The 72,089-nt window shown below is 39.3% G+C and overlaps 2 protein-coding genes and 1 long non-coding RNA gene across 5 annotated transcripts in view; 1 reads left to right on the top strand and 2 right to left on the bottom strand.

Annotated features, from left to right (window-relative positions):
• Nucleotides 1-7,864: 7,864 nt before the first annotated feature.
• On the bottom strand, nucleotides 7,865-39,684 carry LOC133556163 (cytoglobin-1-like). Its single transcript, XM_061905824.1, has 4 exons — nucleotides 39,528-39,684; nucleotides 39,325-39,467; nucleotides 15,053-15,284; nucleotides 7,865-8,546 (listed from the first exon to the last, which is right to left on the bottom strand). Exons 2-4 carry the CDS (start codon nucleotides 39,465-39,467, stop codon nucleotides 8,394-8,396), a joined length of 528 nt encoding a protein of 175 aa, XP_061761808.1. The 5' UTR covers nucleotides 39,528-39,684; the 3' UTR covers nucleotides 7,865-8,393.
• A 20,496-nt stretch (nucleotides 39,685-60,180) lies between these two features.
• On the bottom strand, nucleotides 60,181-68,596 carry LOC133556165 (uncharacterized). Its single transcript, XR_009807464.1, has 4 exons — nucleotides 68,386-68,596; nucleotides 61,508-61,590; nucleotides 60,408-60,446; nucleotides 60,181-60,323 (listed from the first exon to the last, which is right to left on the bottom strand). It is a non-coding gene; the product is annotated as an uncharacterized LOC133556165 (long non-coding RNA).
• LOC133556164 (phosphoribosyl pyrophosphate synthase-associated protein 1) overlaps nucleotides 68,112-72,089 on the top strand; it is a 38,621-nt gene continuing 34,643 nt past the window's right edge. For 2 of the 3 annotated variants that reach the window (XM_061905825.1, XM_061905826.1), the window contains exons 1-2: nucleotides 68,112-68,559; nucleotides 68,778-68,830. In XM_061905825.1, coding sequence (XP_061761809.1) covers nucleotides 68,477-68,559; nucleotides 68,778-68,830 — 136 coding nt within the window. In that variant the 5' untranslated portion in view covers nucleotides 68,112-68,476. The remainder of the gene's footprint in view (nucleotides 68,560-68,777; nucleotides 68,831-72,089) is intronic. The other variant, XM_061905827.1, reaches the window with a different exon arrangement.

Here is a 72,089-nt window from a genome sequence, read left to right on the forward strand (position 1 = left end):
GTGAACGGTCAACATCTTTTGCAAACTTCTAGAAGAACTTTGATTATCCTCTCCCTGGTCTAAATCTCTCGTGTTGGAGCCATGTTTCATGTCAATGCACACGCTGCAACAGCTCACCAAAATGTGGACACTCCTTTTTAACTGCCGACTCATGAACACATTTTATCTGATGTGGGTGTTAACTTTTTGAAATGAACATTTACAGGGTGATTCCATAATTTCTTTTTTTTTTTTTTTTTTTTTCAGAAACCATTACCAACAACAGTTTCTTGATTTTAGTGGTTCTTAAAGCTAAAAAGTTGCTATCAAAATGACTGTAGTTTGTGTCATGTATGATATCTGCTTTTTTTCCTACAAAATGAAAAATTCCTCTGTTTTGCCATTGATTTTGAAAGGCTATTTTTTTTTCAAAGCAGTGGATATTTTGGGATAATGCGTGTGAAAGTGAGCCGTGGAAAGCTGGAACAAGAGTGTGAAATTTAACACCCGTGACCCACTTGTCTCGCCCTGTTGTGTTGTCTGACGGGTAAAGTAGACACGTCACACCTGACCGACACTGGTGTTATATGAGCTGATTGCAGGGTTTTGTGTTGCTGTGTGAGCGTACACGCACATTCTTCCTGTGAGAGCCACTCTTCTAAAGCGCCAGTTTTGCAGGAAAAAAACAAGAAACACTATAAATAGTAAAACTGCATATTTGTATTTGTTTTTAAATGCACACAACGGTCAGGTGGTCAGTTAATGTCTTCTAGGGATGGGTACCGAATCCGGTACTTTTTTTTGGCATTGACCGAATCTTACCGGTCTTACGTGAAATCAAACGGTGCCTTGTTTCAGTACCTTGGTTGCGCGTGACGTCAACCCCTGGTTTTCTCTTTGCACTTCAGCAGCACTGAGAGCGGACCTCGTACCTCTTGGTAATTTTGCCATTTTCAAAGCAAACAAAGAAAAACACTCTTAAGGCTTTACTTTTCCAAAAATGCGCTAGCTTGATGCTAATATACATTGGATTTGCTACAGATTAGCATTAGCACTTTTACATGGCGATTTTAACGCCTCCAAATTTGTCAATGAAAACTACGATATAGATGCACGTTACATCTAAACAGCTGGTGCGTAATAAGTACAATACTTAGAGTATTATGACTTTTTAGGGGGCAACAAAAAATTTACACAACTGATTTATAATGCAACTGTAATTGTAACTCAAAAATCTAATGAAAACAAGATCACAACTGGACAAGAGTGGACCTGTTACCTCTATTTCAAAGCTAAAATAGAAAATGGCAAAAAACAAAACAAAAAAAAAACACTTTAAAAGTAAGTCTTCACTTTCCAAAGACATGCTAGCTTGATGCTGTTATACATTGGTTTTGCTACTGACATGCAACTGATTAGCATTAGCACTTTTACCTGGCGATTTTAACGCTTTCATATTTGTCAATGAAAACTACAACATAGATGGACGTTACATTCAAACAGCTGGTGCGTAATAAGTACACTACTTAGAGTATTATGACTTTTTAGGGTGCAACAAAAAATTTACACAACTGACATCTAATGCAACTGTAATTGGAATTCAAACATTTAATAAAAACAAGATAACAATTGGACAAGAGTGGACCTCGTACCTCTAGTTAATGTTGCAAATTTTAAAGCTAACATAGAAAATGCCCCAAAAAATAAAAATACAAAATAAAAAAACGCTTTAAAAAAGTAAGGCTTCACTTTTCCAAAGATCCGCTGGCTTGATGCTAATATACATTGGTTTTGCTACTGACATGCTACTGATTAGTATTAGCACTTTTACATGGCGATTTTAACGCCTACAAATTTGTCAATTAAAACTACGACATAGATGCACGTTACATTCAAATAGCTGGTGCGTAATAAGTACAATACTTAGAGTATTATGACTTTTTAGGGTGCAACAACAAATTTACACAACTGACATCTAATGCAACAGTAATTGGAACTAAAAAATATAATAAAAACAAGATAAGTGGACAAGAGTGGACCTCGTACCTCTAGGTAATGTTGCAATTTTCAAAGCTAACAGAAAATGCCCAAAAACAAACAAACAAAAAAAACGCTTTAAAAGTAAGACTTTACTTTTCCAAAGAAGCGCTAGCTTGATGCTAATATACATTGGTTTTGCTACTGACATCCTACTGATTAGCATTAGCACTTTTACATGGCGATTGTAACACCTCCAAATTTGTTAATGAAAACGACAAAATACAAATCACATTCAAACAGCTGGTGAGTAATAAGGACAACGCTTACAGTATTAAAACTTTTTAGGATGAAACAAAAAATATGTACTACTGCCATCTAATGTCTTGCAACTGTAATTGAAACTCAGAAATGTGCTAATAAAACAAGATGTAACTGGACAAAAGTGGACCTCGTACCTCTAGGTCAGGGGTGGGCATTACGTCGATCGCGAGCTACCGGTCGATCGCGGAGGGTGTGTCAGTCGATCACAAGGAAGCCATTAAAAAAATAGACATACAAATGACCAATCATCAATCTTCACCAAGATTTCATTTTCGTCAGTTGTTTGACATTCTCGGCACCCGGGAATCTTGTGAGATGACGCCGGCTGCTGCGAGCTCATTATTAAAAAAAAAAAAAAATCACTGACAGGACGGACAGAGAGAAACACTTTTTATTTCAACTGACTCTTGGGCCGTACCTGCTATCAAAACTCTAAAGACCAACTGCACAGTTCCTGTCTTCACCATAAGAGACCTGCTTCATCCTGCCTGTGCTAACAAAATAAGAGTCTCAGAAAGCTAGCATGCAAAAGCTAGCAAGCTCTGGAGTTTGATGCCAATGTATTTCTCCCCAGCCCTCAGCGGCCGCTCTCTCTCCTCGCTCACCCACACACTCACTGACGTCACTCACCTGCTGTCACACAAAGGGCCACACACACCCATATGCTACTCTCATAACAAAGTGTTTAAAAACGTTTATGTAAGTTGGACAAATGAGATGCCAAATCCAACCACTTTCGTGTGGTATTGGATAGAAAGGAGGACTTTTTTTCTCCTCCGTTTGAAAATGTGGACGTTGTCAGCACCACTGTCTGATTCCAATCAATGCAAGTCATCAGAATTAAATACACCAACTTATGTTCTTGTCTTCATGAAAGAATGGAATCTATACGTGTTAAACATGCTTGTATTATCATTAAACACCATTAACTTCACAAAAATGTCTCTTTAATAAATAAATAAATATAAATTAAAAATATGAATGAGGTAGATCTCCTCGACTTGGTCAATTGAAAAGTAGCTCGCCTGCAGAAAAAGTGTGAGCACCCCTGCTCTAGGTAATGTTGCAATTTTCAAAGCTAACATAGAAAATGGCAAAAAAAAAAAAAAAAAAAAATGCTTTTAAAAAAGGCTTTACTTTTCCAAAGACCTACTACCTTGACGCTAATTGACATTGGCCTTAGCACTTTTACCTGGCAATTTTAACATCTACAAATGTGTTTGTGAAAACAATGATGCACGTTACATTCAAACAGCTGTTGCCTAAAAAGTATAATACTTATAGTATTAACACTTTTTGGGGCGCAACAAAAACAAAAACTATGTGCTACAACGGTATAATGTCTTGCAAATGTAACTGAAAGTCAGAAATGCAATAAAACAAGATATAACAACTGGACAGCTCATTAAATGTTGCAATAAACAATGAGATTTTATTAAAATAATCATTATTTAACACACAAAAGTACCAAAAATTGGTGTCGTTGAGTACCGTTATCAATTCCCACGTATTGGGTTTGTTACTGTATCGGTTCAAATGTGAACTGTAAAAAATATTCGAGGAACAAATCGTGGGGGCTTGTCGGGGATCAGTCTTCATCTTCAACGATGCATTGAGTTTATACTAAAAAGTTATATTTTGGTTTCATCTGACCACATGACATTCTCCCACTCCTCTGCTGTATCATCCATGTATCTATTTTGGTGTAAACTCAACTCGTCGTGTTTGGAGGAAGAAGAATACTGAATTGCATCCCAAGAACACCACACCTACTGTGAAGCATGGGGGTGGAAACATCATGCTTTGGGGCTGTTTTTCTGCTAAGAGGACAGGACGATTGATCCGTGTTAAGGAAAGAATGAATGGGGCCATGTATCGTGAGATTTTGAGCCAAAACCTCCTTCCATCAGTGAGAGCTTTGAATGGTTGACCCAATACTTATTTTCCACTATAATTTACAAATAAATTCTTTAAAATTCCTACAATGTGAATTCTTGGATTTTTTTTCACATTCTGTCTCTCAGAGTTGAAGTGTACCTATGATGAAAATTACAAACCTCTGTCATCATTTTAAGTGGGAGAACTTGCACAATCGGTGGCTGACTAAATACTTTTTTGCCCCACTGTATGTAAGACTTTTAAAGTAATTTTGATGGTAGGCTATTATAGCTAATAGACACTTCATGTGTAGTCTACATCATAACACTTATACAACTTAAAATTTTTTTGCGGCTCCAGACAGAACTGTTTTTTGTATTTTTGGTCCATTGTGGCACTTTCAACGTTTTGCGTTGCCAACCTCTGGGCTAACAAGAGAACTATAGAACCTGACGGCCGGTACTACCTTACTTATTAATGGCGGTATGATGCTTAAGTCCTCACTTGTGGTGCCGTCGCATGTTAAAAATAATTTTCACGCTGGTCCTTGGAGACAAAAAGTTTGGGCCCTCCTGTCCTAGTGTTTAACAAGAATTTGGAAAATACTGACTCCATGGCAGAATTCATAATAAAACACAAGACCGCCCCTGGTTAATTTGGGGTGCGCAACAAAACTGTATTTTCAGCCCCCCCATGTACTTTAAGCACATTTAGCCATCAGTTTTACGTGTGCTGAAATGTAATCAGAAGAGAATGTACTCACGGGTTGATTCTGCTGGAGAATCTGTGCCGCAAGATGAGCCCGATGCTGGTCAGGACCATCAGCGTGGTGCACATGGTCCCCTGTGGAGGCTCTCCTTCCTGCCGGGTCAGGTCTGCAGCATCGAGAGCTCCGAACAGGAAAATGCGAAAGTTTGCGGCGTAACAATGGGTCTATTCCTGTCTCTCCAATTGGCTTCGACTCACCGATGGTGGAGATTAGCTCCGAGGATTAGCCGGGATCAACGAGGGGTTGGATCTGGCTGGCAGGAGCGGGAGGCAAACACTCGCCTGCTGTGGCGGGTTTTATTTATTTTACCGCCATGTTGTCAGAACAGCACAGGGGAATAAAGAGCGCACTCCCAACAAGGTTATTCCTAATAAAAATTATCTTGAGTGCTCCCTCTCGGCAAATGTGATTGCTAATGCCGATTAATGCCTTTTTAACGCCACCTATATTTATTTGAAGTATGTATCTATACAGTGTGGTGCCGCTCCACAAGGCTTATTAATCACCTCCAATACAGCAAATAAACTACATTTAATTCATATCTTAATTCATCAGGAATATATCACTTAATATATCACTGTAGGACGAGGTTTAACACGTTACACACCAAGTCAGGAGTAGGCATGCTAATAGCTAAGCTAACCGCTTAGCTGCACCGAGAAATCAGTGCTTAGTCAAGTTTGAGAAGTGTAGATGGAAGCACGTTACGGCAGGAAGTAAGCAGATATTCACAGGAAATTGATGAATAGATCAAGAGTTTTAGAGAGGACAATTATAGGCGAACAAGTATTTGTGTGGTGGCATGTCAGTCAGTTCATAACACGTGAGGCGAGGGCGGATACATCCATAATTTGCTGTTCACATGCTATTTAATAGCGTTAGCGATTTTTACATGGCGATATCAACGCCTCTAAATTTTTTAAAGAAAAGTACAAGTGAGATGCGAAATAAGTACAGTACTTACAGTACTTAAACGTTTTAAGGGGCAACAAAAAAACACCATAAACTGAGGTAAATTCCAGACTATAATCTGCTTTTTTCGTACACCTTTGAATTTTGGCTGATAAGAGTGGGGTTAATCTTCGCCAACAGCCATAATGCAAATAGTTTATTAAATACAAAAATACGATCAAATGGTGTTTTTGCTACGGCGCCATCTTTTGGACGAGTTTGCTCCCTGGAGGTGCTGCTGCGTAAATGCCTGGTTAAAGCTCTGAGCCGGAAGTAGAAGTGCCGTTCCGTGTTCTAGTCGTCCATGGCGTTTCTGCTCGTGTGGATTCTTCATTCATCGATCCGAGCAACGTTTGAAAGTTTTACATAACAACGAACAATTCTTACTAAACCGTCCCAAGTGTGTTGTCTGTCGGAGTGTTTTCATGCATATTTGTACGTGCTACCGTGATGTAATGAAGTGGTTAGCATTACTGTTTTGTTTGCTTTACAGACACCGTTTGGAAACAATGCATGTAAATAAACATTTACAGAATATTTCTGTGTAAATAACGCTTTTCAAAATTTATATCTGCGGCTAATATGGACTTTTTTTTTCTTCGATAATGTATTCTGGAAAATACGGGACATTTCATCATTTTTAAATGTTGCAATAGACCAGTGTTTTTCAACCTTTTGAGCCAAGGCACACCACCAGCAGAAAACAAAAAAATTAAACTCAGCACCAGATATTGAGAATAAAAAGTAATTCTCGCAATTGTTTGATATGAATTTAAACCATAACTAACCACGCACCACTAGAGCTCGTCTCAAAGTGTATTGTCATGATCTGTCACATCACGCCCCGACTTACTGAGTTTTTTTGGTGTTTTCCTGTGTATAGTGGTTTATTTCTTGTCTTGTGCTTCTATTTTTTTAATGTTGTTCATGTATGGATGTATTTTGTGGACGCCGTCTGCTGCTCCACATGCTGTAAGTCTTTGCTGTCGTCCAGCATTCCATTTTTGTGTACTTTGCAGCCAGTTCTGTCTTACATTGCCACCCCTAAGCTTCAATGCCTTTTCTTAGCAGCACTTGCCTTTTGTTTATTTTTGGTTTAAGCATCATATACCTTTTTACCTGTAAACCACCGTCGTCCCTGAAATCTACAAAGCAATTAGCTACCCGCTGATAGTATTACATGGTTACTCTACCGAGCTCTAGACCAGTGGTTCTCAAATGGGGGCACGTGTACTCCTCGGGGTACCTGAAGGTATGCCAAGGGGTATGTGAGATTTAAAAAAAATATTCTAAAAATAGCAACGATTCAAAAATCCTTTATAAATATATTTATTGAATAGTACTTCAACAAATTATGAATGTAAGTTCATAAACTGTGAAAAGAAATGCCACAATGCAATATTCAGTGTTGACAGCTAGATTTTTTTGTGGACATGTTCCATAAATATTGATGTTAAAGATTTCTTTTTTGTGAAGAAATGTTTAGAATTAAGTTCATGAATCCAGATGGATCTCTATTGCAATCCCTAAAGAGGGCCCTTTAAGTTGATGATTACTTCTGTGTAGAAATCTTTATTTGTAATTGAATCACTTGATTACTTTTATGTCTTTTTTTTTCTAAATAGTTAAAAAAAGATCACAACAAATGAGCAATATTTTGCAGTGTTATACAATTTGATAAATCAGAAACTGAGGACAGTGCTGTATTTTACTTCTTTATCTCTTTTTTTTCCAACCAAAAATGCTTTGCTCTGATTAGGCGGTACTTTAATTTAAAAAAATGTTAACAGGGGGTACATTACTGAAAAAAAAGTTGAGAACCACTGCTCTGGACAGTACAGACACTCAATGGCACATTTGCGGATTATAATGTACGGGAAATTGGTATGTTCATGTATCGATTCCTAATTGGTACCCATCCCTACGGACGATCGGTATATGTATTGGCAGCATAAACCACTTATTAAACATTGAAATAAGACAGTCTTCTCTTTTTTGCGTTTATTTGAAAATGCTGGTAAATATCGATAGAAAGGTGAGTCATCATGAGAAAATCTACAATGGATATTAGAAATTTAAAAATGTCTTGCTAGCCGCAGTAATATCGCATGGCGAACACAAGTGGTGACATACTTGAGCGAAACATCACGCCACGTTCAAGAAAATTGGATATTTACACGACAATGTCAGGATATTCACTCTACACGTTTGTGGCGCGAGGCACACTCCACGATTCAAATGTGTCCTTTGTGCAAATTTTGTCACTTTTACTCTCGGAATGTTTTTTTTTTTTGCGGTAACCGCAATTTCCAGTTTTGTCACTTCTAGTCTGATCCAGGTGCATAAAAGCAGCTGGCTTTGGGAGAGATAACATGTTCTTCCGTAGCCTGAAAATAACGATATAGTTTCGAAGATATGTCATGTTCTATATAGTCATGTATGGTCTATAGTCATTCTGCTACCAGGTCACACAGTCCGAGGTCTCAGGGTGCCGTACCGTAACCCAATGAAACCTTCACCCTGTCGAAGCCCAGCCCACTTCCTCGTAGACGGACGTGACTCCGGCGTAGACCGTGGCAAAGAAGTTAGTCCACGCCGCGGCCGCCTCCGCAGTTATGACGTTGGGAAAGACCTCGCCTAAAACCTCCAGGATAACGCCGCTGAGGATCTGGAAGACACACATTCAAGACACTATTAATGTTAGCATTAATTAATTTTCCCCATAAAATAGTTTCTGTGGAATATTTGATTAGACAAAATTGGAGCTTTGAATAGGTCAATCATGCATAACATTGATTTTGATTTGTTATTTTGTGACCAATGACAGTTTGAGAAACAAAGCCTACATGGCATCTTTGTGTTATTAGAGTCAACATTGCCTTCTTGTTTGGTGTGTTGGCGTTTGGAATGACTGGCAGTCTGGCGCTGGCTGGTCTCCATGGTCTTGTCTCTGTGTGGTTGTCAGTCGCAGTTTTTTGGTCATTTTGATTTGATGGTGGTTTTAAAGTTAAAGTTAAACTACCAATGATTGTCACACACATACTAAATGTGGCAAAATTATTCTCTGCATTTGACCCATCACCCTTGATCACCCCCTGGGAGCTGAGGGGAGCAGTGGGCAGCAGCGGTGCCGCGCCCGGTAATCATTTATGGTGATTTAACCCCCAATACCAACCTTTAAAGCTGAGTGCCAAGCAGGGAAGTAATGGGTCCCATTTTTATAGTCTTTGGTATGACTCGGCCGGGATTTGAACTCACGACCTACCGATCTCAGGGCGGACACACTAACCACTAGGCCACTGAATTTTATCGCCTCGGCTTTTGATGCGGGGACCCTTAGCTGCTGGGTCAGGTGCGAGAGGGTGGCAGCTGTTGTGGTTTGTAAATACAAACCCAAAAAACCAGTGGAGGGGGCACATGGTGTAAATGGAAAATAAAAACGGAATACAATTTGCTAATACTTTTCAACTTCTATTCATTCAATTGAATAGACTGCAAAGACAAGATACTTGATGTCCGAACAGGAAAACATTTTTTTGCAAATACTAGCTCATTTGGAATTTGATGCCTGCAACAGGTTTCAAAAAAGCTGGCACAAGAGGCAAAAATGACTGAGACAGTTGAGGAATGCTCATCAAACAATTATTTGGAACATCCCTCGGGTAACAAGCTCATTGGGAACCGGTGGGTGCCATGATTGGGTATAAAAGCAGCTTCCATGAAATGCTCAGTCGTTTAAACAATGATGGGGTGAGGGTCACCACTTTGAACAAATGTGTGAGCAAATTGTCCAACAGTTTAACAACATTTCTCAACCACCTATTGCAAAGAATTTAGGGATTTCACCATCTATGGTCCGCAATACCATCAAAAGGTTCAGAGAATCTGGAGAAATCACTGCATGTAAGCGATATTATGGACCTTCAATCCCTCAGGCAGTATTGCATCAAAAAGCGACATCAGTGTGTAAATGATATCACCACATAGGCCCAGGAACACTTCAGAAAACCACTGTCAGTAACTAATCTGTCACTACATTTGTAAGTGCAAGTTAAAACTCAATGCAAAGTGAAAGCCATTTATCGACAACCGTCGGCTTCGCTGGGCCCGAGCTCATCTAATATGGACTGATGCAAAGTGGAAAAGTGTTCTGTGGTCTGACGAGTCCACATTTCAAATTGTTTTTGGAAACTGGACCTTGTGTTCTCAGGAACAGAACCATCCGGATTGTTACAGGCACAAAGTTAAAAAGCCAGCATCTGTGATGGTATGGGGGTGTATTAGTGCCCAAGGCATGGGCAACTTACACCACCATTAATGCTGAAAGGTACATACAGGTTTTGGAGCAAAATATGTCGCCATCCAAGCAACGCCATCATGGACGCCCCTGCTTATTTCAGCAAGACAATGCCAAGCAACGTTTTACAACAGCATGGGTTTATAGTAAAAGAGTGCGAGTACTGGACTGGCCTGCCTGTAGTTCAGACCTGTCGTCCACTGAAAATGTGTGGTGCATTATGAACCTTAAAATACCACAACGGAGACCCCGGACTGTTGAATAACTTGAGCTGTACATCAAGCAAGAATGGGAAAGAATTCCACCTGAAACCATGTAACAGTGCAAAAAAGTTGGCACAGGGGCATTTTTTACCAATGTGTTGCTGCCATTAAATTCTAAGTTAATGGATTATTTGCACACAAAAAATATAGTTTCTCAGTTGGAGCATGAAATATCTTGTCTTTGCAGTCTATTCAATTGAATACAAGTTGAAAAGGATTTGCAAATTATTGTATTCTGTTTTTATTTACCATTAATACAACATGCCAACGTCACTGGTTTTGGGTTTTGTACATCTATATGATTTGTCCAAGTGGCTGTACAGGACAAAAAAAATGTGTCAACATTGCAACTTTTTTCTATTACCTTTTGTATGTTTGCTTCTTTATCCTAATGTTTTATTTTTTATTTTTTATAAATAGTATTTTTGAATAGATACAGAATCTTATATAAATGAGACATTACTGCGGTACAATATCGATACAATATAATTTGAACGCGTGGAAAAAATTTAAAGAGCTGCTTAGAATGCAGTATAGATTTTTACTGTGCTCTGAAAATAGCTCTGCACAAAAGCCTTTATTGTGTAAATATTTGGCAAGGGACACAAGCCAATAAACTTCAGTGGTGTGAATATTTAGTGTGAGCGGCATTGTTATCTAACACTGCCCTAATCCTCTTGGGAATGAACATGACCACAGCGGCAAAGGTTGTTGTTACTGGAATCCTCTTCCACTCCTCCACAACGGCATCCTAGACATCTTGTGCCCTGGAGAACTACTTGGCCTTTCCACCATTGAGTCATTTTAGATTTAAACCAAGAAGCGCCTACTTCACTTTTGTGTGGTGACCATGTAACGACTTAGACAAAGGCCCAGCAAGACCATAGCTGGACCGGACATGGAGCACAGACTTATGCTGAGAAATTGCCACGGTCTAAAGGGCAGTATACGGAAGGATTTTCCCCAAACTAAACTTAGTCACGGTTCCACAGTTCCTACACTTTATGGCAACGGTTCATGCAATGAATTAGTCCAATAACAGACTGACAAATGCAATGATACATTAGCTTAACTGGACTACATGTAGAGGAGACAAACAGGCAAAAGTTTACGTACACTTGAAAAGAACATAACATAGCTGTCTTGAGTTTCCAATCGTTTCTAAAACTTATTTGTCCGTGAAAGAGTGATTGGAGCACATACTTGTTTGTCATGAAACACATTCATGAAGTTTGGTTCTTTTATGAATTTATTATGAGTCTACTGAAAATGTGAGCAAATCTGCTGGGTCAAAAGTATACATACAGTAATGTTAATATTTGGTTACATGTCCCTTGGCAGGTTTCACTGCAATAAGGCGCTTTTAGTAGCCATCCTCAAGCTTCAAGTTGAATTTTTGACCTCTCTTGACAAAATTAGTTCAGTTCAGCTAAATTGGTTGGTTTTCTGACATTGACTTGTTTCTTCAGCATTGTCCACATGTTTATGTCAGGACTTGGGGAAGCTATTCTAAAACCTAAAAGTTAGCCTGATTTAACCATTCCTTTACCACTCGACATGTGTTTGGGGTCATTGTCCTGTTTGAACACCCAACTGCGCCAAGACCCAACCTCCTGGCTGATGATTTTAGGTTGTCCTGAAGAATTGAGGTAATCCTCCTTTTTCATTGTCCCATTTACTCTCTGTAAAGCAGTGGTCCCCAAGGCCGTGGCCCGATTGGTACCGGGCCGCAGAAAAATTATTTATTAATTTTATTTAAAAAAAAAAAAAAGTGTATTATTTTTTTTTTTTAATTAAATCAACATAAAAACACAATATACTCTTACAATTAGTGCACCAATCACAAAAACCTCAATTTTTCATGACAAAAACGTCCCTTTTTCATGACAAAGAAAAAAAAAAAAAAAAAAAAAGGATCCCCCGCCCCCCACCCCGGCCGCAGGACAAATTATTAAGCGTTGACCGGTCCGCGGATAAAAAATGTTTGGGGACCACTGCTGTAAAGCACCAGTTCCATTGGCAGCAAAACAGAACCAGAGCATAATACTACCACCAACATGCTTGACAGTAGGGATGGTGTTCCTGGGATTAAAGGCCTCACCGTTTTTCCTCCAAACATATTGCTGGGTATTGAGGCCAAACAGCTCAATTTTTGTTCCATCCCACCACATAACTTTCCTCCAGAAGGTCTCATCTTTGTCTATGTTGCTGAAGAAACGAGTCCATGTCAGAAAACCAACAAATTAATCTGAAATGCACCAATTTTGTCAAGGAGTGGTCAAAAATTCAACCAAAAGCTCATGGATGGCTACCAAAAGCACCTTATTGCAGTGAAACTTGCCAAGGGACATGTAACTGAATATTAACATTGCTGTATGTTTACTTTTGACAGAGCAGATTTGGTCACATTTTCAGTAATAAATTCATAAAAGAACCAAACTTCACGAATGTTTTTTTGTGACCAACAAGTATGTGTTCCAATCACTATCAAAAAATAAGAGTTGGAGAAATCAGAAACTCACGACAGCCATGACATTATGTTCTTTACAAGTGTATGTAAACTTTTGACCACGACTGTATAATTCAATATTCTGGCAGACTCTGACTAGGATGCTAAAATCTTACCTTGTTGTAAAGGAGTGTAAAGTGCTAACTTATGATAGTTATCGGTACAGATGTCTACTGCTAAATCTACAACACGGTTGATGGGGTGCAAACGCATTAGCAACCACCTGAAGGGGGCGGAGCTAATTTGCTTGTAAACAAGACCTGCCTTTCAAGGGGGACCTGTTTGCAGAGACACTTGGAAAGTGGCTTGAAATGGTCGTAGAAAATGATTTGACCAAACACTACCATGACAGTGGGTCTGGGTAAGCTTGTGCCTCACCAGTCACTTAAAGCACGAGTGAAGAATGCCTGAAGGCCTGCTAAGTCCGAAAGAGAAAGAGATGATACGGTATTATCTGCTCACAGATGCTACCTGGTTGTTGTTTGTGCACACTGTGGCTTGTCCTGCGTATTCTTAATGCTTCACACGCATGCAGGGTTCTCACAGGAATGAGGCATGAATACAACCTTACCTACTTTACATGTTATGTTAAAATCAGTCTTTCTGAAGGTAAATGCGTGTTGGTGTCTAATTACCACCTATGACTTTATGGTAAAAATCCCAATCTCAAATTTAATGTTCCATAAATTCTGGATTATGAGCTTTTAATTCTTTCTAATGCTTTGAAGAGTTTGGCTTATAAAACTTATACATTTATGGATTTTTCTTGCGATGAGATGGCGACTTGTCCAGGGTGTACCCCGCCTTCCACCCGATTGTAGCTGAGGTAGGCGCCAGCGCCCCCCGCGACCACAAAAGGGAATAAGCGGTAGAAAATGGATGGATGGATGGATTTTTCTCACTGACGGCTATACTGCAAATAGTTTTTAAACAAACAGATACTGAATAGGTGTGTTATTGATTGTCCTATGACCCCATCTTTTGGAAGTGTTCAACCACTGCAATGCTGCCTTGCCCTTCTGTTTAGACTGAGCTTTCAACCGGAAGTACAAGTGCTGTTCTGTCTTGTAGCCGTCCATAGCGGTTCTAATCTTATGGATTCTTCGTTCACTCTAAGCAACGTTTGTAAGTTTTACACTACAACTAAAACAATTCTTACTTACTAAAGCGTCCCACGTGTGATGTCTGTGCGAGTGTTTCCATGCATATGTGTACGTGCTATTGTAATGTGATGAAGCTAGCGTTGTTAGTATTAGCTAATGTGCTAACAAGTTTCTTTGTTAGTATTATTAACTTGCAATGGCATTATTTTGTATGGTTTAGTTTGACAAATTCCTCAGTAAATTCACCAAAACATCACCATGGACTTATTGAGTCTGTATAGCTGATTAGAGACCTCGCTTCCGCAGCTAGTGGGTCCATGACCATGACTTCTGTTTTGCTTTATCAGCCGTTTTACTGCCGTGTTACAGACACCATTTGGAAACAATTAATGTAAATAAATATTTACACGATATGTCCGTGAAAATTACTCATTTCAGAACATTTTAAAACTTTTGACGTACATTGCCTTAGTTAAGTCAGCAGATATCTGCATATGGTAGAGGTTTACCAAAAGAGCATCGCGCGGGGCTGCCGCTTCAAAACAGTTGAAGTCAATACAATTTTGATTTGTCTCCATCTTCCTGTTGTGGGTCACACTGGCTCATACATGCATCCTTCACTGCTGGCATTTCTAATACAATAGTTATATAACTTATCTGTCGGTAGACTCAATATTCAAGCATAAAAATATTCCAACAGGGCGAAGATGCAGTCAAAAGGGAGATTTGTCTGAAAGAGGGCTACGGCCAGTGAATAAAACCCCCCATAAAACAACGCATTCTGAAGAAACAGTCGGAAAGCAGTTTAAAGATGGTCTCAAACAAAATCTATGCAAAATGTTGACCAAAGAACCACCATTACATGTTATGTAGATCCCAACAAGTCCTGTGGCTTATAGTCTGTTGCTGCTAATATATGGAAAACTATTGTTTGCTCCCGAAATTTAGTTAGTGCAGCTTATATACCGGTGCGCTCTATATTCCGGAAAAAACACACGTTACCTTAAAATATGCCGGGTCCACCTTATGTCGAAGAGCATGGGCTTTGCCAACCATCTTCAGCACAGAGGCCGTCTTGTCGGGGTCGTCCAGGTTCTCCACCAGCGTGTTGATGGCATTCATGACTCTGCGTGCGTGCTTCCTAAGCTGGGCGCTCCGCTCCAGCTCCTCCGGCTCCTTGATGTCTTTGAACTGGCTGAAGTATTGCTTGGATGAGGGGAAGTTCACAAACAGTCTGCCAAGGGGGAGAGAGGAATAAGACATGGGAGTTAAGCTTTGGCTCCTGCACCAGTAACATCCAAGAAAAAACAAAAAAGGGCTGTCAAAAGTTAAAACCCTTCACTTAAACGCTGCAGTCCACAGCCACTAGAAAGTTCACAACAACTACAACCAACAAACCTTCCATAAAAATTTCCAAATGGGTGTCACTCACTTTCAACAACTAAAGCTCGATATAGCAGCATAAGCTAGTTAGTGTTAAAATAGTTTAAAATAGCCCTTATAAGAATATCGCCAATACTTGGTTAATAATCAGAAATTAATAATCCCCAAGGGGAAATTAACATGTTCAGCACAATCCCATTTAAAAGCAGACAAACAGTACAGGGAGACAGAACATGATCGCTGACGGGTCTGGCAATTTCCGGTGCCTATTACAAAACAAATGATAAACAGGTATACAAAAAAATTTAAAAAAAATAAAAAATCAGTCAAAGCCTGGGGCCCCTAGAGAGGAGATCCAGACTGAGGAAAAGGGGAAAAAAATCCTCATAGCCATAGCACACAAACATGTGAAAGAGGTAAACATCAAAAGAACATTAAAATATATAATATTCATGTTTTTTAAGAGGACTCTATAGGCGTAATACTATACTCCCTTAGTTGCATTGTTAACCAATCAAATCCACTTTATTTATATAGCACATTTAAACAACAAAATGTTTCCAAAGTGCTGCACAACAACATTAAAAACAACATTCAAATACTATCCTGAGCTCCACCAATGACTGAATAAAAACAAAAAATAAATACATATAAAACCAATATATAAACAATATAAAAAATATGATTAAAAACGATTTTAAAAGGGTGAAACCAATTAAAACAGTAAATATAAAACAACATTTTAAAAATACAGAGGACAACTCACGGAGTGTTGAAAGCCAGAGAATAAAAATGGGTCTTCAGTCGAGACTTAAAACACTTCACTGTGGAAGCAGTTCGAATATGGAGGGGCAGAGTGTTCCAGAGTTTAGGGCCGACCACGGAGAAGGCCCTGTCTCCCCTGGTTTTTTAGTCTGGTCTTGGGCACCTCAAGCTGGAACTGGCTCTCGGACCTCAGAGCACGCGCAGGATTGCACGTTTGGATGAAGTCCGAGATATGAGGTGCCAGACCATGTAAAGCTTTAAAAACAGAGCAAGGTTTTAAAATCAATTCTAAAATGAACAGGGAGCCAGTGCAAACTCTCAAGGATTGGGGATATATGCTGGCGTTTCCTGGCCCCTGTTACAAGTCGTGCTGCCGCGTTCTGAACTAACTGCAACCGCGAGAGAGCTTTTTGGCTAATGCCAGCATAAAGTGCATTGCAGTAGTCCAGGCGACTTGAAATAAAAGCATGCATGAATTGTTCTTAAAGGTTAACATTAAAAAACAGTTTTACCTTTGCCAAAAGACCGAGATGATAAAAACACTATTTTAAAAATGCCATTGACTTATTTGTCAATGACTTATCTATAGTGACGCCAAGGCTGGTGACCTTGGGACGCACATAATTTTGCAATGGTCCCAAGTCAATGAGGGCCAAACCAAAAACAAAAATTTCCGTTTTTCCCTCATTCATTATTAAAACATTCTGGGCTAACCAAGCCTTGACGTCACAGACAGTTGAGAAGGGGTGTCAGGGGGCCGTGGCCTTTTGAAACCACCTCGCACTTGCCATATTTTACGGTTCAGAATGCTAAAAAAGAATGTGTTCATATCTTTTATGGGGTTTGTGAATGATACGCAAAATTCCCCAAAAAGTACAATTCCCCTTAAAATGTGCTGACCGCTTCATTGGGCAGGAATGGTCTTTCTGCAATATTTACACTTGAAATAAAATCACCCTGACATCCAATACAGCATATGATTGTGGCTTGAAGGAATGTAGTTTCACAGCAGGTTTCAGCTGTGGAATGTGAGTATTGACACGATGAAAGTAGTGTAGGCCTCCAACTGTGTGAACCTAATGGTATCAGGATAAGGTTGTTATTGTTTGGATGAGTGTTGGTGTAAAGTACATCCTTAGATTGCAGTCATTCAAGTGTCGTTTCAACCGTAATCGAATATTCTTCTGCACTGTTGAGGCAGGGAAATAGGCATGTCTCGCCATTTCACGGCTAATGTCAGAGGACTTGTTCACATTGCAGGTCAATTCTGATTCCCCCCATCAGCTTTTTTTCATATCAATATGAACAGTCCAATTGTGAATTTTTACAATCCAACCCAGGCTTCTTTCGTATGGGGATATGAATCAGATATGTTTGCGATGAGACTACAGTCTAAACAATCGGGTTGCGTTCATCCAACATACACGCCACCAAATAGTAAAACCCGTCACAACACTGTCAGAATAGACAGTTGCAAATGAGCAGAAAACAGGTCAATCGAGTTGCGTTCTTCCAACCTATACTATACGTCAGTGGTCAGCAACCTTTTTAAGCCTGGTCTCAGACAAAATACAGCACAAGATATACCCCTGACAGACACTCACGTGCTCAATACCACAGTAGAGTGGAATATTCGGAAACATACGGAAAAATCCCATGAAGAGCAGGGAAACCCGCGAAACAGGCTTGTAGGGATGAAATGGCCTGTGTTTTTTCCTGACCTAACTTATATACAGTGGGGCAAAAAAGTATTTAGTCAGCCACCGATTGTGCAAGTTCTCCCACTTAAAAAGATGACAGGTCTGTAATTTTCATCATCGGTACACTTCAACTGTAAGAGACAGAATGTGAAAAAAAAAATCTAGAATTTTAAAGCATTTATTTGTATATTATGTTGGAAAATAAGTATTTGGTCAACCATTCAAAGCTCTCACTGATGGAAGGAGGTTTTGGCTCAAAATCTCATGATACATGGCCCCATTCATTCTTTTCTTAACACGGATCAATCATCCTGTCGCCTTAGCAAAAAAACAGCCCCAAAGCATGATGTTTCCACCCCCATGCTTCACAGTAGGTATGGTGTTCTTGGGATGCAAGTATTCTTCTTCCTCCAAACACGACGAGTTGAGTTTATATCAAAAAGTTCTACTTTGGTTTCATCTGGCCACTTGACAGTCTCCCAATCCTCTGCTGTATCATCCATGTATCCATTTTGGTATAAACTCAACTCGTCGTGTTTGGAGGAAGAAGAATACTGAGTTGCATCCCAAGAACACCATACCCACTGTGAAGCATGGGGGTGAAAACATCATGCTTTGGGGCTGTTTTTCTGCTAAGGGGACAGGACGATTGATCCGTGTTAAGGAAAGAATGAATGGGGCCATGTATCGTGAGATTTTGAGCCAAAACTTCCTTCCATCAGTAAGAGCTTTGAAGGGTTGACCAAATACTTATTTTCCACCATAATTTACAAATAAATTCTTAAAAATTCCTACAATGTGAATTCCTGGATTTTTTTTCACATTCTGTCTCTCACAGTTGAAGTGTACCTATGATGAAAATTACAGACCTCTGTCATCATTTTAAGTGGGAGAACTTGCACAATCGGTGCCTGACTAAATACTTTTTTGCCCCACTGTAGATGACATTTTGTTTTTATTCACTCATTGTGCTTATTGCCGTTTTACCAATTCCCTGTTATTTTATTTCGCAACTAAACAAGGGAGTTACAGATGGCACTATGGGCAACCCTGCTGGAGAAGCTAACTATTCATGGCCACTATAGTCCTAGTACCGTAGTATGTGTTCATTTGGTCACATGGGCTGCGATGAGGTGGCGACTTGTCCAGGGTGTACCCGCCTTCCGCCCGATTGTAGCTTAAAGGCTACAGCGCCCACTGTGACCCCGAAGGGAATAAGCGGTAGAAAATAGATAGATAGATGGTCACATGGGACGCGAGTCAGCTTATATCAGCGTAGTAAAATCAGCTGTTCACCTGGCGGGTTTTTCCTTTGGATAAAACGGGGAAGTCCTTCTTGAGCTGTCACCCTGTTTCATCATATATTACTGCCTTTGCCCATAAACACAAAATCCATACTTTGGCGCAATGTTCACAGACTCTAGTATTTGTTAGCTTCCTGTTACAGTCGAGCGATGACGATTATGACGGTGGGCTCCTTGGCGGACGGAAGGGCCTAGGCAAGTCCCAATGGGCCGCTCGCCTTTACGGGAACTTTACGGTTAGTGGAAGACGTGGCAGATCTTCCAGCCGAGTACCGCATCGCTGGAGAGAGGAAGCCGGTTGATTGCTGCCCAGAAAGTGTGGCTGAATTTCCAATGATGCTTTCCCAAAATGCAAGCCCTCACACGCTAGGAAATGTCTGATGCCTTTCAACGGTGAACCTTAATGCACTGTTGCCACCCTATGATTTATGAGCAAGTCATGCAATGTGCATTTGTGAGACGAGCAGGTGAAGTGCTCGCGGGGGGTGACCAGTCGAGAGCAGCGAGATGAGACCCTGAAAAGAGAGAGAGGCAAGGCGTGCGGGTGTAATCAGGGGTTAAAGGGGAACATTATCACCAGACCTATGTAAGCGTCAATATATACCTTGATGTTGCAGAAAAAAGACCATACAGTATGTTTTTTTAACCGATTTCCAAACTCTAAAGGGTGAATTTGGCGATTTAAATGCCTTTCAATTGTTCGCTGTCGGAGCAATGACCTTTCACCCGTGACGTTACAACGGGGAGCAATCCGCCATTTTCTCAAACACATTACACACACCAAGTCAAATCAGCTCTGTTATTTTCCGTTTTTTCGACTTTTTTTCCGTACCTTGGAGACATCATGCCTCGTCGGTGTGTTGTCGGAGGGTGTAACAACACGATCAGGGACGGAATCAAGTTGACTTACGTGGAGTGTGAATCGATTAGCACAGCATGCTATTTAGGCTAGCTGTATGTACATATTGCATCGTTATGCCTCATTTGTAGCTATATTTGCATCCAGCCTTTCCCTCCACCCACATTAATGCCAAACAAACACATACCAATCGACGGATTCAAGTTGCACCAGTGTTGGTCACCCTCCAGATGTGGGTGTCATAAATGTTATTAATACATATTTTCTAGTATTTTCGCGATTGAGCTGTAAGGTCCCAAAGATCGACTTGTCGATTGCGATCAGCGGGTTGGTGACCCCTGCTGTAAGTCATCAAATAGAGATACAAGTCATAATACTATGTCAAAAGAGAATGTTACAAAATAGTTGGCAAATGGGTAGAAAACAGGTGAACAATTGTGTTGCGTTTATCTGACAAACTGTACGTCATCAAATAGCAATCTGCAACATATTTCAACGGCAAAATAGACTGTTGCAAAATAGTTAAATTAGCAAAGAACTAGGCGAACGATTGGGTTTCATTTATCAGACATATACCTTATCAAATAACGACACAATTCTACGCCAAAATAGTTGAAAAATAGTTGACAACGGAGCAAAAAAAACAAGTGAACGATCATGTTGCGTTTTTCCGAAATATACTGTATGTACGTAAAATAACGACGTGTCATAATACCAAGCCGAAATAGATTGTTGCAAAATAGTTGACAAATTAGTAGAAAAACAGACAAATGATCGGGTTGCGTTTATCTGACATACGTTATCAAATAGTGATGCATATCTTAATTCAATGGCAAAATAGGCTGTTGCGAAATAGTTAACAAATTAGCAAAAAAACTGTAAAACGATTGGGTTGCGTTTAAACGACATGTTATCAAATGATTCAACGCCAAAATAGATGGTTACAAAATATGAAAAAATGTACAAAAAAAAGTTGACCGATCGTGTTGCATTTATGCGACACATACTGCATGTGTACATCATCAAATAGGGATATGAGTCAATACAACGCCAAAAGAGACTGTTGCAAGATAGTTACCATATCAGCAAAGAAACAGGTGAACAACTGGTTTGTGTCCATCCGTCATATACTCTACGTAGTCAAAAAGCGATACACATCGTAATACTAAGCCAAAATAGCGGATGGCAAAATAGTTGACGAGTGATCAAGTTGCGTTTATTCGACATATACGATATCAAATACAGATACATATCATAATTCTACGCCAAAATAGAAGGTTGCAAAATGCAGGCAAACGATTGTGTTGAGTTTATCCGACATATGTTATCAATTAATGATACATATATTACAACGCCAAAATAGTTGACAAGAGTAGAAAACCGGTGTTGCGTTTATCTGACATAAATATCACTGGCGATATGAGTCATAATTGTACGCCAAAATAGATGGTTGCAAAACACTTAACAAATTAGCAAAGAAACAGGCAAACAATTGGGTTGTGTTCATCCGATATACTGTAAGTCATCAAACAATGATACGCATCATAATACTGAGCCAAAATAGACCGTTGCAAAACTGTTAACAAATTAGCAAAAATGACAGGCGAACGACTGAGTTGCGTTTATCCGACAAACGTTAACTAACGATACATAGACAATTGCAAAATAGTTGACAATTTAGAAAAAAAACATGGCGAAGGATCAGGATTCGTTTATCTGATAAAACATCAAATATTGTTACGCAACATAACACTATGCCAAAATAGACGGTTAAAAAACAGTTGACATACGAGCAGAAACGATCAGGTCGCATTCATCCGTCCAGAAATCATTAAAAAGTGATACGAGTCATAATTCTACGTGAAAATAGACTGTGGCAAAATAGTTGACAAATGAGCAAAAAAAAAACAGGCGATTAATCGGATTGTGTTCATCCGACATTTGTTTTTATGTACGATACATATAATTGAATGTCAGACCATAGCAAAATATTTGCCAATTGAGCAGAAAACAGATGAACAATCGGGTTGCGTTGATCCGACCAGAAGTCATCAAAAAAGCGATACACGTCATAATTTTACATCAAAATAGACTGTGGCAAAATAGTTGATTAAATGAGAAAAAAACACGCGAACGATCTTGTTGAGTTTATCCGACCAGAGATTCAAAAAGTGATAGACGTCATAATTCTGGGCCAAAATAGACTGTTGCAAAATAGTTGACAAATGAGCAGAAAACAGGCGAACGATCGGGTTGCGTTCATACGACATACTGTACGTCAAATACGGGTCATAATACTAAGCCAAAATAGACAGTGGCAAAATAGTTGACGAAAAAGAAAAAACAAAACAAAAAAAAAAACAGGCAAACGATCGTGTTGCGTTTATCCGACATACTGTATGTGCAAGTCATCAAATAACGATATACGTCATAATTCAACGGCAAACTAGACGGATGCATAATAGTTAAACTATCAAAGAAACAGGCGAACGGTTAGGTAGCGTTTATCCAACATACACGTTATCAAATACATATTATACGGCACAAAATAGACGAATGCAAAATAGTTGATAAATGAGCACAAAACAGGCGAACGAATGGGTTGCCTTCATCCGACATACTTCAAATAATACGAGTCATAATACTAAGCCAAAATAGATGGTGGCAAAATAGTTCATAAATGAGCAAATAAAACAGGTGAACATTGAGGGAGCGTTTATCCGACATTTAGGTTATCAAATATTATATATATATATATATATATATATATATATATATATATATATATATATACTGTATATATATATATATATATATATATACACACACACACACACACACACACACACACATATCACAACTCTACGCCAAAATAGAATGTTGCAAAATAGTTGACAAGTTAGAAAAGGGACAAATGATCCGTTTGCGTTTATCCGACAACTGTTATCAAATAGCGATACATATAGAATTAAATGCCAAAATAGACTGTTCATAAAGAGTTGAATTAGCAAAAAACAAACGATCGGGTAGCATTCATCTGACCAGAAATCATTAAAAAAAGCAATATGCATCAACATTCTACATCAAAATAGACTAGTAGTTGAAAAGATCAAAAAAACAGGCAAACGATTTGATCGTGTTCTTCCGACAGTTAAGTTATCAAATAGTGTTACATATCAGAATTGAACGTCATAAATCAACAGTTGCAGAATAGTTGACAAATGAGCAAAAAAAACTGTGAAGGATCGTATTGCGTTCATCCGACCAGAAGTAATCAAAAAAACGATAAGCATCAATATTCTACTCAAAATAGTTCACAAATGAGATAAAAAAAAAAGCAAAAAAATGGCGAACGATCATGTTCCGTTTATCCGACATACATTATCAAATATCAATACATATTCCGATTGAACGTCATAAATTGAAGGTTGCAGAATTGTTGACAAGTGAGCAAAAAACAGGTGAATAATTGTGTTGAGTTTATCCGACTAGAAGTCATCAAAAAACGATATGAGTCATAAGTCTACGCAAAAATACTATTGCAAAAAAAAAATTAAAAAAATTGTTGAAACAGGTGTACATTTCCTTCTTAATCTTTTACGTGCAACATATCCATTCCGAAATTGTTGACTATGATTCCACACAATCCTTGAACTTGCCACCAATGCGCCATGACTGAGACCTACCCGAATCGGAGCCATGTTTACTTCATAACATCACGTTTGCACGCATTTCCATTCAAAATTTTGTTTTTGTAATGTCAAAGACTACGTTGAAAGATCGGATTTGGCAAGAAATCCAAACTGGGCATCCTACCCTGCTCTCTGAGAGACTGTTTCCTCTTAAATCCCCGACCTTTCGTCGCACATCCCTTCTCACGCGAGGAACAAATGTTTTCTTGTCTCTGTCGCACGTTACACCAACAAAGTCAAAGTCGGGTCAACTGAGGTGGCCTTGAAACATCAACACCTCCGCGGGTCAAAGCACCTGGCAGTCCAAACTCGTTATCGCATTCCATTTTCTATCTACTAATGGAGGGAGTTTCATCTGTGGATTGAAATTCTTGGTTAGGGTGAAGAACGGATGTGCAGCTCCAGTTCGACAAAACTAATGAGGGACCGTGACGTTTAATCTTTGGCGCTTGCAATTGCACCACCTGTGGTTGCATATAAATAGCCTCATTAGTATTTGATATGGCCATGGGCGTCTTAATCCTCCCTTATCTGTTCTTCAAGATGAACCCCAGAGCTGAACCCAGAGAGGCTTTTTAATTTCACAGGCAGTGACAAAGTTGGCTCCTTCAGATAACATCTGCAACCAAGAGGCTTAAACGTTTACTACAGAGCAGAGGTCGGGAACCTTTTTGGATGAGACAGCCATGAAGCCCGAATGTTTGAAAATGTATTTCCATTAAATTTTGAACACTGAAACCAACTACATTTTATAGAGTTTTCTTTGAGGAAATGTTATTGCATTTTAGACAGACTGCAGAACACGTTCTCTCCACAATTACGAGGCGTTGACCCTTTTTTCCCCAAAAGGGTTTTTATCCACAAACTATGGAGCGCAATTTACCGTATTTTTCGGAGTATCAACCCGCTCCGGAGTATAAGTCGCACCTGCCGAAAATGCATAATAAAGAAGGGAAAAAACATATATAAGTCGCACTGGAGTATAAGTCGCATATTTTGGGGAAATTTATTTGATAAAACCCAACACCAAGAATAGACATTTGAGAGGCAATTTAAAACAAATAAAGAATAGTGAACAACAGGCTGAATAAGTGTACGTTATATGACGCATAAATAACCAACTGAAAAGGTGCCCGGTATGTTAATGTAACATATTATGATAAGAGTCATTCAAATAACTATAACATATAGAACATGCTATATGTTTACCAAACAATCTGTCACTCCTAATTGCTAAATCCCATGAAATCTTATACGTCTAGTCTCTCTTACGTGAATGAGCTAAATAATATTCTATATTTTACAGTAATGTGTTAATAATTTCACACATAAGTCGCTCCTGAGTGTAAGTCACACCCCCGGCCAAACTATGAAAAAAACTGCGACTTATAGTCCAAAAAATACAGTAATAGAAAAGGCAAGACATTTAGTTCATGTAGCTGGGGTAGGCTCAAGCCTTGCCTCCGGCCTCCCTGGCAGGAACTCAACCGGTAGAGACCGATGGGTGGCCTAAAATAAAGTAAAAACAAGAGTATAAAAGACGTCATACTGTTCCATTACCTTTGTTCGTACTACCGTCTAGTGATGGGTCCGGCAACACCGATGCATCGGCGCATGAGTCGAGCTCATAGAGCAAAACCCTGTGTCGGTGCGCGTACCACTTTTCGAAAGTCACGTGACCGATCATCAGCTGACCGATACGCGAACTGTTTCCAACTGACGCCTGCGTGCCAAACTGTGTTTATAAGAAAGCACATCTGTCAACGAAATGCTGCTGCCAACAGAATCGCCGCACTTCTGTCGTTGGTCATTTGTAAATTATCGTCGTCGGAGATCATTTCCGCCGTGTAGGAATATTTTGATCATCCATCCATTAACTAACCCCTTATTCCCCTTCGGAGTCGCGTGGGGCGCTGGTACCCATCTCAACTACAATCGGGCGGAAGGCGGTCTACACCCTGGACAAGTCGGGGAAAAAAAAGGAATGTTTTCATTTCCTTGTCGTTTCATCCTGTTCTCTCAAAGTTTCCACTTGATCTGTTACACAGTACGTGTATTTGTATTGAACCGTTTAGGTACGGGGGTTTCGGTTCGGTACGGGGAGTTTCTAAGCTAAAGTCTTAAAAAGCTGCTTTGCTTCTTCTGCCTCGGCCTCAGCACGCAGCATTGTCCCACCCACACAACCATCGGATTGGTTACATTAAAAAACGGTAACAGCCAATCAACAGTGCGTATTCAGAGCGCATGTAAAAAAAATAAAAAATTCCCAATCCACAAGCATCCTCATTCATAGCACATTCTCTTAGCTTTCCATGTTATGATACATGTTCACATTCTTTATTGACTGTATCTAAAAAAGATAGATACATTTTTATTTAAATGAAGAGATTAAATCATCTTAAATGAAATACAATGACTTGGTTTATATTGTACAAACCCCGTTTCCATATAAGTTAGGAAATTGTGTTGAATGTAAATATAAGCTGAATACAATGATTTGCAAATCCTTTTCAACCCATATTCAATTGAATGCACTACAAAGACAAGATATTTGATGTTCAAACTCATAAACTTTATTTTTTTTTTGGAAAACAATAATTAACTTAGAATTTCATGGCTGCAACACGTGCCAAAGTAGTTGGGAAAGGGCATGTTCACCACTGTATTACATTACCTTTTCTTTTAACAACACTCAATATTTGTTTGGGAACTGAGGAAACTAATTGTTGAAGCTTTGAAAGTGGAATTCTTTCCCATTCTTTTTTTATGTAGAGCTTCACTCGTTCAACAGTCCGGGGTCTCCGCTATCGTATTTTACGCTTCATAATGCGCCACACATTTTCGATGGGAGACAGGTCTGCACTGCAGGCGGGCCAGGAAAGTACCCGCACTCTTTTTTTTACAAAGCCACGGTTTTGTAACACGTGCTGAATGTGACTTGGCATTGTCTTGCTGAAATAAGCAGGGGTGTCCATGAAAAAGACAGCGCTTAGATGGCAGCATATGTTGTTCCAAAACCTGTATGTACCTTTCAGCATTAATGGTGCCTTCACAGGTGTAAGTTACCCATGCCATGGGCACTAATGCACCCCCATACCATCACAGATGCTGGCTTTTGAACTTTGCGTCGATAACAGTCTGGATAGTTCGCTTCCCCTTTGGTCCGGATGAAACGATGTCGAATATTTCCAAAAACAATTTGAAATGTGGACTCATCAGACCACAGAACACTTTTTCACTTTGCATCAGTTCATCTTAGATGATCTCGGACCCAGAGAAGCCGGCCGCGTTTCTGGATGTTGTTGATAAATGGCTTTCGCTTTGCATAGTAGAGCTTAAAAGATAAATGATAAATGGGTTGTACTTGTATAGCGCTTTTCTACCTTCAAGGTACTCAAAGCGCTTTGACACTACTTCCACATTTACCCATTCACACACACATTCACACACTGATGGAGGGAGCTGCCATGCAAGGCGCCAACCAGCAACCATCAGGAGCAAGGGTGAAGTGTCTTGCTCAGGACACAACGGACGTGACGAGGTTGGTTCTAGGTGGGATTTGAACCAGTGACCCTGGGGTTGCGCACGGCCACTCTCCCACTGCGCCACGCCGTCCCAAAGCTTCAACTTGCACTTACAGATGTAGCGACGAACTGTATTTAGTGACAGTGTTGCTGGCATCAAATTCTAAAGTTAATGATTATTTGCAGAAAAAAAAATGTTTATCAGTTTGAACATCAAATATGTTGTCTTTGTATCATATTCAGCTGAATATGGGTTGAAAATTATTTGCAAATCATTGTATTCCGTTTATATTGACATGTAACACAATTTTTCAACTCATATGGAATTGGGGTTTGTACTACGTCATAAAATCAGTGTCAGTTAAGTCGGTCCATAGGTTTCCTGTAAGGATTTTTAATGTCCAGCAGATGTCAGTATTTAATGACACAGTATCAATACAGTTTTGCAATGTGTCGAAACGCTTCTTGACGCCTACTCAGTGGCCTAGTGGTTAGAGTGTCCACTCTGAGATCGGCAAGTCGTGAGTTCAAATCCTGGTCATAGCAAACACTATAACAATAGGGCTTATTACCTCCCTGCTTGGTTCGGAAATGGGTGTTAAATCATCAAAAATGATTACCAGGCACGGCCACCGTTGCTGCTCACTGTTCTCCTCACCTCCCAGGGGGTGATCAAGGGTGGTAGGTCAAATACAGAGAATAATTTCGGCCACACCTAGTTGGTGTAACAATCATTGGTACTTTAACTTTAGACACCTTAATATTTGTTGCATGCTGTTATATTTGATATTGCACTGGTACTGTATTTGACTACTGTACTTCTACCATAACTACTTTGACTTATTGTGCAACTTAATTGTCTTGTAATGCACATCAGAGCTATTACATTTTTTGTATTTAGTGTATTAGATTCTGCAACTAGTGTTTGGATCCCACCGTACGCAATATCTAAAGAGCATGGAAAAAAGCATTTCACTGTGGTGTACTCTGCATGTGACGAATAAACTTTGAACCTGAACCTAAAAGTAGGGACGTATTAACCCATTTTCGTGAAAAGTATTTAAATCGGCCATTGCCAATTTATATCTTTTAATGCCTATTACAACCGCTGATTCCGTCTGGTCCCCCGGCTGAGAAGTGGCTAGCAGCTAATTATTTGTCTCCATACACAGTGTGGACCCACTAAGTTAAAAGTAATCACCTCCACTGCGGAAAATTGCAATTCTTAGTATTTCAAATATCATTATAAAGTACGGTGTTATATAATAACGATGTGGGCAACTCTGTTACATTTGCTAGTACCATATTTCCTTGAATTGCCGCCGGGGCGCTAATTAATTTAAAACCTCTTCTCACTCCTAGGCTTACCAAAGGCATGCGGTAAAAGTAAGCATGCTCAAATTATTTTAAAACCTCTTCTCACTCCGGCACTTACCAAAGGCATGCAGTAAAAATTTGAGTGTGATGTAAGCTTGGACCTTAAATCCTACTGAATATCTCTTAATCTTCTTCCTTTTATGTGATTTCAAATTACCGGTATTGAAATCAGCCTCCTCCATTTTGAAAATGATGACAGGGGAAGTGTCACTCGTGACGTCACGAGTTTGACCAGGCGGTAATACTAAGCATGCACTAATTATTTTGGGAAGCGAGTTTGACCCGGCAGTAATTCAAGGCAGGCGCATACTATATGCCCTGCGGAAATTCAATGAAATATGGTAATAAGCAATTCAATTACTGTAAAATACTAGTAATAAGCAATCTAATTGCAGTAAATTCCTACTTTTTCCCTATGCAGCTTTCAAAACAGTGTAACTAATTCATGGATTTTTTTTTCAATGCAAACAGTTAAAAAAAACCCCCAAAAACTATGTTTTCGTTTTTTTACCATGGCGCCATCTTTTGGACAAGTTTGCACACTGCATTGTCCTGTTTGGACGGAGCTTTCAACTGGAAGTAGCAATGTCATTCCTTCTAGTGTTTCAACTCCTATGGAGTCTCCATTAAAATCACTCCAAGCAACGTTTGTAAGTTTGACAATATAACTAAAATACTTACTAAACCGTCCCACGTGTGATGTCTGCAAGAGTATGTGCATATTTGTACGTGCTATCGTGATGTAATCTAGCTACCAGCGTTAGTATTAGCGAATATGCCAACACGTTGTCTGTTAGTATTTATAACTTAACATTTTTTTTGTATGGTTTGTTTCACATATCCCTCAGTAAATTCACCGAAACATCACCGTGGAGTTATTAAATCTGTTAAGCTGATTGGAGAGCTAGCTTCCACAGCTAGTGGGTCCATGCTGACTTCAGTTTTGTTTGATCAGCCGTTTTACAGACAGTTTGGGAACTATTAAAAGGAGGCATGTAAATTAAAATTTACAAAATATTTGTGTAAATAACTTCACAATGTATACATCTGAGGCTAATATATGGAATATATGTTTTCTATAATATTTTCTTCAAAATTATAGTGGGAACGGCTTATCAGAGAGCTCTCATCCAGAACATACATAAAAATTACATTTATACATTTTCTTTTTTAAACGTTTGTTTACTGAAGGCAGCACGGTAAAACAGGGGTTAGTGCATGTGCCTCACAATACGAAGGTCGTGAGTTCAATCCCGGGCTCGGGATCTTTCTGTGTGGAGTTTGCATGTTCCTTCTGTGAATGGGTGGGTTCCCAGCTTCCTCCCACCTCCAAAACAATGCACCTGGGGATAGGTTGATTGGCCACACTAAATTGGCCATAGTGTGTGAATGTGAGTGTTGTCTGTATTGGCCCTGCAATGAGGTGGCGACTTGTCCAGGGTGTACACCACCTTCCGCCCAAATGCACCTGAGATAGGCACCAGCACCCCCCACGACCCCAAAAGGGACAAGCGGTAGAAATGGATGGGATGTTTACTGAATTTTTTGCCAATTGCGTGACGAGGATGGTGAAAGCCGGGGATCGAACCAGGAACCCACAGGTTGTTAGCACGGCCGCTCTACCAACCAAGGAATGCCGTCCCAAATCAATACCAAATAGGGGGAGAGAACATCAAACAAAAAACGTAATACACATACACTACCACTACTACAAGAGAATAATGAACAAATCCGTGACTGAAGGGACAATCTGCGTAAAAGGTATGTTATTTTTTTCTTGGTGCATGTAACGGAATTGAACAATTGAACATACATTTCTTATTGTCAGAGTTGCCACTGACAGTTTGTTTGTGTTTAAGTTTCTCCTCTGTGTGTTTAGTATTTCCTGTCCTTAGTTCCTGTCTAGTGCTCTTATTTTGGTTCAGCTTCCTGTTTGTCTCCCTGTGTCCTGTTTTCACTCATCTGCAGCTGATTGGCATCTGGTCACACCTGATGTCAATCAGCCAGCTCCTATTTTACCTGCTTTGTTCCTCCAGTCAGTGCTGGATCATTGTATTGTCATTTGGACTTGTCGTTGCCATATATTGCTCTTGTCGTGTCGATGTGATTTTTTTCAGCTATTACCTGTCGTGCTACATTTTGTCCTGGTCGTCGTAGCGGTAAGCTGTTCTTGTTAGCCATTAGTTATTTCCAGTTTTTCTGTTTGCTATCCACTAGCTTCCATGCTAAAGTTCCTTTTTGTTTTCTAGCTTCCAGTGCTAGCTCCCTTAGTTTGTTATTCCGCCCATGTGCGTGCTTTTTGTTTGTTCTTGTTTAGTTTTAATTAAATCATGTTTTCATATTCTATGCCTGCCTCCTTCTCTGCATCTTGGGGTTTGTCAACAACAAATAACCCTGACACTTATGGGACAAAAAAAATGAAATAAAAGACTTTATACAATTTTGATGGAACCTTTGAAATGGATTACCAGCAGAGCCCTGTATTTGGGATACATGCACTCTAGGGCTGGGCTTAAACTATCAAATTTGCTTGTCTGGCGGTTAATTCTCTTCATGGAGTGAAAAGACAAAATCAAAATGAAGAAATGGTGCATATATGAGGAAAAGTCACCTGGACAGTTTTTTAAAATATTTTTTCCCCCCCAAAAAGGGACCGTAGTCAGACCAATATGATCTGTAAATCACGCAAGGCAAGACCGCTAATACCACACCACCTTAGCCGCCCTCAACTTTTAGAGCACAGCTGTAACTTCCTGGCCCAAAACCTGCAGAAAATAGTTCTCAGGTTTACATGTTCACACTTTGGGCTATTTTCTTACACTTTGATGCATTTCTTACATTTTCCTTATGTTTGCACCTTCATTTTAATACTGTTTACATTTTGTTTTCCATGCTTGTGGTGACATTTCCTTTCCGCCTCGATACCTGAGACTATGCAGTAGATCAGTGGTTCTCAACCTTTTTTCAGTGATGTACCCCCTGTGAACATTTTTTTAATTCTAGTACCCCCTAATCAGAGCAAAGCATTTTTGGTTGAAAAAAAGAGATAAAGAAGTAAAATACAGCACTATGTCATAAGTTTCTGATTTATTCAATTGTATAACAATGCAAAATATTGCTAATTTGTAGTGGTCTTTCTGGAACTATTTGGAAAAAAAAGATATAAAAATAACTAAAAACTTGTTTTAAAATAAACAAGTGATTAAATTATAAAGATGTCTACACATAGAAGTAATCATCAACTTAAAGTGCCCTCTTTGGGGATTGTTATAGAGATCCATCTGGATTCATGAACTTAATTCTAAACATTTCTTCACAGTAAAATAAATCTTTAACATTAATATTTATGGAACATGTCCACAAAAAATCTAGCTGTACACACTGAATATTGCATTGTTGCATTTGTTTTTCCACAGTTTATGAACTTACATTCATATTTTATTGAATTATTATTCAATAAGTATATTTATAAAGGATTTTTGAATTGTGGCTATTTATACAATATTAAAAATAAATCTCACGTACCCCTTGACGTACCTTCAAGTACCCCCAGGGGTACGCGTACCCCTATTTGAGAACCACTGCAGTAGAAGGTTACTTTTGAATTAAAAATGTTCACATTTAATATACAGTGGGGCAAAAAAGTATTTAGTCAGGCACCGATTGTGCAAGTTCTCCCACTTAAAATGATGACAGAGGTCTGTAATTTCCATCATAGGTACACTTCAACTGTGAGAGACAGAATGTAAAAAAATAAATCCAGGAATTCACATTGTAGGAATTTTTAATAATTTATTTGTAAATTATGGTGGAAAATAAGTATTTGGTCAACCATTCAAAGCTCTCACTGATGGAAGGAGGTTTTGGCTCAAAATCTCACGATACATGGCCCCATTCATTCTTTCCTTAACACGGATCAGTCGTCCTGTCCCCTTAGCAGAAAAACAACTCCTAAGCATGATTTTTCCACCCCCATGCTTCACAGTAGGTGTGGTGTTCTTGGGATGCAACTCAGTATTCTTCTTCCTCCAAACACGACAAGTTGAGTTTGTACCAAAAAATTTCTATTTTGGTTTCATCTGACCACATGACATTCTCCCAATCCTCTGCTGTATCATCCATGTATCCATTTTGGTATAAACTCAACTCGTCGTGTTTGGAGGAAGAAGAATTCCACCCCCATGCTTGGGGCTGTTTTTCTGCTAAGGGGACAGGACGATCGATCCGTGTTAAGGAAAGAATGAATGGGGCCATGTATCGTGAGATTTTGAGCGAAAACCTCCTTCCATCAGTTAAAGCTTTCAATGGTTGACCAAATACTTATTTTCCACCATAATTTACAAATAAATTCTTTAAAATTCCTACAATGTGAGTTCCTGGATTTTTTCCCCCACATTCTGTCTTTCACAGTTGAAGTGTACCTATGATGAAAATTACAGACCTCTGTCATCACTTTAAGTGGGAGAACTTGCACAATCGGTGGCTGACTAAATACTTTTTTGCCCCACTGTATGTTTCTCCATAAGTCATAAAATAATTATCAATAAAGACTGATTTGAAAAAACATACATCAAGATACAGTTTTCAGTCATAAGGCACTCAAAACATACTAACACTCGGGTATTTTTTTCCCCATGCGGAATAATGTGGTCACCAAAATATAAAAATAGTAAATATTGTCAATCAGCAGCTCTGAGTCGTGATGCAGCTCTTGCTGTGGATTGTCCGAGAGTTTTTACTGAGGTTGCCCTTCTAGGCCCCAATATATCCCCACATCTGTAAATAATACATTGGCAACTAAAGGTGAGTGGGAGGAGTTACGAGCTTCACATTCCATCCAACGTCCCTTTCAACTTTGACCTAAAAGCAGTCAGCAATAAATCCAAAGACTACCAAAAAAATATTTTCCAGACTGATTGGAGTTTACCCAGTGAAGCAACAGCAGCTGTTCGGCCCTCCAAAATAAACTGCAGCAGACCGCATGGTGGCCACTCTTAGACGATGTTTACATGACGGCTTAACAGCATTCAGGGGCGCAGATTGCTAGGAAAACATCCTCATTGGGCGTGAAAGCCATGTGATAAGAGTGGAGGCACGGCGGGAAGCCTGGCATTTAAAGTAGACCCTACTCCAAGGGAGGCAGCTCTTGGAGAGCCAAGGGTGTCCGACTGATGGATTATTGTTTATCCCTTTGTATCTACTATTGGACGAATAGGATTATGAGCAGTGAGAATATTACATGCAAAAAAAAAAAAGGCTTTTTTTTTTTTTTTTTTCATTGCCATGAACTCCAGAGCTCCAAAAGATGCAGTCTTTGTAGCATTCGGTAACAAGGACACATCAGAATGACCTGATTCCTTTGAACTAATTAGGAACTAATGATGCAAACTTCCTGATCGTCCCAAGAACCAAACACCAAACCTAGAGAAACATAGCCTTCGGTGTTGCCGTCCACTCCTTGTGCAACACTTTGGCTACACATCCGTGACACTGCCTGCCGATCCTACCGACTTCAAGATTAATTTAAATACACAACTGTTACGCACACCTTTTAACTTATAACAGTTTTAATCCTTCACTTTGGTTAATACATCACAATATATTGTATTCTTGCTTTCTGAATGCATTTTTAAACTGCATAGTTCAGTTCTCTTTGATTTTTTTAAAAGCTTTATTAGATTCACTACTTCATACACTCTGTTTTTTACCATGTAAAACTTTTAGTTATAGAAAAGGGCTTAATAAATTAAATGTATTTTGTTTTAAATTATCTTCTGTTGTAATTCTACACACTTATATAAATATACATACATTCATGTATTCCAATACACATACATACAGTACATATACAGTATATTGCAATACACAGTATACTGAGATTGATATGCTACAATTTCATTACAAGTCATTATAGTAGATACTTTTAATAGTGTAACATGTTAGAGGATTTATCCAGTAAAATTAGTCAAAAAGAGAACATTGGTAGGTATAAACAAACACTAACCTATTTATTGTTAACCATCTGGAATGAACATATGCAGTCTTTAAATAGAAGTGGGGCGGTAACTTTTTTGGCGACATCCAGTGGCCACCATAATTCATGAAGTTTTTTTAGCTCATGACGGCGCGGAATTGAACAATGGGGACACGTTTGTTACTGGATATTTTAACAACTTTGTATGTGTAAGTGATATGCAACTGTAATTAGTTGATATTGACCAATGTGCTGTTGTTCAAATATTATCATGGATGTCTAGCTTGTGTGCTATACTGTTGTGTAGCTGCTATCTCAGAGTAGGATATATGGGACAGCATGGCGAAGTTTGTAGAGTGGCCGTGCCAGTAATCTGAGGGTTACTGGTTCAATCCCATATGCGCAGCTAAAACCAGGAGTGTCCTGATACAACCTATTCACTTCCGGTACGATACAGATACTGGAGCCTAGAGTATTGGCCAGTATAGTATTGATCCGATCAACACAAATCATAAACAATCGAGCGAAATCAATTTGACAGAACAATGGTAGATACAAAAGGCAGGAACCTATTTATCATTAACTGTCTGGAATGGACGTATGCTGTCTTTAAGTTGAACTGGAGTGGTGAGTCTTTTTTGGTGACAACTACTGGTCACAATAATTCATACTTGCCAACCCTCCCGGATTTTCCGAGAGACTCCCAAAATTCAGCGCCTCTCCCGAAAACTTCCCGGAAGAAATTTTCTGCCGAAAATCTCCAGAAATTTAGCCGGAGCTGGAAGCCACGCCCCCTCCAGCTCCATGCGGACAGCGGACCTGAGTGGGGACAGCCTGCTTTCACGTCCGCTTTCCCACTATATAATCAGCTTGCCTGCCCAATCATGTTACAACATCTACAGATTTGAATAAAAAACTGCACACACAAGGAAACGAAGCAGAAGAAAGAGGAAGTTACAGCCATGGCAACGCCGTCTGTAATACAATGATCTATGTTGTCTGTTGCCATCTCCTGGTGAATGTTGGCTATAGCGTTATGGGGTTGCTTTTTGATTGGCCAACGATTTACCTGGTGTTGTGCTCCTGACGGCAAGTGAGGGAGTCTGTTCTGGAGCCCACAGTAAAGAGACGTAACTTCATCACCTCGCCTGGTTATTGAGTACAGTTAGTAGAACAACTGTGTTTTTATTACTGTGTATTTGATAGGTGCCGTCTGAAATTCAACTATTTCTTTTATGTATATATATATAATAAAATATATATATCTAGAATTCACTGAAAGTCAAGTATTTCATACACACACACACACACACATATTATATATATATATATATATATATATATATATATATATATGAAATATATATCAATCAATCAATCAATCAATGTTTACTTATATAGCCCTAAATCACTAGTGTCTCAAAGGGCTGCACAAACCACTACGACATCCTCGGTAGGCCCACATAAGGGCAAGGAAAACTCACACCCAGTGGGACGTCGGTGACAATGATGACTATGAGGAAAGCAATGGATGTATATAAAATACTTGAGTTGATAAATTGTAGATGTAAATATACTCCTCCCCTCTTAACCTCGCCACCGCCCCAACCACGCCCCCAACCACGCCTCCGCCCCACCCCGACCCCACACCTCCCGAAATCGGAGGTCTCAAGGTTGGCAAGTATGCAATAATTCATGCACATGTTTGTTAAAGGATTTTTATTTGAGACTCTGTATGTGTAAATATGCGACTATACTTGTTTATATTGACAAATGTGCCGTTTTACACTGCAATATTGTTTTAGAAATTTATTTATCACTTTCATATGTTTTCTCAAAGCACTTCACATTGAATTCTGGTGGTGGTAAGCTAAATGTTTAACACTGCGGGTGGTATTGGAATCAAGGTGGGTTAAGTGTCTTGCCCAAGGACACAACGGCAGTGACTTTAGGATGGTGGAAGCTTGAAGCGGACCAGGAACCCTCAAGTTTTTGGATGGTTGCTGTAAACAAGTGTTTAACCATAGGGCCCATTGTTGGGCCACGAACTCCCCCAAAGGGCCGCCAAATATCTCTCCGCTGTGGTCCGTAATACACTTTTCCACCACATGTGGCAGTAATGACAAAATCAAAACGATTAGTCTGGAGCTAAAATCAAGGGGTTTAAGCGCAAAAATAATGACGAAAGTGGTGAAGCAGTATTTTCACTTGCACTTTTTCATTTTATTGACCCTTTAGTTAAGAAACGTTCATTATTAATTGAGTTTATTTTAGCACAACATAATTGTATTTGTCGTTATGATTCTCTTATGAAGTATGTACTTATTTTTCTAATCAGCCTGACCTAAGGTTTATGTGGTAAATAAATCATCTTTGTGGATAATACATGCTTTCATATCATTTGACCAAATTGACAGAGTAAGATTACTAAATCAGTGTTAATATTTGAGTGAGTCCCGGGCCCATCTGTAGTGAAAAAGTTGGGCCCCAAGGTCAAAAACGTTACGAACCCTTGCTCTAAAAATTTGGTTCTTCAAAAAGCAAGACTCTCTTCCGGTAAATTAAGACTGAAGCAATCTATCCTGTTTAAAGAAGCAGCCAATGAGGTGTCAAGTTTGAAGTCACCTGACATGTGTCTTGCAAAGCATCATAAAAAAGGCAATTAACTGGGCTACTTGGGCATGTAGACATCGGCCTCCGTCTGACACTAAACAAGCCACACCCACTCTTTATGCCCAAACTTTGCATGTCACTGAAAAGTGCCAATTCCAACCATTGGAATCGTTTCTATAGTTTGAAAAACGGGCCGCTTTGAAATGTTAAATGTTTTATCCCCAGGTAATTGCCTTTTGTTATGCTGCTTTGCAAGACCCGTGTCACGTGTCACGTGACTTCAAACCAGACACCTCATTGGCTGCTTCTGAGATAGGACTGATTGCTTCAGTCTTAATTTACCGGAATTGAAGCACCAAATTTTTATACAGTTTTTTAAATTAAATTTTCAGCATAATTTTATGGAAAAAAAGAAAATCCAGTTCACAAAATCCAAATGCAAAAAAATTCAGTTACATGAATTTAGTGTGCAAAAAACCCCCCTAACTTTTCATAAAACACAAATTAACCTCCATAATATCGGCCCAATACCAAATGCGATAGGGCTGAACGATATATTTTTAAACAAGATATGAATTAAGAAAATATTGTGATATCGAAATAATTTATATCACGTTAAAATGATCAAAGGCCGCTTATTTGTTGTGTTCCTTGTTCTCCCCCTCCATGGGCCACTAAACCCTTCCCCTTCCAGGACGTGCTTGCAGTATGAGAACATTCATGAGTGGCTCGTTTACTATGATGAGTCATGATTGGTTCGGGACAGGCCAATCAGACGCAAGATAGGGCGGGTCATCGAACCAGGAAGGGAATTCCACAAAATGCTTGCAAATGTATTTTTATAATATTTGCACAGCTATGTTATTTATTTCAACGATAAATAATATTTGTCCATGTTAATGTTATGCAATTATGTGCTACTTAAATAGTTTTTCTGTGCTGTTAATACCCATCTAGACCAGTGGTTCTCAAATGGGGGTACGCGTACCCCAGGGGGTACTTGAAGGTATGCCAAGGGGTACTAGAGATTTTTTCAAAATATTCTAAAAATAGAAACAATTCAAAAATCCTTTATAAATATATTTATTGAATAATACTTCAACAAAATATGAATGTAAATTCATAAACTGTGAAAAAAATACAACAATGCCATATTCAGTGTTGACAGATAGATTTTTTGTGGACATGTTCCATAAATATTGATGTTAAATATTTCTTTTCGTGAAGAAATGTTTAGAATTAAGTTGATGAATCCAGATGGATCTCTATTACAATCCCCAAAGAGGGCACTTTAAGTTGATTATTACTTCTATGTGTAGAAATGTTTATTTACAATTGAATCACTTGTTTATTTTTCAACAAGTTTTTAGTTATTTTTATATCTTTTTTTCCAAATAGTTCAAGAAAGACAACTACAAATGAGCATTATTTTGCACTGTTATACAATTTAATAAATCAGAAACTTATGACATATTGCTGTTTTTTTACTTCTGTATCTCTTTTTTTCAACCAAAAATGCTTTGTTCTGATTAGGGGGTACTTGAACTAAAAAAAAATGTTCACAGGGGGTACATCACTGAAAAAAGGTTGAGAACCACTGATCTAGACTAACTGGGTTAATACAAGTGTTTACAGTACAGTTGTCATTTACTTCAATTCCACCGAATATCGCTCAAAAATAAATATCTTTATAAGTATACTTTCACCGGAAAATATATTGGATTCAAGTAAACAAGTTAAAAAAGTTAAAAGTACCAATGATTGTCACACAGACTAGGTGTGGGGAAATTAACCTATTTGACCCAACCCCATGTTCACCCCTGGGAGGTCAGGGGAGCAGTGAGCAGCAGCGGTGGTCACGCCTGAGAATAATTTTTGGGGATTTAACCCCTAATTCCAACCCCTTGATGCCGAGTGCCAAGCAGGGAGGTAATGGGTCCCATTTTTATCGTCTTTGGCATGATTTGGCCGGGGTTTGAACTCACGACCAACCGATCTACATATCCCGACGTACTTTTCCGTCCATGTCGCCCAGCCCTACAACGCGGTATATAGTCCTCATCAGGAGAGTTAAAGTAAATACCTGATGAGTATGGCCACGCCGACATCGTCACACTTCAGGTAGACCTTTGCCCAGGAGTCCTGGATCATCACCCTCTCCTTGTTCGTCAGCGGACTCGGACGCTCCAGGTGGTCCACCTCTCCCTCTTCTTGCATCCTCTCCATCTAGCAACAACATGCAGAAATATATCCGTCCCCCGCCAAAAATAAACACTCCGTTTCTACCTTTTCCTGGTGAAAGAGAGCGAGGAGGGCGATCGAGCTGCTTCCCTGTCCCCGCTTTAGGAGAATGCTTGCTCCCCGGCACTGGATCTCTGCCGAGCGGTACAGTGAGAGTGAGGAGCGGGCTGAGAAAACACAAGAAAACACACGCAGAGAACAAGGAGGAGCTTGTGTACTCTCGCTTTCACGCTCTCCCTCTCCTGTCCTCCCCTCTGCCCATCTCACTTGCTGTTTGATGAAAACATGAGATAGAAGTTGCACAAAAAAAATAAAAAATAAAATCCTGTCGGGATACAACGTGAGATTACTCCAAGACGCATCCTTGACAGTTCAGGAGATTAACCTGGAATCATATCCAATTCCGCGCAAAGCCCTTACCGACGTAAACGTAAAAGCACACCTAAATTAAACAGTGTGGGAGAAATAGGACAGGCTTTCGTTTAATTGGGCCTGTCCTTAATTACACATGGGTAGTAACGCGCTACATTTACTCCGTTACATTTGCCTTAGTACCTTTTCAAGAGGAGCCAGGTGAGGTGATTCGGGCATCTGGTCAGGATGCCGCCAAAAACCTCTCTAGGGAGGTGTTTAGGGCACGTCCGACCGGTAGGAGGCCACGGGGAAGACCCAGGACACGTTGGGAAGACTATGTCTCCCGGCTGGCATGGGAACGCGTTGAGATCCCCCCGGAAGTCTGGGCTTTCCTGCTTAGGCTGCTGCCCCCGCGACCAGATCTCGGATAATCAAAGAAGATGGATGTACTTGTCAGAGTTTTTTAATGTAACACTTTCTATTTTTGGGAAAAAAAACATTACTTTTACTCTGTCACTTTGAGCTTCATCTCCTTATTTACGTGTGGCGACCACAGGTGGGTAGTAACGCGCTACATTTGCTCCGTTACATTTGCTTGAGTAATTATTGGCTGAATTTAACTTGCCAGCGTACAAACCCTATTTCCATATGAGTTGGGAAATTGTGTTAGATGTAAATATAAATGGAATACAATAATTAGCAAATTTTTTTCAACCCATTTTCAATTGAAGACAAAGACAAACATTTTTTTTTTTTGATGGATTTTTTTATTAGTAGATTGCACAGTTTAGTACATATTCCGTACAATTGACCACTAAATGGTCACACCCGAATAAGTTTTTCAACTTGTTTAAGTCGGGGTCCATGTTAATCAATTTATGGTACAAATATATACTATCAGCATAATACAGTCATCACACAGGTTAATCATCATAGTATATACATTGAATTATTTACATTATTTACAATCCGGGGGGTGGGATGAGGAGCTTTGGTTGATATTTGATGTTCAAACTCAAACTTTATTTTTTTTTTGCAAATAATAATTAATTTAGAATTTCATGGCTGCAACACGTGCCAAAGTAGTTGGGAAAGGGCATGTTCACCACTGTGTTACATCACATTTTCTTTTAACAACACTCAAATGTTTGGGAACTGAGGAAACTAATTGTTGAAGCTTTGAAAGTGGAATTCTTTCCCATTCTTGTTTTATGTAGAGCTTCAGTCGTTCAACAGTCCGGGGTCTCTGCTGTCGTATTTTACGCTTCATAATGCGCCTCACATTTTCGACTGGAGACAGGTCTGGACTGCAGGCAGGCCAGGAAAGTACCCGCACTCTTTAACTACGAAGTCACGCTGCTGTAACACGTGGCTTGGCATTGTCTTGCTGAAATAAGCATTAGCGTCCATGATAACGTTGCTTGGATGACAACATATGTTGCTCCTAAACCTGTATGGACCTTTCAGCATTATTGGTGCCTTCACAGATGTGTAAGTTACCCATGCCTTGGGCACTAATACACCCCCATACCATCACAGATGCTGGCTTTTTAACTTTGCGTCGAGAACAATCCGAATGTTTATTTTCCTCTTTCTTCTGGAGGACACCACGTCCTCTGTTTCCAAATATAATTTGAAAAGTGGACTCGTCAGACTGCAGAACAATTTTCCACTTTGCATCAGTCCATCTCAGATGAGCTCGGGCCCAGCGAAGCCAGCGGCATTTCAGGGTGTTGTTGATAAATTGATTTGGCTTTGCATAGTAGAGTTTTAACTTGCACTTACAGATGTAGCGACCAACTGTAATTACTGACAGTTGTTTTATGAAATGTTCTTGAGCTCATGCGGGGATATCCTTTACACACTGATGTGGGTTTTTGATGCAGTACCGCCTGAGGGCTCAAAGGTCCGTAACATCATCACTTACGTGCAGTGATATCTCCAGATTCTCTGAACCTTTTGATGATTTTACGGACCGTAGATGTTAAATCCCTAAATTCCTTGCAATAGCTCGTTGAGAAATGTTTTAAAACTGTTCGACAATTTGCTTACTAATTGGTGACCCTCGCTCCATCCTCGTTTGTGACATACTTAGCATTTCATGGAAGCTGCTTTTATACCCAATCATGGCACCCACCTGTTCCCAATTAGCCTGCACACCTGTGGGATGTTCCAAATAAGTATTTGATGAGCAATCCTCAACTTTATCAGTATTTATTGCCACCTTTCTCAACTTCTTTGTCACGTGTTGCTGGCATCAAATTCTAAAGTTAATGATTATTTGCAAAAAAAATAAAAAATGTTTATCAGTTTGAACATCAAATATGTTGTCTTTGTAGCATATTCGACTGAATATGGGTTGAAAATGATTTGCAAATCATTTTATTCCGTTTGTATTTACATCTAACACAATTTACCAACTCATATGAAAACGGGGTTTGTAGTTTCAATGTGATATACTTTTTACTTTTGAGAAGAAACGTTACTTTTACTTAGTCACATTGAGTTTAATTTCCTTGGTTACACGTGACGGCCAGAGGTGGGTAGTAACGCGTTACATTTGCTTGAGTAACTTTTTGGATGAATTGTACTTGCCAAAGTAGTTTTAATGCAAGATACTTTTTTAAATTTTTGAGAAAAAACGTTACTTTGAGCTTTATTTCCTTAGTTACATGTGACGGCCAGAGGTAGGTAGCAACAGGCTGAATTTACGTTGTTACATTTGCTTGAGTAACTTTTTGGATGAATTGTACTCGCCAAAGTTGTCTCAGCGTAACACTTTACTTTTGAGTATTTAAAAAAAAAAGAAACATTACTTTTACTGCGTCACTTTGAGCTTAATTTCCTTAGTTACACGTGACGGCCAGAGGTGGGTAGCAACGCGCTACATTTACTCAGTTACAGTTGCTTGAGTAACCTTTGGCTGAATTGTACTTGCCAGAGTAGTTTCAATGTAACATACATTTTACTTTTGAAGATTTGAGAAGAAGAAATGATACTTTTACTCCGTCACATTGAGTTGAATTTCCCTACTTACAAGTGACGGCCAGAGGTGGGTAGTAACGCGCTACATTTACTCAGTTTCATTTGCTTGAGTAACTTTTTGGCTAAATTGAACTTGCCGAAGTAGTTAACGTAACATACTTTTCAGTATTTTTGAGTAGAAGAAACGTTACTTTTACTCAGTCACATTGAGTTGAATTTCCTTAGTTACACATATCGGCCAGAGGTGGGTAGTAACGCGCTACATTTACTCCGTTACATTTGCCTTAGTAACTTTTTTGCTGAATTGTACTTTCCAAAGTAGTTTTCATGAAACATACATTTTACTTTTGAAGATTTGAGAAGAAGAAATTATACTTTTACTCCGTCACACTGAGTTTGATTTCCTTACTTACAAGTGACGGCCAGAGGTGGGTAGTAACGCGCTACATTTACTCAGTTTCATTTGCTTGAGTAACTTTTTGGCTAAATTGAACTTGCCGAAGTAGTTAACGTAACATACTTTTCAGTATTTTTAAGGAGAAGAAACTTTACTTTTACTCAGTCACATTAAATTGAATTTCCTTAGTTACACGTGACGGCCAGAAGTGGGTAGTAACCCGCTACATTTACCCAGTTACGTTTGCCTGAGTAAATTTTGGGCTAAATTGAACTTGCCGAAGTAGTTAACGTAACATACTTTTCAGTATTTTTGAGTAGAAAAAAATGTTACTTTTACTCAGTCACATTGAGTTGAATTTCCTTAATTACACGTGACAGCCAGAAGTGGGTAGTAACACGCTACATTTACCCAGTTACGTTTGCCTGAGTAAATTTTTGGCTAAATTGAACTTGACGAAGTAGTTAACGTAACATACTTTTCAGTATTTTTGAGTAGAAGAAACGTTACTTTTACTCAGTCACATTGAGTTGAATTTCCTTAGTTTCACATGACGGCCAGAGGTGGGAAGTAACGCGCTACATTTACTCCGTTACATTTGCCTTAGTAACTTTTTTGCTGAATTGTACTTTCCAAAGTAGTTTTCATGAAACATACATTTTACTTTTGAAGATTTGAGAAGAAGAAATTATACTTTTACTCTGTCACACTGAGTTTGATTTCCTTACTTACAAGTGACGGCCAGAGGTGGGTAGTAAGGCGCTACATTTACTCAGTTTCATTTGCTTGAGTAACTTTTTGGCTAAATTGAACTTGCCGAAGTAGTTAACGTAACATACTTTTCAGTATTTTTGAGAAGAAGAAACTTTACTTTTACTCAGTCACATTAAATTGAATTTCCTTAGTTACACGTGAGGGCCAGAAGTGGGTAGTAACGCGCTACATTTACCCAGTTACGTTTACCTGAGTACATTTTTGGCTAAATTGAACTTGCCGAAGTAGTTAACGTAACATACTTTTCAGTATTTTTGAGTAGAAGAAACGTTACTTTTACTCAGTCACATTGAGTTGAATTTCCTTAGTTACACGTGATGGTCAGAGGTGGGTAGTGACGCGCTACATTTACTCCGTTACATTTGCCTTAGTAACTTTTTGGCTGAATTGTACTTTCCAAAGTAGTATTCATGAAACATACATTTTACTTTTGAAGATTTGAGAAGAAGAAATTATACTTTTACTCCGTCACACTGAGTTTAATTTCCTTACTTACAAGTGACGGCCAGAGGTGGGTAGTAACGCGTTACATTTACTCAGTTTCATTTGCTTGAGTACATTTTTGGCTAAATTGAACTTGCCGAAGTAGTTAACGTAACATACTTTTCAGTATTTTTGAGTAGAAGAAACGTTACCTTTACTCAGTCACATTGAGTTGAATTTCCTTAGTTACACGTGATGGCCAGAGGTGGGTAGTAACGAGCTACATTTACTCTGTTACATTTGCCTTAGTAACTTTTTTGCTGAATTGTACTTTCCAAAGTAGTTTTCATGAAACATACATTTTACTTTTGAAGATTTGAGAAGAAGAAATTATACTTTTATTCCGTCACACTGAGTTTAATTTCCTTACTTACAAGTGACGGCCAGAGGTGGGTAGTAACGCGCTACATTTACTCAGTTACATTTGCTTGAGTAACTTTTTGGCTAAAAAATGTACTTGCTGGAGTAGTGTTAGTGCAACATAATTTTTACCTTTGAGTATTTGAGAAAAAACGTTGCTTTTACTCGTTACATTGAGTTTCACTCCGATCGTTACATTTATTCATATCGCAAATAACGCATTGTAGTGTCAGCAACCATGCTTCCGGCAGCCACTGTCATGTGACTCCGTTCCGCCAATCTCACATTAGCAGTAGTGACGTTGGATTCCATTTCCCCAATCAGAATGAGCACAAAGTAGAGCCATATGAAGTTAAAAAAAAGTCAGTATTTTTTTTTAAATTATAGATATTTACTTCCTTGTTTAATAAGTATCCGAATGTTCTCGAAGAAGACACTTTCATTACGTGACATGACCCTAGCAACATCCCGGCTGTTTGAGACAACTTTTAAACAGAAACCTCCTTTAAAAAGTTTACAAAAATAAAAAAAAAGCAATCTTTGTGTCGTTTAAACAATACCAACACCAAAAAGCAATGGAAAGTTGGACCTACCTGTTAAATCCGTAGCTTCACAGCTACTTGCGCTAGCTTATTAGCATGTCGCATTTTCTTCTTTGGGGCGGGATAGCTCGGTTGGTAGAGCGGCCGTGCCAGCAACTTGAGGGTTGCAGGTTCGATTCCAGCTTCCGCCATCCTAGTCACTGCCGTTGTGTCCTTGGGCAAGACACTTTACCCACCTGCTCCCAGTGCCACCCACACTGGTTTAAATGTAACTTAGATATTGGGTTTCACTATGTAAAGCGCTTTGAGTCACTAGAGAAAAGCGCTATATAAATATAATTCACTGCATTTCTGTTTTTTTTTTTTGTCTGACAGCTGAATTGACCACATTCGTCCCCGAGTACATGAGAGACACACTGCGTATGGTCATCAGTCATTTTAGAGGCCTCAAAATTTGACTATTTAAAAACAAGCATTAAACAAAATATGGCAGAAACAAAATACTATAAAAAAAAAAAAAATTATGAAAAAAAATAAATAAATCGCAAGATGGCACCTTATGGAGACGTAACTGCACGTTGTCCATATCGATAAAAATAGTGTTCATGTACGAGGTCAAGTCTTATACATTGATCAAAATGATGATTATCAATATTGAAATCACGGTTATTAATCATGACTATTCAGTGTGTGGGTGTGAACACGACACCAACATGTAATATCTAATAAAAATGCTCTACATTCTGGATCTATATATTTAAAAACAAATATTTGTGTTTGTTCATTAATAGTATCAGCATGTCAGATTTTTTTTTTTTGTTATAGCATGATGCCTCTATTTTTTCATTTTCATAGAGAAATGTACATTTACATGTACTAATGTGTGTACATGTACATGTGTCAGGACAGATCCATTGAACTTTGAGCAGAAATATGTTGTACACGAATTAACTATACACCATTAAACATTAACAAAATGCTATTTTACATGAATTGTTATTAAAGTAACTACCTGGCGGAAAGAAAAAAAAACATCCATCCATTTTCTACCCCTTGTCCCTCTTTAGGTCGCGGTGGGTGGTTGTGACAGTTTGACCCCACACTGTCACTGTTTGACCTTTTGGCTTCCTCTCCAACCATGCACATTTTTTTAGTCAGTGGAATGTATGCTAACCAAACAAGTTGTAAGCTGTCACTCACCATGGCTCTGAATGTCTGGCTAAAAGAGTCAGGGTGGGTCTGAAGGCTTTATGTAGCTGAGCACACCTGCTTTGACTAATTAGGCCTAATTTGGGCCAAACCATGACTTTCAGGAGCTGGGTGTTGCTGAGGGACACTGGACATTTGAAAGTTGTCTTGTCTAAACCTGAATACACTGTGTACAAAAATGACTGCTTTAAAAATGCAAAAGTACTATGTGAATACTTTTTAGACATCTGACGGTTATTTATGGTGTAATTTACAAAATAATTGTTTTCTTAATGTACCCTGTCAAATAGTTCCCAGCTAGTGGGCAGGGCTATGGGCTATTTAAGTGGGGAAAATGCCATTTTTCTGCCAGCCTGTTGTCTGTCACTGCCAGGGGGGGATCTCTGTCCTGAGCAAGAGTTTCGGTTTCCATACATCAAACATCAAACATCAAACATCAAACATCAAACATCAAACATCAAACATCAAACATCAAACATCAAACATCAAACATCCACTGAGGTGATTATTTTGATGAGATTATGTTGTGATTTAACCGGTTAAATCAGTTTTGTTGATTGCTAATTTATTTTGCTAAATCTGTTTTGTCATTTGATTATTTACTTTGATATATTTGATGATTGACCTTTTGATTGTGAATATTTGTATTTTGATATAATGGATGATTTATAATATTTATAATATGCTTATTTTGATTAATTATATGTAGGCCTATTTAACGCATGCGACTTTTTGAAATATATTTACAATATAAATGTACTATATGTAATATGATACTAATGTCTTTATTTGATACTGTTACAGATTGTGGGTGCTTTGTCTTGCTGTGTTTTTGTTCACCTCTTGACACTTTTTAGGTTTTCAATAAATGTTTGTAAACTGTTGCCAACTGCGTGCCTTGCCATCCTTGATTTGAAGTCCGGTTTGCAAAGGTTACATTACCTTCACCCGAGGCGGGGTGTGACAGTGAGTTTACCTTTTGATATTATAAAAAGACAAAGCAGTTTGGCTAATGAAGATAGTCAAATAAACACATTTTTTTTCAACAACCACTATGTACTGTTTTCAGTGAAACAGTTTGGCCAACAAAAATAAACACGAGTGATACCTCTCATATCTAACACAATCTTGGTGCCCCACCGACAACTCATCCAGCGTTGAATTCGATGATGGCAAAACATTTGAGCTAGTATTGATGTTATCGGAACTAAGTTAGCAGTTAAAGGACGAGCAAACATCCCAGTAAACAAACTACAGACTTTAAGCAATGTGGCAAAGTTCCCGACACATCGCCTTATGCCTACCAACTCTCAGTCCCAGCTATTGACGGAGAGACGCCAGCTGCACGTTCAAAAATTAAACGCCAACAAATATTTTTCACCTCCAACAGCATTGCGCTCTTAAATCGCACACCAAGACTCCACGGAAGTAGACGCGATTGAAACAGGGATCGGCTCCGCTAGCTCGGAGGGAACACTTTCAAAGCAAAGTCCATGCAGTCGCCGCCATGTTTATGCTGCGGGGCTTCAGTATATACCATGACCTTGAACTACCTTCCTTCTGTTGCTAGATATCCCGAGATGTATATGTGCTTTGCTATGGAGTTTTTTTTGTCACTCCGAACTGGGCCCCCTTAGGAGCCCAGTCTGGATTGTATGTTTTTTACTCATCCTTCCCCAGTGTTTACCTTTTTCCCATCTTGTACGGGGCGCCTTATGGCGACCCATCAGTGTTCTTGTTCTGTAACCCTTTACACTGTTTATTTGTCTAATCTTGAATGGGTTTGTGCTCAAAATAAAGTTGTGTTGTACTTGTGCAATGACACTAAAGACCTACCTACCTTAAATGCATTATTGACGGCTTTTCGGTAAATACAAATTTAATAACTATTACTAACCGTCTGGAATTTTACTGCTGTCTATCAATTATGCCATTTGTAGTTACATCTCCAGTCCATTAACAAATCAAGAGTTAAGGGCGGTCACGGCATGTTGCCGTAAATGTTGGTCAAATTTTAGGGCATTACAGCAAATCACAAGGGCAGTCGCGGCACATTTGAGCCCTGTATTAGCTATAGGAGCATATAGTTATCGTGTTAGTTTATTCATGCATTAAAAAAAAAATTAAATTTCTCATTACAGCATGTCCGAAAAGGAGTAGCTCATTAAATGTTTGTACTCAATGTATAACACAGACTCTGAAAGGAACAAACGATACAAAGTGGATGGATGGATATCAAGATCCTTCCTTGTACTTTGTGAACACGGAGTCTGAACAGTTTCTTAAACTAGATCATATTAGTACATTCTTTATTATTCCATTCCATCATTTAATTCCACATACCTATATGCGAAAGGTCCTAAGTGTGCATAAAACTTTTTTAAATGAGTTCTCTTAGGCTGTATATAGAATTGTTGTACATTCTCAGGTAACAGGCTATAGTTTGCTTTTGTACATGTTTGCAATTTAACCCAGTCATTGAATTTTGATATTTTTGATTTAATAAATCAGGCAACACGACTTTCATCTCTAGCACAATTGCAAAAGCCACAAGAAATACTAACACCACGACACGATAACATGAAGCCACAATACAACAGCGGACCAAATTTCAGAATGTTGACATTGAAAGTTAATATGTTAGTATTATTTTAAAACTATAAGATGTTTTTATTTAATTTACTCGTCCAACTTTGATTAAAATATGTACCTTATCGGATTGCTTAAGGTGAACCATCGATTTGAGAAAATGAAAACAAGTGTGCTTTAAGGCACCTTATGGTATATATGAATAAGTTTTCAGTATCGGACTGGAATAACTTCACATGGAGCTGTGAAAATAGAAGAAACTGAACATAGTGCATGGAAATGCATTGACTGTAAAAAGTGACAAGGCAGCAAAAACATCTTCAATGATGTCTTTAAAACTAGTAAAAATAACTTTTATATAATATCCTGTCATGCGTGTTGGTAGAATCACACGCGCACACAAAGTGATGGGTCCGGCAACACCGATGCATCGACGCATGCGTCGAGCTCATAGAGCGAAACCCTGTGTCGGTGTGCGTACCGCTCTTACAAAGTCACGTGACCGATCCTGAGCTGTTTTGGTCACGTGACTGACACGCGAACTGTGTCGCACTGGCACCTGCTCGCCAACCTGTGTTTATAAGGAAGCGCATCTGTCAACGAGATGCTGCTGTCAACAGAATCGCCGGACTTCTGTCATTTGTCATTTATCGTCGTTGGAGATCATTTCCACCATGTGGGAATATTTGGATCATATATCGGGGTTTTATCCTGTTCTCTCAAAGTTTCTAGCATTGTCCCACCCACACAAACATCCTATTGTTTACATTAAAAAGCAATTACAAACAATTTCTTCGATAGCCCAGTTGGTAGAGTGTAGGACTGTAGTTGTTTATGCCGAGTTCCTTAGGGTACTTGTTCAAATCCAGCTTGAACCTATTACCTTTTTACGATGAATTAACGTGGACCCCGATTCAAACACGTTGAAAAACTTACTCGGGTGTTACCATTTAGTGGTCAATTGTACAGAATATGTACTGTACTGTGCAATCTACTAATAAAAGTTTCAATCAATCAATCATGTTCACATTATTTATTGACTGTATCTTAAAAAGATAAAAATATATTTTTATTCAAATGAAGATATGAAATAATCCTAAATGAAATACAATGACTTGGTTTATATTATTGTATATACTAGGTCATAAAATCAGTGTCATTTGAGTCGGTCCATAGGTTGCCTGTAGGGATTTTTAATGTCCAGCAGATGTCAGTATTTAGTGACACAGTATTGACACAGTATCAATACAGTTTAGCAATGTGTCGAAACAATACATGAACCCTCATCACCACACACACACACCTTTTTGAATCCAATGATAAATAAAGCTCTCTTTCTCCTCATATTTTTGGACTTTATTGTCTCTTTTTTCATTAAAAATCAATAGTTGTAAGGTGAAAAACCTTTGGAGAAGGTGGAAACACACAAACGCAATTAGGGACCAATTAAACAAATTACATTTCAATTAACCACTTTTGAAAGTAAAGTATTTTCAAAAGTACATGTAATGACCGTTTACAGCTCAGATTTGACATGAAACATTTGAGAATTCACAATTAAAATAAATTCAGCACACCAAATGAAACATCAAAATAATATAAGTCATCTCACCGTCAGCCACTGCTCCAAGAGCAGTGTTTGTTGGCCTGAAGGGCTGAACAAACCACAACGACATCCTCGGTAGAGCCCACATACCTGAGCCACAAACCACAAAGACGAAGAGCGCCAGCAGCCACGGACCCACCGGAGACTTCTCCTCATTGACCGGCCGCTAGCAATCAGCAATCATCTTTCTGTGAAGAAGTTTGTCAACATACTAACAAGGTCCACTTCTACTGTGGGGTTACCTCTGGAGTCCAGAATCTCCCGAGCATGGATCTTTGTGATGGACATCCTGTCTGAGGATGATGTAGAAGTAAAGCAGGTATACATTAGATTACAAGCCGGCGATATTCAAGAAAATGACTGCAAAACACAAGAAACTCGAGGAAGACTTGGAGGAGATTAGAAAATCTATCAACTCCCTGTCGGAAGATGTAAGGACAGTGGCCAAGCAGCAAGACACACTAATGGAGTTGTTGACCGAGATCAAAATGCTAAAAAACATCATCAAGGAGAAAGACAAGAAAATTGTCGACCTAGAAGCAAGAATTGACGAACTTGAACAATACACCAGAATGGACGATTTGATTATAAGCGGACTGGAAACCAAACATCGCACGTATGCAAGAGTGGCCGGGACTCGCAGCAGGGACGCTGACAAGGACGCCGAAGCCCCGGCAGACGAACTTGAGACACTTGAACGGCAAGTAATGAACTTTTTTACAAGTAAGAACATATCTCTTCAAAGTGGCAGCATTTCGGCGTCCCATACCATACCCAGGAAGGACAGTAGAACCAACCCAGCCATTGTGATCCGGTTTGCGAATCGAAAACTTAAGACGGAGTTACTACGGCAGGGAAGGAAGCTGAAAGGAACTGGGGTTTACATCAATGAACATCTTACAAAGAAGAACGCCGACATTGCAAGACAAGCACGCATCCTCAGAAAAGAAAACAAGATACAAGCAACATGGACACGAAACTGTAAAATCATGATTCGGCTAAATGGACCATATGAAGAAGCCAAAGTTGTCACGATTCGAGAGCTCCGTGACTTGGATCAATATAGATGAGACCTGCTAGGCGTATGACTGACATGGCTCATCCTTGGCTGGAGATGGGGAAGGCTTCGCGACGAGAAGGTGAGACAACTGAGAATCAAGCGTCTTCAAGAGCTGAATACATGGACTATAAATTACATGACTTTGAATATGATGTTGACCCAGATAACCATCTGTTCAACTCAATCAATGCTACTTGTGACTACTACACCGAGGAACAATTTAATGACAATGTTAGCTCAGATAATAAATTTTCTTTAATACATTTCAACTGCAGAAGCTTATATGCAAATTTCTCAAAGATTGACGAATACTTGAAGACTTTAAACAGCAAAATCAAAATAATAGCACTTTCTGAAACATGGATCGATAAAGACAGAGGTATTGACTTCTCCATTGAAGGGTATAAGTTGTATCACAGTAGTAGAAAAAACAAGAAGGGAGGAGGTGTGGCCCTGTTTGTTGACTGCGACTTGAAATGTAAACCTGTCGAATGTATGACAACGGTAATCGATGATTTATTTGAATGTGTAACTGTGGAGGTAGACATAGAAAAGAAGAGAAATGTTATTGTTACGTGTTTATATAGGACACCTGGGTCTAAGGTAGAAGCATTTCATGATAGTCTGGAAGAATTACTGTGTAAGGTAAAGGAAAAGAAAACATTCGTCATGTGTGGCGACTATAACATAGACCTGCTAAGCTCACCCAGAAATAAATCAGCAAGAGACTTCTTGGATGTGGTATATAGTAGAGGGCTTTATCCATTGATCACCAAACCCAGTAGAATATCGACAAATTGTGCAACATTAATTGATCACATCTTTATAAATGACATAGAAAATAACATAAAAAGTGGATTAATAATTAATGATACAAGTGACCACTTACCTGTGTTTCTTACTTATGACTGTCAAATATATAGAAAGAGGGAGGAGAAAACCCATAGGTATACAAGGAAAAGGACTGAAGAGGCAATAAATAAATTTAGGAAGGACTTATTTGAAGCAGACTGGAATGAGGTGTATGTGGGAGAGGCAAATGCTGCATATGAGGCTTTTCTTAATATTTATTTATCATTGTATGAAATACATTGTCCGAATGTATGGAAACAAAGAGACAGCTACAATATAAAGCCTTGGATTATTAAGGGACTACAGAATGCTTGTAAAAAGAAAAACAAACTTTATAGAGACTTTATAAAAGTAAGAACAAATGATGCTGAAACGAAATATAAGGTTTACAAAAACAAATTGATAACAATAATGAGACAAGCTAAAAAAGACTATTACAATAACTTACTAGAAAACAACAAAAACAATATTAAAGGAACCTGGAATATTCTGAACAAGGTAATAGGTAAAACATCGGGGCCTACAAACCCACCAAGCTATTTTATAAATGAGGATAATAAGATGATAACAAATATGAAAGAAGTAGCAAATGGATTCAATTCTTTTTTTGTGAATGTTGGACCCAAATTGGCAGAGAGTATTGAAGAACATAAAGATATACAGAGTGGATGGAGAGGGGGAAGCAAAGTGCTACAGTCCATGCTTTTAGGAGATGTTAGTGAAAATGAAATTCTATCGGTTGTAACAAAACTGAAAAATAAGGCATCAACAGACAGTGATGGTATTGACATGATAATTGTAAAAAAGACTATTGACTGTATCATCAAACCTCTATGTTATGTTTTTAATCTCTCTTTTCAAACAGGGACTTTTCCAAATAGAATGAAGGTAGCAAAAGTAATTCCACTCTATAAAACGGGAGATAAACATATATTTACTAATTACAGACCAGTGTCACTGCTGTCACAATTTTCTAAAATAATTGAAAAAGTATTTGTAGAAAAATTAGACAGTTTTATTGAGAAGAACATGCTGTTGAGTGAGAGCCAGTATGGATTCCGAACTAATAGATCCACTGCTTCAGCTGTAATGAATATAATGGAGGATATAGCAACAGAAACTGATAATAGGAAATACACTATCGGTGTGTTTATTGATCTTAAAAAAGCATTTGACACAATAGATCATTCTATATTATTTTCTAAGTTGCATTCACTTGGTGTGAGAGGAGTAGTTTTAGAATGGCTAAGAAGTTATTTAGAAAATAGACAAGAGTTTGTGGATTTTTTGGGTAATACATCTGAACAAATGAGGATTGAATGTGGAATTCCACAAGGTTCAGTTTTGGGACCTAAATTGTTTATTTTGTATATTAACGATATATGTGAGGTATCAAAGTCATTGAAATGTGTTTTATTTGCGGACGACACCAACTTTTATAGTTCGGGACATGACTTAAAAGCGTTATCAATACTTATTGAACAGGAAATGATTAAACTTAAGAGATGGTTTGATGTCAACAAATTATCATTAAATGTAAAAAAAACAAAGTTTATGATTTTTGGTAAGAGGAAAAGAGAGGACACCATCAAACTGTCGATAGATGGAATTGATATTGAAAGGGTTTCTGAACTTAGATTTTTAGGAGTGATACTGGATGATGGTCTGACATGGAAATCTCATGTTGCACATGTACGAAAAAATATGTCTAAGAGTATTTTTATATTAAACAAGGTAAAATATATGTTAGATTATAGGGCAATGCGCATATTGTATTGTGCACTTATATTGCCATATATCAGCTACTGTGTGGAAGTGTGGGGGAACACATATAAGAGTAACATAAAGGCATTGTATCAATTACAGAAAAGAGCTATAAGGATTATTCATAAAGTAGATTACTTAGAACACACTAACATTTTATTTATTAACTCTGGACTATTGAAACTACAGGAGCTAGTAAAGCTACAGACATTGTGTGTCATGTTTAAGGCTAGAAGTAAAACATTACCAGCAAATTTACAAAAAATGTTTGTCATCACTTCTGAGAATACAGAGCATAGAAGAAAAGGTCATTTCAAACAACAATATTCAAGGACAACTTTAAAGCAAATGTGTACATCAGTGGTGGGGGTAAAATTGTGGAATTCTCTTTACAACGAGATAAAAAACTGTAAAAATATATTCCAATTGAAAAAAATATATAAAGATAGAACGATAAGATCATATGGACAGCCATAAGTGTTTACATTTAGTTTTTTATTTATTATTTTACTTATTTTTTGTCTGGTTTGGTATTTGCTCTGTATCATTCCGTGAGGTGTATATTATATTATTACTATTATTTTCTTGGTTTGGTTTATACTTTATGAAGTTTTGCACTTGTTGTGTTTTTCTTTTGTTTTTTGTTTTTGATTGTTTCATCACATTTGGATATATGTGTCGGCTTAAATGATATTCATGAAGTAAGATAATGTATTATGTCAAAGGGAGCAGGAAATTATAAGATTTTCTTCATCCTGCTCCTTCTCAGGAATTGTGTGAATTTAAATTGTATAATTGTGATATAATTATTTATCGTTCTAAATGCACATCAATGAATGAGATAAATAAAAATGAAAATGAAAATGAAATGAAAAAAGTCTGAGCTGTAGCGGCAGACTTAAATGAGTGGAAGTGATTGCTTCAGGCGAGAGCCTTCCTGATTGCTGGATGGCCATCAGGTGTTGGGAAGTTTGGACTGTGATTCCAGTTCTCTCCTCTGGGGGGAAATGGGAGCCAAAACTCTCATTTTGAAATGAGGCCCTTCTGTTGTTTGGGTGAAGGCTTATGTCTTGTGTGGAGTTTGCCAAAACACACACACGCACGCACACACATCCATCCATTTCCTACCGCTTATCCCTTTCGGGGTCGCGAGGGGTGCTGGAGACTATCTCAGCTGCATTCGGGCGGAAGGCGGGGTACACCCTGGACAAGTCGCCACCTCGTCGCAGGGCCAACACAGATAGATAGACAACGTTCACACTCACATTCACACACTAGGGACCATTTAGTGTTGCCAATCAACTTATCCCCAGGTGCATGTCTTTGGAGTTGAGAGGAAGCCGGAATACCCGGAAGGAACCCACGCAGTCACGGGGAGAACATGCAAACTCATCACAGAAAGATCCGAACACACACACATCAACTACAATTGAAGTCAAAGAACCATTACAAAATATTTAAGCTAAAGTACCAATGATGGGTACTTGTTCACCCCCTGGAAGGCGAGGGGAGCAGTGAGCAGCAGCAGTGGCCACACCCATGAATGATTTTTGGTGATTTAACCACCAATTCCAACCCTTGGTGCTGAGTGCCAAGAGTCCCATTGTTTTAGTCTTTGGTATGACTTGGCTAGGATTTGAACTCACAACCTACCGATCTCAGGGCGGACACTCTAACCAATAGGCCACAGAGTATGGTCCAGAGCAGAAGTTGCTCGAAAGTTACTCAATACTTGAGTAATTTTTTCACGGGATACCTACTCTTGCTCGAGTAATTATTTTGATGACTACTTTTTACTGCGGATGAAAAGAGCAAAGCTCCCTCCCCCCATTCTAACCACATTCTACAGAGGCACTATAGAGACTATATACTATAGTGACCAACAACCTCTCTGTCTGGACTGGAGCCTGCAATGCCTCAGACTGGAAGTCTCTCCAGAGAGTGGTGAGGACGGCGGAAAAGATTATCAGGACTCCTCTTCCTCCTAACCAGGAGAACGCAAAAAGCCGCTGCCTGACCAGGGCTCAGAAAATCTGCAAAGACTCCTCCCACCCCTACTAAGGACAATTTTCACTGCTGGACTCTAGGAAGAGGTTCCGCAGCCTCCGAAGCAGAACCTCCAGGTTCTGTAACAGCTTTTTCCCTCAGGCCGTAAGACTCTTGAACGCATCAAAACTATCCCCTCAATTCCCCCCAAAATGGATTAACTCGCTGGAATATAAAGACAATACAACATACATCCATAAACCTGGATGCATATGCAAAAGTGCAATATATTTTTCTGTACAGTAATCTATTTATTTATATCTGCATCTTATTGCTTTTTTTTAATCATCCAGCACTACTTTCAGCTAATGCAACAAAATGTTGTTCTTATTTGTACTGTAAAGTTCAAATTTGAATGACAATAAAAAGGAAGTCTAAGTCTGAGTCTAAGTCTAAGTTTTACTTGTACTTGAGTCACATTCGTCTAAAGCTCAGGGGCCGCATGGAGGATAATCTGTGCACACATGGGGCCGGACTATTAAAATCATGGCATTAAAACTAAAAAATAAAGACAACTTCAGATTGTTTTCTTACTTTGGCCAAAAATAGAACACACACATGCCTGAAAATAGTACAATAAAAATATAGAAAAAAATACTGGCAGCATTTACAAATGCATAAACATGTGTTTTCTTTTGTATGATTTTTTTTTTTTTTATGAATTAAGTAACGTTTATGACAACCTTTTTCCAAAACACAATATAAAATCTAAAATATACGAGGGTAACACAGACATTTATCATTTGTTTTCAAAACCCTTACAAAAAAGTGGGACCCCAAAAATCTATTGTCGGACCCCATTTATATGACTTGATGGGGCCCCTGGGACCCCATTTTGAAAATTCTTAGTGCTATTATAATTCCCACCGTCATTGAAATTAAACAGGTTTTTAAAAGGAAACTAACATTTTATTTGAGTCTGTAAATTAGTTTGCTTGGTGGTGATTTTTGTTTGGTTTTGTATTGTGTAGTTATATTTAAATGGTAAATAGTAATAAAATAGTAAAAAGTATAGTAATTCTGGGACTGTAATTTTTTACTCGTTGGCTTGTTGAAGATTTTTATTTGTTTCTGTATTGTGTAGGTACAATCATATGTTTTTACTTGTAATTCTATTGCGTTTGTGGACCCCAGGAAGACGAGTGGGTTGTTATGTCAACCAGCTAATGAGGATCCTCAATAAAAATCAAAATTCAGATCAACACTGATAGAGAAGTGGTGCGTGCAAAACAGCAGCAGGCAGCTGTGGCCTGCGGGCCGGTTCTAATACTAATCTAATATCATCCCGGGGGTCAGAGATAATTTATTTGCGGCCCGGATCTGGCCCGCGGACCTTGACTTCGACACCTCTGTTCTAAAATAACGGTAGTCTTCATTGAGTACAATTTTGGGGTACTCTACCCTCCAGTGGGGACGGTCCAGCCCCCTGATTGTCACCCACCCGTTGAAAAAACTAAAACAAAAAAAAAAGGGTTTACTCTTGCGGTCACAGCTCGTGGTACCGGGGTCTATTCCAGAACTGCTTGTTGGCGAACCCTTGCGGAGTTGAGTGTTTTACCACCTGGACTCAGGTGTAAAGAATGCACAGACGCCGGTTAAACATTCACAAGTGTGCCATTAATGATCAAGCTGGGTTGGAAAAAAGAAAAAGAAAAAAGAATGTTTTGTGCGATTGTCGGACTTGTGCAAGGTTGCAGCTTGTTAATGAACGTTTATGGCGGACAAAGCTGTGTATTTACGGCAACCTTCTGATAGCTAATGAGGGGCATGATTGACGGGCTTAATGAGCATGTCGGATAAAAAAAAATGATAATCTCAAAGGTCTATTTGTAGAGCTCCAATTCTTTGGCCACCACACCATTTACTCCATCCTTAAGGGGTTATGTTTCCATACGTGATACAAAAACTAACACTGTTTTATTAACATTGGGTGCCAGTTCTATGATGAACAACAAAATAGAAAAACAACTCTTATTCATTGTTATATTTCTTAACAGAAAAATTGTTTTTTTGAATAAAATTCTACCCAAACATTTAATAAAGTCAAATACAAATAAGGCAACAAGACAAGTATCCAACACTTCTCTTTTCTAAAGTAAATTTGTACAGCAGATATGATCATCTACATCAACTATATGATTTGTCTGAGTGGCTGGACAAAAACAAAGTATATATATATATATATATATATATATATATATATATATATATATATATATATATATATATATATATATATATATATCAGCTAGTGTGTGAATGTGAGTGTGAATGTTGTCTGTCTATCTGTGTTGGCCCTGCGATGAGGTGGCGACTTGTCCAGGGTGTACCCTGCCTTCCGCCCGATTGTAGCTGAGATAGGCGCCAGCGCCCCCCGCGACCCCGAAAGGGAATATGGATGGATGGATATATATATATATATATGTATATATATGTATATATATATATATATATTTAGGATGTATATATATGTATATATATATATATATACACATACATGTAAATATATACATATGTATACACATATACAAATATACACATTTAATAAATACATATATACACACACACAGACACATATATATACACTGTATATATATATATATATATATATATATATATATATATATATATATATATATATATATATGTCTTAATTAGATTATCCAGAGAATAGTGCTCGATACCGTGGTAGAGCGCAATCAATATATGTGTGTGTGGGAAAAATCACAAGACTACTTCATCTCTACAGAACTGTTTCATGAGGGGTTCTCCTGACGATTGAGGGAACCCCTCATGAAACATTTCTGTAGAGATAAAGTAGTCTTGTGATTTTTCCCCCACACACACACACATATATATATATATATATATATTTATATATATATATATATATATTTATATATATATATATATATATATATATATATATATATATATATATATATATATATATATATATATATATATATATATATATAGTGTTGTATCGATACCAACATGTATTTCGATACTTTTCGATATTTTTCCAATTAAAGGGAACCACAAAACATATGTTTCTAATTGCAATTTTGTATGTAAATAAAATGGTGAACATACAAGACAACTTTTCTTTTGTTAGTTGGTAAACAAACAAAGGCTCCTAATTAGTCTGCTGATGTATGCAGTAACATATTGTGTCATTTATCATTCTATTATTTTGTCAATATTATTAAGGACAAATGGTAGAAAATTAATTATTAATTTACTTGTTCACTTACTATTAATATCTACTTACCCTTATTTTTTAACATGTTCTATCTACACTTCTGTTCAAATGTAATAATCAATTTAATCTTCTGTTGTTTGGATGCTTTACATTAGTGTTGGATGATACTACAGATTTGGGTATCAATCTGGTACCAAGTAGTTAAAGGACCATACATTGGTCATATTCAACTCATGTGTCCAGGGACGTATTTCATGAGTTTATAAAATATAAAATGAACTTGGTGGGGTGGGTTGATATGTAGTTTTCAGAGGTGGTATAGTACTGAAAATGATTCATTAGTATCGCTGTACTATACCAATACCGGTGTGTGTGTGTGTGTGTATATATCTATCTATCTATCTATCTATATATATATATATATATATATATATATATATAGTGGTACCCTGATTCTCACCAAGACACAGGATTTGTTTTGCAGCAAGCCAAAACGGGTATTTATTATACAAGTCTTTTTAGGAGGGGCGGGGTGTGGAAGAATCAAACTTAAAGTGACCAAACATAAATATCTCCCATCCGGGGCTCTCAGTCCTTCACACAATAGGTAATTGCCTATAAAACAATAGAAACATAACGTAAGTAAAACATTTCACTAGTAATGTCTTTTAGTGGGGAAATAGTGGATGTCTCACTTACCGCCTGATGCACCTGCCTTGACACAGAGGAGAGCCGGACCTGAATGAGGCAGAGTTAAGAAAGGTTCAATAGCTTGGCCCCACCTTTTGAACACTGATTATGGTGAAAACATTAAACTATTGTAAGCGCTGCGCCAGGGTGTGGTGTTTCATATATATATATATACATATATCCATTATCTACCGCTTATTCCCTTTTGGGGTCGCGGGGGGTGCTGCATACATATACATATATATTAGTGCGGTCAAAGTTAACGTGATTAAAACGTATTAATTATAAACTTCAATAAAGGCACACATTTTTACTTTTTTGAGTGGATTAAAGTTGGCCAGTGGATTAGAGGAGGAGGCAGGAGACGGGCGTTAAGCGTCTTTTCAAACTGACCCAAACTCTTTTTAGCATGTGAGATTATGGTACCCACTTTTCTGTCAATCTGTCAATCAAAGTGATGATGTCACATAAATTGAATACGAAAAAATAACACCAAAAAACTGACATCCCGCCCCTCTAAATTCTGGGGAATGTCCCGTCTTCTGACATCTGGCTATGATTTGACAGATCAGTCTAATAAAAATGCTAATGTATTTTACCAAGAGTATAATTTGTTATTCTGTTTTGTAATGCTCCATTTACTTTAAATCATAGTCAAACTAAGGACGTTAGAAATAAGCCTCTCTTTGTTTCTAAAATATGTTGTTCTTAAATACCACCAACAGATTATATATATATATATATATGTATATATATATATATATATATATATATATATATATATATATATATATACATATATATATAGCTATTTGTTTACCAACATCAAAATATACTGTGCAACAACAGTTTTAACAATACTGTTTTGACTACTGATTTGCAAATCATTGTATTCTGTTTTTATTTATGAACTACACAGCTTGCCAACTTCATTGGTTTTAGGTGTTGTACGACACGTATAGGTGATGATAAATTGCAAACATTTTTCGCCTGAGCAAGCAGATGTGGGCGTGGGGTTGTGGTGTAAGGTACAACTTAACCGCATGACAACTGTGGTGAAATAATTGCCCACAGGTGGTGAAATACTTTAACAGTCATAACTTACTTACACATGCTCAGATCTTCCTGGAATGTGGTGAGAGGTGTTGGGTGGGACACAACTGCATTACTCGTGTGGCAGCTTTATCACCCCCTTGTGGTAAAAAAAAATATAACTGTCATAACTTCTGTCCACATGCTACAAACGTCCTGAAATATTTTATGGTAGGTCCGGGTGTTGGGTCGGACGTAAAAGCATCAATACTGCGGCGTCTTTATCGCCCCCTTTTTGTGAAAAATTAAACCTCTCATAACTTCCTGACACATGCTCCAATCTTACCAATTTTTATGGTGGGTCGGGGTGTTGGATGGGACACAACTGTATTACTACTGTGGCACCTTTATCGCCCCCTTGTGGTGAGAAATTATAACTCTCATAACTTCCTATCACGTAATCCAATCTTACGGAAATTTTGTATAGTGGGTCTAGGTGTTGGATGCGACCTAATGGCATGAAAATGCAGCACCTTTATCGCTTCCTTGTGTTGGAAAATGATAACAGTCATAACTTCTGCCGATATGCTCCAATCTTCTTGAAATGTTTTATAGTGAGTCGTGGTGTTGGGTGGGACCTAACTGCATCAACACTGCAGCGCCTAGATTGCCCTCTTGTGGTGAAAAATGATAACACTCATAAGTTTTCCATACTTTTGTATGAATGTTTAAAAAAACTAATTTTTTATTGTGGGTTGGGGTTTTGGGTGGGACGCAATTAAATAAGTTCTAGGGCGCATATATCGCCCCCTAGTGGTGAGAATTTATAACGCTCATAAATTCTGTCCACATCAGTAGTGTCGAACTCAAATACAGAGTGGGCCAAAATTTTAAACTGAACAAAGACGTGGGCCAAGGTTAAACAAATTAATCTTTTAATAGGGACCCCAACAAGTTTTGCATTGAATATTGAACAAGCAAGGCTTACATAACTTTATAGTGACATGCAAAATTGAGTTTCAAATAATAATAATAATAATAATAAAAAAATATCAATAATTATTGCTCAGTTTGCTACACTGATTTGCTTTAACACGGAATATGGAACAAGCAACGCTTATATAACTTAAAAGTGCAAAATCAACTTTAAAAAAACAAACGAAAAAACATCAATGGCATATTAAATAAAATTTTAATACAAAATTGAATGCCTCTTTTCTATTTGCAGCCTTCTGAGGTAAATATCAACACTAACTTTTTCCACAGGCTAATAAATTTGAAAATAAATGGGGGCGGGGGGGGGGGGGGGGGTGTTGGTAGCGGGGGGTTTATATTGTAGCATCCCGGAAGAGTTATTGCAGCAAGGGGTTCTGGGTATTTGTTCTGTTGTGTTTATGTTGTGTTACGGTGCGGATGTTCTCCCGAAATGTGTTTGTCATTCTTGTTTGGTGTGGGTTCACAGTGAGGCGCATATTTGTAACAGTGTTAAAGTTATTTATACGGCCACCCTCAGTGCGACCTGTATGGCTGTTGACCAAGTACGCCTTGCATTCACATACCTCTGTGCTAAAGCTTCATATATTATGTGACTGTGCCGGCACGCTGTTTGTATGGAGGAAAAGCGGACGTGACGACAGGTTGTAGAAGGCGCTAAAGGCAGTGCCTTTAAGGCACGCCCCCAATATTGTTGGCTGGGTGGAAATCGGGAGAATGTTTTTCGGGAGGGACACTGAAATTCAGGAGTCTCCCGGAAAATCGGGAGGGTTGGCAAGTATGAGTACTAGCGGTGAGTGCGGTGTTACAGCGACACCGCCCCTGTATAATACCGGCGGGCCAGCTCTAATGTTAATTTGATATTGCCTCAAGAGCCAAATTAAATTACACGGCGGGCCAAATTTGGCCCATGGGCCAGAGTTTGACACCCATGGTCCACATGCTCCAATTTTCCTGTAACCTTTTATGGTGGGTTGGGTTGTTGGGTGCGACATAACGGCAATATAATTGCAACGCCTTTATTTCCCCCATGTGGTGAGAAATTATAACTCCCGCAACTTCCTGACACATACTCCAATCTTACCAATTTTTTTTATGGTGGGTTGGGGTGTTGGATGGAACACAACTGCATTACTACTCCGGCACCGTTATCGTCCCCGTGTGGTGAGGAATTATAACTCTCATAACTTCATATCACATGCATAAATCTTACCGAATTGTTTTCATAGTGAGTCGGGTGTTGGATGCGACCTAATGGCATGAAAACTCCAGTTCCTTTATCGCCCCTTTGTGTTGGAAAATGATAACAGTCATAACTTCTGCCCATATTTTCCAATCTTCCTGAATTTTTTTTTGGTGTATCGGGGTGTTTGGTGGGATTTAACTGCATCAATACTGCAGCACTTAGATCGCCCCCTTGTGGTGAAAAAATATAACTGTCATAGCTTTTGCATACTTTTATATGGATGTTTGAAAAAACTGAAATTGACTCATTTCATTCCACATACTCCACTCTTCCTGAATTTTTCATAGTGGGTTTGGGTTTTGGGTGGGACGCAATTGAATAACTTCTGGGGCGCATATATCGCCCCCTCGTAGTGAAAATTTATAACGCTCATAACTTCTGTCCACATGCTCCAATCTTCCTGTAACTTTTTATGGTGGGTCGGGTTGTTCGGTGGGACCTAACGGCACGATAATTGCAGCCTTTGTTTGTGAAAATTATCCACATAATCAAGTCTGCCTAAATGTTTTGATGGCGGGTGGGACACAACTGCAAGACTACTGTGGCACGAAAATCTCGAACTTGTGTACAATTGGAGGCCGCATTGGCCTAAAATAATATTTTGCCGTGGGTCGAAAGCCAACTGCATGTAAAGTAACTATTACACGGACGTCCCGCAGACCAGATTATGAATGCTGGCCGTAGTTTGGGTACCCCTGCATTAGAATTTTAACAATACTATTCTGAAAAAAGAACTCAAATCAGTAAAAATAAAATCAGAATCAGAATCACAATCAGGCACACTGTATTAATCCCAGAGGGTAAATTAAAATGTTCAGCACAATCCCATTCAAGATCAGACAAACATTACAGGGAGACAGAACAGGATCGCTGACGGGTCTGCCAACTTCCGGCGCCCCTTACAAAAAAGGTGAGATACAGGTAAACAAGTGGAGGGGAATGGGAGAGAAAAAAGAAAAGATTGAAATAGAATAAAATAAAATAAAATGAAAAAATCGGTCTAAGCCTGGGCCCCTGGAGAGGAGGTCCAGATTGTAAAATGTAGATATGTAAGTAAAAAGTATAAATACAACTTTAAAAAATGCCAGATGCTGCATCTGTTAGAAGTGACAAGTTGCTCAGGATGGATGTCAGTTCATCCATTGTCTCCTGGATCATTGATTACTTGTCTGACAGGCCCAGGTTTGCGCGACTGGGGAGCTCCCTGTCAGATACTGTGGTCAGTGGTGTAGGTGCTCCACAGGGAACTGTCCTGTCACCTTTCCTGTTCACCCTCTACGCCTCAGACTTCCAGTACAGTTCCAGGTTCCGCCACCTGCAGAAATACTCTGATGACTCTGCTGTGGTCGGGTGTATCGGCGAGGGACAGGAATTGAAGTGAAGGACAGTAATCGCTGACTTTGTGGAGTGGTCTCAGGCGAACCATCTGGTCCTCAATGTGGACAAGACCAAGGAGCTGGTCATCGACTTCAGGAAGAGTATGACCCGGCTGGAGCCCATCAAGATCCAGGGCCGGTACGTGGCAGTACTGGGGCAGTATAAGTACCTTGGAGTTCATTTGAACAGCAGACTGGACTGGAAGGACAACTGCAATGCGGTTTACAAGAAAGGCATGAGCGGACTCTTTTTCCTAAGGAAGCTTAGGTCCTTAATTGTGTGCAGCAAGCTATTGGAGATATTTTATCAGTGTGTTGTGGCCAGTGCCCTGTACTTTGCAGTGGTTTGTTGGGGGGAGCAGCTCCAGCAAAAGGGGCTTAAACCGGATTGATAAACTGATCCGGAAAGCCGGCCAAACTATTGGCTCGCAGCTGGAGGCGTTTGTGTCAGTGAGGGACAGGAGGACACTGGACAAACTGCTGGCCATCATGGACAATCCTGCCCACCCACTCCACCAGAAAATTGAGGGACAGTGGAGTTCATACTCCAACAGGCTCCTTCCCGCACTGTGCGATTCAAGAACTCCTTCATTCCGCACTCCATCAAGCTGTATAATCACTCCCTTATACAGCAATAGATAATATCCGTCTATTACCTGACACCTTTTATGTTAGCTACTTCTCTTTGTTTTTAATGTCTATATTCTATTTTCTGCTGGATTTACTCTCTAGTTTATGCTGCGGCTGCCACATATACTGTAATATTGTACATGGTAATTGGTATATATTGTATATATGTTATAGACATAATATATCTGTATATATAATATACTGTACACATATTAAGTATATATTGTATAAATTCGCAGATATGTTATATTTTATATTGCTATATCTAGTCTATTTATACCTGCATTGTCCTTTCCATCCTTACACTCTCCATCATTGTAACTGAGCTACTGAGTTGAACATTTTCCCTCGTGAATCATTAAAGTTTGTCTAAGTCTTAAGTCTAAGTCTAATCTGTGCATGCATAAATAAACGGCTCCCAATCAAACAGCTCGCCATTACCATGAATTGCTTAACGTGGACCCCGACTTATAGTTGAAAAACGTATTTGGGTGTTACCATTTAGTGCATGGTCAATTGCACGGAATATGTACTGTACTGTGCAATCTACTAATACAAATGTCAATCAATCAATCAATCCATACATCCATCCATCCATCTTCTTCCGCTTATCCAAGGTCGGGTCGCGGGGGCAGCAGCCTAAGCAGGGAAGCCCAGACTTCCCTCTCCCCAGCCACTTTGTCTAGCTCTTCCCGGGGGATCCCCAGGCGTTCCCAGGCCAGCCGGGAGACATCGTCTTCCCAACGTGTCCTGGGTCTTCCCCGTGGCCTCCTACCGGTTGGACGTGCCCTAAACACCTGCCTAGGGAGGCGTTCTGGTGGCATCCTGACCAGATCCCCCAACCAACTCATCTGGCTCCACTCGATGTGGAGGAGCAGCAGCTTTACTTTGAGCTCCTCCCGGATGGCAGAGCTTCTCGCCCTATCTCTAAGGGAGAGCCCCGCCACACGGCGGAGGAAATTCATTTCGGCCGCTTGTACCCGTGATCTTATCCTTTCGGTCATGACCCAAAGCTCATGACCATAGGTGAGGATGGGAACGAAGATCGACCGGTAAATTGAGAGCTTTGCCTTCCGGCTCAGCTCCTTCTTCACCACAACGGATCGGTACAACGTCCGCATTACTGAGTACGCCGCACCGATCCGCCTGTCGATCTCACGATCCACTCTTCCCCCACTCGTGAACAAGACTCCTAGGTACTTGAACTCCTCCACTTGGGGCAGGGTCTTCTCCCCAACCCGGAGATGGCACTCCACCCTTTTCCGGGTGAGAACCATGGACTCGGACTTGGAGGTGCTGATTCTCATTCCGGTCGCTTCACACTCGGCTGCGAACCGATCCAGTGAGAGCTGAAGATCCCGGCCAGATGAAGCCATCAGGACCACATCATCTGCAAAAAGCAGAGACTTAATCCCGCCGCAACCAAACCGGGACCGTTCAACGCCTTGACTGCGCCTAGAAATTCTGTCCATAAAAGTTATGAAGAGAATCGGTGACAAAGGACAGCCTTGGCAGAGTCCAACCCTCCCTGGAAACGTGTCCGACTTACTGCCGGCAATGCGGACCAAGCTCTGACACTGATCATACAGGGAGCGGACCACCACAATAAGACATACTCTCTGAGCACTACCCACAGGATTTCCCGAGGGACACGGTCGAATGCCTTCTCCAAGAACACAAAGCACATGTAGACTGGTTGGGCAAACTCCCATGCACCCTCAAGAACCCTGCCGAGAGTATAAAGCAGTTCCACAGTTCCACGACCAGGACAAAAATCAATCAATCAATAAATCAATCAATCGCAACTGCGAATTGGCTCTCATCGGTCACTTAAGGGAGCCATTCAAAACAGTCGCTTCAGTCACGAAAGTCACATCTCTCTTCGATCGAGTGTTGAAAAAGACAAATATATAAGTTACTTTTTATTGAGGCACAACTTTCAAATTACATTTCCATCCTATTCTTAATATTATTATTGTAACAAACAGTTCAGGGTGTCCCTCCAGTGTTGCCGTAAGGCTGTGACGTAAGAGGTCTATATAAAGGCGGGTTGTTGAAGAAGGTGATAGATGGGTATGGAGATAGGTGTAAAGAAGGGAACAATAAAGTGGTGGAGACCGGACCTGCTCTCTTGACTCCCTTTTATTATTTTATTTTATCAGTACCCAAATTATGCGAACCCAGGACACTCGGCTACATTATCATCACTAATATTATTATTATTATTGTTATTAATTATTATTATTATTATCACGTCGCAAAAATAATCAGACTGGTCAAGCATCAGTTGAATTGGTATCCCTTGGCTTCATTCAGAAGAATGTATTGTTAGAATTATGAATATATTTAATTTGTAAGCGCATTACCTTGTAATTTATCAGAACACAGGCGAATATATATAAATAAATCATGTGATCCAAACAGTGACACATAAAGATGAAAGCCAACATCATGAGCTAAGCCAAGTAGTTTGTCATAAAGATGCTTCCGTAGTTCTGCATGCTGTTAGGATCCCGGCGCAGCATCGTCACGTCCCGTCAGAAACATCTTAACCCATTCTAAGACATTTCAATCGCTTATCGCCAGGAATTATTCACCTTTGTGCCGGAATTGAAAGCCGCATTCTTTGTTTTTAGGTTTCGATTGTCGCGGTTTAGCTAGCAGGCCGGTGTTAGCAAGCTAGCAGGCTAGCACGCTACAGCTAACTCACCTCAGCGTCGCAAGCCGACATTTGTGTGAGCCAAAGTCCGCGTTTGGGCTTTTTCTTTACAGGGGACGCGAATCACCGACGCAGCGGCACAATGAACGTGGCGAAAAGTGGATACCGAGTTTTCTCCGCTAACTCCTCCGCAGCTTGCACACAGCTGGCTAAGAAGATAACTGAGTAAGTCATTCGGCTTCACGCGATTGCGTGACAAATAGTGAAATGGCCACAACAGCCTGATCGTTGCCACATGCTGGCTTGTTCGAATTGATTTGAACTACCAGTACTTTTGCAAATGTTGCCCACATGGGCAAAATGTCTCCCTGCAAATTACTTCAATTTCCAAGACTTGTTTGTGCAAGCCTGCTGTTGAAATGTTGTCCTTTTTCCTCTTACAGGCGACTAGGAGTTGAGCTGGGAAAGTCTGTGGTCTTTCAAGAGTCGAATAGTGGTAAGAGAAAGCCACTACTCACAGGTGTAACAGGAAATTATTTGTATTCAGTCATGTTTTTTTGTTTTTTTTTCGGAAAGTGGTGGTCAACCCAACCAGCATGGGTACTTTGTAGTGTCTTTCTTTTCTTTCATGGTGTTATCTCAGTACACCGGAGGCTTAGATGACATCTCTAAATGCAGATACGAGCAAATATTCGAACTACGCAATGGAATCGATCCATAAACATTGTCTAAAAACGATAAGTCGTGGGATCTCAAGGATTAACTTGAACTATCTGAACTAATAGGTGCTCCAGAAGTCATTCTACACCAGGGGTCGGCAACCTTTACCACTCAAAGAGCCATTTTGGCCCGTTTCACAAATTAAAGACGACAAAGGGAGCCGCAATCATTCTTGAGAATATCTGCTGGTGGTCACCCATGTAACAATAATAGGGCGTGCCATGAAGCCATTGCCTTTGACGCCTTCTACAACATGTACAGACAGCTTGCCAGGCCAGTAACACGTTGTATGTGGCCTTCGCAGATACACGTACACGACTGCAAGGCATACTGGGTGACACAGAGTACACTGAAGGTTATGATATAAACAATTTTAACACACTTACTAATATGTACCACACTGTGAACCCACACCAAACAAGAATGACAAACACATTTCTGGAGAACATCCGTACTGTAACACATTATAAAAGCAACATAAGAATTACCCAGAATGCTCTGCATCCATGACTCTTTCAGGCTATATTATACACCCCGCTAGCACCAAACCCCGCTCCCCCCCTTCCGTGCGTTGGTTGAGGTGGGCGGATGTGTATAATATAGTCAGGAAGAGTCATGGATGCAAAGGATTCTGGTTATTTGTTGTGTTGCGTTTGTTGTGTTACTGTGAGGATGTTCTCCCGAAATGTGTTTGTCATTCTTGTTTGGTGTGTGTTCACAGTGTGGTGCATATTAGTAAGAGTGTTAAAGTTATTTATATCACAACCTTCAGTGTACTCTGTGTCACCCAGTATGCCTTGCAGTCGTGTACGTGTATCTGCGGAAGCCACATACAACATGTTACTGGACTGGCAAGATGTCTCTACATGTTGTAGAAGGCGTTACAGGCAATGGCTTCATGGCATGCCCTTATTACTGTTGTATGGGTGACCACCAGCGGTTATTCGCGAGAATGATTGCGGCTCCCATTGACTTCTTTATTTTGTGAAATGCGTCAAAATGTAGAGGGCGCTAAAAGTAAAGCCATCATGGCATGCCCTCAATGTTGTTGTCCGAGTGAAAATCGAAGAATGTTGACCCCGGGTGATGTCCGGAAGAATCTCCGAGAACCAGAATCCCCCGTAACAATCGGGGGGGTCGGCGATTGTGCAGCTGAGCCACATCAGAGTGGCCAAGGAGGCGCGGGTTGCTGACCCCTGTTGTACACAGATGAAAGCTTTGCCAATCAATGTTTACTTATATAGCCATAAATCGCGCGTGTCTCAAAGGGCTGCACAAGCCACAACAACATCCTCGGCTCAGATCCCACATCAGGGCAAGAAAAAAAACTCAACCCAATGGGATGACAATGAGAAACCTTGGAGGGGACCCCAGATGTGGGGGGCCCCCCCTCCCCTGGGCGACTGGTGCAATGGATGTCCAGTGGATCTAGCATACTATTGTGAGAGTCCGGTCCATAGTGGGGCCAGGAGGAGATCATCTTGAGCGGAGACAAGTCAGCAGCGCAGAGACTTCCCCAAATGACGCACAGATGAGTGGTCCACCCTGGTTTCCGACTTTGGACAGCCCGCGCCTCATCTGTGGTCACCGAATCTGTGCCCCCACCCTCTCTACGAAGGGCAGAGCAGCAAAGAAATGGCAGATCAACCGATCTAAAAGGGAGATCTCTTTAAAGGCTAGAGTATACAAATTCGTTTCAAGATGGGACTTAAATGCGTCTACTGAGGTAGCATCTCGAACTGTTACCGGGAGAGCATTCCAGAGTACTGGAGCCCGAATAGAAAACGCTCTGTAACCCGCAGACTTCTTTTGGTCTCTGGGAATCACTAATAAGCCAGAGTTCTTTCAAAGCAGATTTCTTGCCGGGACATATGGTAGAATACGATCAGCAAGATAGGCTGTAGCTAGACTGTGTAGTATTTTATACATAAAAAGTTAAACCTTAAAGTCACATCTTAAGTGCACAGGAAGCCAGTGCAGGTGAGCCAGTATTGGCGTAATATGATCAAACTTTCTTGTTCTTGTCAAAAGTCTAGCAGCCGCATTTTGTACCAACTGTAATATTTAATACTAGACACAGCGAGATCCGAAAATAATATGTTACAGTAATTGAGATGACATATAACGAACGCATGAATAATGATCTAAGCGTCGCTAGTGGACAAAATAGAAAATTTTTAGCGACATTACGGAGATGAAAGAAAGCCGTTTTAGTAACACTCTTGGTGTGTGTGACTGAAATGAGAGAGTTGGGTCAAAATGATACCCAAATTCTTAAATGTTAAGGTGGTATTGTTAAATAGGTGCCAAGTAGCACTCGGTAGCCTTGATTCACAGCGTTTTAAGAACTTTGAAAAAAGGTAGTTATCATTTCACAATTAGACATTGCGTCTTGGGTGGATGTGTCCTTGTAAACAAACTGCGAGTAGCACTCGATAGCCTTGGGAAACTGCGTTTTAAGAACTACAAAACAAGACCGTTTTCACTTTGTGATTTGACTTTGCGTCTTGTGTGGATGTCCTTGTAAACAAACCACGAAGAGCACTCGATAGCCTTGATTCACTGCGTTTTAAGAACTTTGCAAAAAGATAGTTTGCATTTTGTGATTTGACTTTGCGTATCGCAAGGTCATGTCTTTTTAAAAAAAACAGTGTAGCACTTGATGGCCTTGATTCACTGTGTTTTAAGAACTTTGAAACAAAAGAGTATTAATTTTAGATTTGACTTGTCCAGGGTGTACCTGTGCCTTCTGCCTGAATTCATCTGAGATAGGCCCCAGCACCCCCCGCGACCGAACGGGACAAGCGGTAGAAAATGAATGGATGGACTTTGCGTCTTACGAGGATGCGCCCTTGTAAACAAACTGCGAGTAGCACTCCAGAGCCTTGATTCACTGCGTTTTACGAACTTTGCAAAAAGAGTTTGCATTTCGTGACTTGGCTTTGCGTCTTACAAGGACACGTCCTTGTAAACAAACCGTGAGTAGCACTCGAGAGTCTTGGTAGACTGCGTTTTAAGAACTTTGAAACAAAATG

This window comes from Nerophis ophidion, linkage group LG07 (assembly GCF_033978795.1).
Source record: "Nerophis ophidion isolate RoL-2023_Sa linkage group LG07, RoL_Noph_v1.0, whole genome shotgun sequence".
Taxonomy (NCBI): domain Eukaryota; kingdom Metazoa; phylum Chordata; class Actinopteri; order Syngnathiformes; family Syngnathidae; genus Nerophis; species Nerophis ophidion.

Excerpts from the sequence above, each read along its gene's own strand:
- LOC133556163 (XM_061905824.1), bottom strand. The coding sequence starts at position 39,467 with ATGGAGAGGATGCAAGAAGAGGGAGAGGTGGACCACCTGGAGCGTCCG. Across the intron at positions 15,285-39,324 it reads GGCGTGGCCATACTCATCAG|ACTGTTTGTGAACTTCCCCT; the intron begins GTATTTACTTTA and ends CCCCCTTGGCAG. Across the intron at positions 8,547-15,052 it reads TGGACCCGGCATATTTTAAG|ATCCTCAGCGGCGTTATCCT; the intron begins GTAACGTGTGTT and ends TGTGTCTTCCAG.